Source organism: Phocoena phocoena, chromosome 4, assembly GCF_963924675.1.
Source record: "Phocoena phocoena chromosome 4, mPhoPho1.1, whole genome shotgun sequence".
Classification (NCBI taxonomy): Eukaryota; Metazoa; Chordata; class Mammalia; order Artiodactyla; family Phocoenidae; genus Phocoena; species Phocoena phocoena.
Window position 1 is genome coordinate 11,785,863 of NC_089222.1, and position 71,702 is coordinate 11,857,564.

The 71,702-nt window shown below is 47.4% G+C and overlaps 1 protein-coding gene across 1 annotated transcript; it reads right to left on the reverse strand.

Annotated features, from left to right (window-relative positions):
• Positions 1 to 3,528: 3,528 nt before the first annotated feature.
• GALNT15 (polypeptide N-acetylgalactosaminyltransferase 15) lies at positions 3,529 to 41,146 on the reverse strand. The gene is made up of 10 exons (XM_065876467.1): positions 40,629 to 41,146; positions 24,720 to 24,886; positions 23,113 to 23,317; positions 19,235 to 19,402; positions 12,750 to 12,867; positions 11,229 to 11,423; positions 10,416 to 10,547; positions 9,945 to 10,049; positions 6,437 to 6,580; positions 3,529 to 3,864 (listed from the first exon to the last, which is right to left on the reverse strand). Exons 1-10 carry the CDS (start codon positions 41,144 to 41,146, stop codon positions 3,718 to 3,720), a joined length of 1,899 nt encoding a protein of 632 aa, XP_065732539.1. The 3' UTR covers positions 3,529 to 3,717.
• Between the last annotated feature and the right edge of the window lie 30,556 nt (positions 41,147 to 71,702).

A 71,702-nucleotide genomic window follows, 5' to 3' on the forward strand; every position in this document is an offset into this window, starting at 1 on the left:
AGCATACCTCATGTACTGAAGTGCTCCTATGTTGGGTCTATAAACATTTATAATTGTTATATCTTCTTGGATCGATCCCTTGATCATTATGTAGTGTCCTTCTTTATCTCTTGTCCTTCTTTATCTCTTGTAGCAGTCTTTATTTTAAAGTCTATTTTATCTGATACGAGTATTGCTACTCCAGCTTTCTTTTGATTTCCATTTGCATGGAATATCTTTTTCTATCCCTTCACTTTCAGTCGTATGTGTCCCTAGGTCTGAAGTGGGTCTCTTATAGACAGCATATATATGGGTCTTATTTTTGTATACATTCAGCCAGTCTGTGTCTTTTGGTTGGGGCATTTAATCCATTTACATTCCAGGCTATTATTGATATGCATGTTCCTATTACCATTTTCTTAATTGTCTGGGGTATGTTTTTGTGGGTCTTTTTCTCCTCTTGTGTTTCCCACCTAGAGAAATTTCTTTAACATTTGTTGTAAAGCTGGTTTGGTGGTGCTGAATTCTCTTAGCTTTTGCTGGTCTGAAATGCTTTTGATTTCTCCATTGAATCTGAATGAGATCCCTGCTGGGTAGAGTAGTGTTGGTTGTAGGTTTTTCTCTTTCATCACTTTAAGTATATCCTGCCACTCCCTTCTGGCCTGCAGATTTTCTGCTGAAAAGTCAGGTGATAACCTTATGGGGATTCCTTTGTATGTTATTTTTTGTTTTTCCCTTGCTGCTTTTAATATTATTTCTTTGAATTTAATTTTTGTTAGTTTGATTAATATGTGTCTTTGTGTATTTCTCCTAGGTTTTATCCTGTATGGGACTCTCTGAGCTTCCTGGACTTGGGTGACTATTTCCTTTCCCATGTTAAGGAAGTTGTTGACTATAATCTCTTCAAATATTTTCTCAGACCCTTTGTTTTTCTCTTCTTCCTCTGGGACCCCTATTATTCGAATGTTGGTGCATTTAGTGTAGTCCCAATGGTCTCTGAGATTGTCTTCAATTCTTTTCAGTCTTTTTTCTTTATTCTGCTCCTCAGCAGTTATTTCCACCATTTTGTCTTCCAGCTCACTTATTCATTCTTCTGCCTCAGTTATTCTGTTATTGATTCCTTCTAGTGTATTTTTCATTTCAGTTATTGTACTGTTCATCTCTGTTTGTTCTTTAGTTCTTCTAGATCTTTGTTAAATATTTCTTCTATTTTCTCAATCTGTGCCTCCATTCTATTTCTGAGATTCTGGATCATCTTTTCCATCAGTACTCTGAATTCTTTTTCAGGTAGATTGACTATTTCCTCTTCATTTTTTTTGGTCTTGTAGATTTTTACCTTGTTCTTTCATCTGTGACATATTTTTTTCCCATCTCATTTTTTTTTCTTTTCTTATGAGTGGGGTTGTGCTCCTGTCTTACTGGTTGTTTGGCCTGAGGCTTCCAACACTGGAGTTTATAGGCTGTTGGGTAGAGTTGGGTCTTGGTGCTGAGATAAGGACCTCACTCCAATGAATATTCCCTGGATTCTGAGGTTCTCTGTTAGTCCAGTGGTTTGGACTTGGAGCTCCCACCGCAGGAGCTTTGGCCTGACCCCTGGCTCATGAACCAAGATCCTGCAAGCTGCGTGGGGTGGTTAAAAAAAAAAAAAAAGGAGAACCATAACAAAGTAAAAAATAAAATTAGACTAGGAAACTAACAGCTGTGTTAGTTTCCTAGACTAAAAATAAAAATATAGATGAAACAACAACTGGAAAGTAAAACAGAACCACAATAGTAAAAAAGAGGAAGAGAAAAAAGAAAAGGTGGAAAAGGCCTTGGCTGTGGAGGGCAGGGCCTGAGCAGGGGTGAGGTTTGAGCAGTGAGTGGGGCCTATGCTCAGGATCCATGGGGCTGGCAAAGGTGGGGATGGGGTGTGGTGGGTGGGACTTAGGTTCAACAGAAGGGCCCAGGTGTGCCCCTGCCTCTGGTCTCAGAGGGTGGGGGACCTCACCTGGGAACCCAGCAGGTTTCCTGGGCTTGAGTGGGCGGGGCAAACGCCCTCCACTCCTCTACCACTCCTCCGGTCCCAGAGGGCTCCTCCCGCCTGCCTCTCCTGATCTCCCCAGCCTCCCTCCTATGCCCCCAGGACCCACACACCCAGAGGGGACTTTGGAGGTTGGGAGACTGGCCTGGGAGCTCAGCAGGCTCCCTTACCTGAGTGGGTGGGGCAAACCCTCTCTGCTCCTTTCCTACTCCTCTGGTCCTGAAGGGTCCCTCCTGTCTGCCTCTCCTGTTCTCTCCCGGCCTTGCTCCTATGTCCCCAGGACCAACTCAGCCCAGAGGGGACCTCTGAGGGCATAGGACCCAGACCAAGAGCCCAGCAGATTTCCCCGGCCGATTGGGTAGGGGAAATGCTGGGCCCCTGATCTGAGCCCCTGAGGTCCCTCCAGGAGTGGGAACCCCTCCCCCCTCTCAGCCACCCTTCAAGGGTGCCGGTCCTATCTAGCATCCACTTCTCCTTCCCCCTCAGTCCCCCCACATACTACTGGTTCGCTTGGGGGTTCTTCCCATCTCCTTGGGTGTCGGGGTCCCCCACCCAGCACCATGTCTTCTCATAGAACCACCCCCACTCAGCAACTCTTACAGCCCAACTGGGTGGGCCAAGTCACAACAAGAGGGCCGTTCAGCTTTTGCTAGCATGGGCTCTGCCCTGATGGAGATGTGTTCTTCTATGACTGAATGTTCAGGTGTGGGCATACTTGAGGGTCCCAGACATTTCCTACCAGCTCAGAGACAGCCCTTTCATGGACATTAACATCCACCTCTAGTTCCTCTCATAAGAATTTTGGCTCAGACGCCGGCATTTCCCTCCCAGGGAGGTTTGCCTTTTTGCAAATGTTACTCATTCTGATCCAATCAGTGCAAACCCTGTAACAGGGCATCAGGAGAGTTTCTCAACTGTACACACTTCTGTTAGTGGGAGTGCTCAATCTAAGCTGACCCAACACCAATGATTAAAGAAAAGAATATTGCATGAGAATCCGATTGTGGTTAATCTAGATAGAGAACAGCAAGGGCAGGGTGAATGGAGATAGAAAGTTCTGAAGAAATTCTCAGTAACATGAGAACATCTTATTCCAGGTCCACTGACTCTTTTCGGCTACTAGGCTGAGCTGAAGAATTGGGTCCAAGCTCTCTCCAACCCTATTTTCTCTCAGTAGCTTACTTCCCTTCCTTCCTCTGAGCTATGTCTCAACCAATGAACATGAAATTTGTCCTCATAAGCCTATTGCAATGTTTTTTGGATGTCAGGACTTTGCACTTTCTTCACGCTTTAATTTTCATGGCTGGTGACCAGACAATCCAAGATAAGGCCATTTGAAATAAATTGATCAATCAGAATTGTGTATCCTGAAGGTGTTGCCAGGCCTCTTTCCTTAGTCAGAGATAAAAGCAACTATTTACTGCTCAATGGAAAAAAAAAAAACCAAGAATCTTATGTACCATGTAATGATCATCTACCAGTGATGAAGACATTGAGACAATGGGTCCATGTGTTTCTTTTTCTAAAACAGCCAGTGGTCAATGAAGTAAGGTACGGGAAGGAAAGACTTCCCATATTCATTTGTGGAGCTTTTGTTTCTACTATCACCACTGCACAAATACAAAGGGTCTCCTTCATGATATGCACGTACTCCTGTTGTTCCCTTGAGTTGAACCTCTATGGTCACATTTCTCTTTTCCTTCTGTTGGTAGCATTCATTGTTCATCCACGGTGCTGACATTGTCAAATCGCCACAGCTGGCTGGCTTTTCCATCACACTCACGTAAATACAAATCTTTATTGTTTTCCTGCATCACAGCTTCTATGCATTTCCCAGAAAGAATGTGAACAATCATTCCATTCTGAAAAGAGAGAAGAAAAGGAAAAAAAAAAAAAAAGAAAATGAGTTGGTCCCCCACAATCAGTCATCAAAGAAGGAGATTTCTAAGATTTGTGCTAATCATTAAGAGAATAATAAAGGTGATATGAACTGGCTTGGTAAGGAATTGGAGTATTTTGGTTACTATATAATATAATTTAGGTAACCCTAAAATTTAAATATCATACAGAGCCTTGGGGTCATTAATTCAATTATTATTATTGTGGTTGGGTAATTATGCCATTTCTTGGAGAGTTCTGGCTAGTAAAATGCCAGTGTAAAGATCATGTTCAATCATTATACTGTACTGTTGACATTCACTGTTATCACTGTACTTGTAAATATCTTCTTTCAAAAGGATTTAATTTAATCTCTGCCCTCTGTTAATCCTGCAATTTAGTACTGCTGCCACCAGGCTGCAGTATACAGTAAGACTTTAAGGATACACTGAAGGCCTGAGTCAGCCATGTTTGGAAGACCATAGCTGCTTCCTGCCCAAAATCTACCAAACTTAATACTGAATGTAGCCATCCCCTTTTCAAGAAAAAAATCAATTTCTTTATGAAAAGTTAAACAACCTTAACCAACAGTGCTGATAATGTTCATCTATTTATTTAGAGATATAATTCACATGCCCTAAATACAACTCAGCAGATTTTAGTATATTCACAAAGTATATGCAACCATCACCTCTATCTAATTGCAGAAAATTTCATCACTGTAAAAAGAAATGTACTATCCATTAGCAGTCACTTCCCATTCCTGCTTCCTTCCAGCCACTGGAAATCATTAATCTAGTTTCTGTGTTTATGGATTTGTCTCTTCTTGACATTTCATATAAATGGAATCATATAATATATGGCCTTTTGTGACTGGCTTCTTTCACTTTGCATGGTATTTTCAAGTTTCATCCATGTTGTAGCACAAAATAGTACCTAATTTCTTTCTTTCTTTCTTTCTTTCTTTGTAGTGGTAAAAATATGTAACATAAAACTTTCTACCTTAACCATTTTTAAGTGTAAAATTTAGTAATGTTAAGTATATTCACTTTGTTGTGAAACAGATCTCCTTTTTTGAATGAAGAACTTTTTCTTCATTCAAAACAAACTCTATACCCATTAAACAACAACTTCCCTCTCCTCACTTCCCCTCGTGCCTGGTAACCACCATTCTATTTTCTGTTTGTATGAATATGACTTCTCTATATATGTCATATAAGTTTAATCATACAGTATTTGTCTTTTTGTGACTGGCTTATTTCACTTAGCACAATGTCCTCAAGCTTCATCCATGTTGAAGCAAATGACAGGATTTCCTTCTTTCTTAAGGTGGGAAAATAGTCCATTGTATGTATATAGCACATTTTGTTTATTCATTCATCAATCACTGGACCCTTGGGTTGCTTCCACCTATTGGCTATTGTGAATACTGCTGCTATGAACAGTATCTTGTTCCTTTTTATGGCTGAATGAGAATACTTTTTTAAAGCCTTATTTTTTAATGCCTGAAAGATGCTGGGTGTATCTTAGTCACTAATCTTTTACATATTATTTTAAAATGCTGTTTCTAAATCTATCTTATCCAGAGGACTTGCTTAGAATGATCCTTTATGATCATTCATAAAGGGCCTTAACTTGGTTTCTAAGAATTCTTTGAGCATGTGTGGGCCCCCTGAGGCCTAGGTTCACTTGTCACCAAAGCCCCAAGAGCTTTGTTCTCAACTGTTTATCATGAGCTCAGCTTAAGTTTTACACTATACGATTTTCCTCTTTCACAGCCTGCTTTAAGAGTACCGATGCATGGAGCTCTGCTTAGTTATTTAATCCCCACCCCCTTATTCCCAAGCAAAAGTTGAAGAAAGGCATGTTTGAAAGATGTGTGTATTAATCTGTTTGTTTGTATACTTGTACCCTAACTCATTTCAGAAGGGATTTGAGGTGAAGGAAAAACTATGTATGGACAGTTATTGTTGATACTGTCACCTTCCAATCCCAATCCTGTAAACGGCTCACTCTCCCTAAATACTTACACTCCTCCTATTTCCTCTTTATTGATGCATAACCTCTGGAAAGGATCTCAAGCTTCTCTCTGGAGTCATGGGAATCAAAGCCTTACTAAACTGATGAAATGCTCAGAGTGGAATTTGCAAAGGAAGAAAGAACGATCTACATCCTCATCTATCTGGTTGTGGAACAGGAGGCAGGCCTTTCCATTGCCCCTAAAACCACACCACCAACGTGGTTGACTGCTTCTGTAACACGCTCCATGGTCCTACTTGTGACCTAAGCTAATAAACTTTAAAAAGAGGCTGTCTCCTCTCTCCACCATATCAAGACCGGAGCTATACAGAAACCTGGCAAATCAGTACATTTCAAGATGCTGGTGGTTAACTTTGCTGCAAGGTTGGCTTCACCTCCCCCTGAGGCCTTAGTGCCAAGTTACTCAATTCAACAGCAGGGACACAGGCTTGTATGGTAATACTTGACCTCTTGGAAGTGCCTGAGACACGCACCAGCCAGCCGCCCCGCTGAATCCTTCCTAGCTGGGTTACTTACCTCCTGGTAGTCCCAGTGCTGACGATGGATGTCAGGGCCTCCCTTGGTGCAGTTCTGCAGAATCACCTGCTCTCGCCTGACATCGAAGCACAGGTGGTGGGGGCTGCCATAGTGGATCTCCTTCCTGCCCATGTGATCCAGGTGCTGGGACAGAGGGAAATGGCTGTTAGCACAGCTAGAAGGAGATCCTCTCCAAAGCTGGAGGTAAAGGAAGGAGAGCTCACTGCAATAGGGCTGAGGTCTGGGGGCAACCTTCAGATTCTACTGAGGTCAGCAAGACCCTATCTCATAGTCAAGTCCACAGATATGATGCCGGACTAGCCCTGGCCTCTGAAATCTCCACATTCCATCTACTTTTGCATTCATATTTATACATTCTGGAAAGTTCCTCCATTATTCTATTTACTGTATCATAGGTGAGGCCATAAAGGATGCTGTGTGTTTTGTGAGGGTACAGTTGGAAGGGCAGATGAGGAAACTCCCGAGGCCCGAGTGGATCTCTTTCTGGAGACGTCTGTGCTGGCCCTGCAAGTGATTTTCCTTCTGTCTTTTGTATCTGCTGACTCTCGCTCATGGTTTGCATTTCCTCCTGGGTTCCGTAGGACTGGATCATGCATTCCTTTGCAGAGGGGCTTTAGCTGCGGGAAGCTCGTGGGCCCAGGTTGGAAACACATCCTGATAAAGCCATTTTCCGTTTGTTCCTGCTAAATGCAGCCTGAACTAATTTTTACGCTAACTTTGTGGCTGGGAGACGGGGTTGGCTTCATGGGCATGTGACCTGTGTAACTGCAGGGGCCTCATGCTTAGAAGGGTTTAATGTTCTTGGTCTAACATATTTGGTTTAATGCTGATACTGTCTAGGAATTCTTAATAATTGTTGAGTGATAGGTCTCACCATCTTCATTTGCACTGAGCCCAACAAGTTAGGTAGCCAGTCCCACCTGAGGATTCCCAGACAACACAGTTCCTATAAATTTGAACCCTAAACCCACATTGGACACAAGCTTGTGGTTAAAAATTTTCAGGGAAGAGTCATTTTCTCGGACGCAAAGACCTGTCTACAGACCTGCTTCCTTGTCATCTTCCGGTGGCAGTAGGTAGTCTTTTCTAGTCCTGGTTTTCACAGATAGGTTACTCTGTGAAGGTCAAAGCTGGCTTTGTATGGGTGTCCCATTTCCAACCCCTCATCTGTCATGGGCTGAAGATGGGCTTTCGTCACTATCTCCTGCTTGGAACCAACGCCTCTGGGTTCCTGAGGTTTGACAGAAACTGTCCCCTTCACCCTGCAGGAGAGCTTGACCATGGCCCTATGACTCTATTTCAGTTGCCTCTGGATTCGGGGCCCTGGAGATTTCCTTTTGTTATAAACATAGTTACTTCTGCATAAAAGAGGGTGTTCTTTTTTATATGGTATATGGTGCTTTCAGCTTAGCAAGTTCACAATTTTTCTGGATACAGAAGCCCTTGCTAATCCCCACCTCCCCACCAAGAATGTAAATAAATAAATAAATCCAAAAGCTAACATTCTTTTTGCACCATTATCCCCAGTTGCAGATGAGGAAACCAAGACTCAGAGAGGTTAAGAGGCCTGCCTGATGTCACACAGCTAGCAGGTGAGCTATTTCCACCATCACAGAGCTTTCTCTCTGTCCTCCTGTGCCAGGTGTGAGTTCTAGATTTGTCCCCTGACTCAGTGTGGATTTCAGACCTGATTCAGGTCCCTTCTGGCCATAGGTACCCAAGAGCAGGACCTCTGGCTCAAGGAGAGACTCTCCCTGTGGTCAGTGCCTGCCAGTCACTTTCAGTGTCGCCCTTTGGGCCATAAACTTTTGTTGTCACAGGGCAACCCCGCCCTTCCTCGGTACCAAAGGGTCCAGCCATGCTGCAGAGTGAGGCCCCGGGAAATCCGTGGAGTTGGTCGCCAGTGCGCCACGGGAGAGCTCATATGCTCTTTCCCTCCCATCCCCAGGGGCATTTGCATCCTCTGCCTTCCTCCTGACCATGCAGTGGAAGCCTTTCTCCCTGTGGAAGGAGTTTCACAAACCACATTGCTCTGTGTGTGGGAAACATTCCGAATGAGGCCACAGCTCTGAAACCCGATGACCCCATCTGTGTGTAAGGTCTCCTCTGGCAAGTGAGGCAGAGGGTCACCAGAGGCCATGAGCCTTGTCTACCCAGATCCAGCCCTCTCCCCACTTCACACACACACACACCCCCAGGCTCCTGTGATGCCCTAAAGTTCCCCCTCTGGCCCAGAAGTATTGGCCCCCGTAGATCCCCATTAAATGCCCGAAAGACACAGCATATCTACTCTGGGCAGGACTCAGCGTCAGAAGCCTGGAGTCTTAGGAACACAGTCACGAGCTATGGGTTTGAGGCACTGCTGCAAATGGGGAACATTCTCCAGGGTCCCCTCGATTCCTCAGTGTTTCTGTGCCTATAGTGCCCGCTCGGTGACCCACTTTCTCCATCTCTGGTTCTAGTTGGCTAATGATCTTGTGCTGGTCCATATGTTTCAGAAAGGTGACCTGGTGGAAATTTACCTGCACACAGGTTTTCTTTGACCTCTGATTATAGATTTTTACTTTAAATGGGGAGCTTTTCCATTTTGTAAATAAGTTCATTTGTATCATTTTTTAGATTCCACATATAAGAGATATCTTAGGATATTTGTCTTTCTCTGTCTGACTTACTTCACTTAGGATATTTACAGAACAGAAACAGACTCAGACATAGAAAACAAACTTATGGTTACCAAAGGGGAAAAGGGGGGAGGGATAAATTACGAGTTTGGGATTAGCAGATACAAGCTACTATATATAAAATAGATAATCAACAAGGTCCAACTGTATAGCACAGGGAACTATATTCAATATCCAGTAATAAGGTATAATGTAAAAGAATCTGAGAAAGATTTTATATATATTTATATATGTATAACTGAATCACTGTGCTGTACACCAGAAACTAACACAACATTGTAAATCAACTATACTTCGATTAAAAAAAAAAAGAAAAAGAAAAAAATGGGGATCTTTTCCGTAAACTCTGGATTTCCAGTGTCTTTTAAATTTTTGGATGATCTTGTAATACTGGATCCGCTTTCATACAAAACAAAAGACATTTACTGAGGCTGGGGCAGGTGCTCCTCTGTGACAACAGCCTCCGCCCAGCTCCCCATGTTTATTTCCTTTATCCACTTAAACCCTGGAGACACACCTGAGTTTGAAGCCCCTGGGCTACCCACTCTCCAAGCCTCAGTTTCCTCATCTGTCAGATGAAGACATTGGCTAAACAGCCTCGCCATGTCCCTCGAGCTCAGATGCTCATATTCTCTGATGGGTCCACATTTGGGCTTGGGGCTGGGGCAGGTTGGGGAATGGGTCGTCACAGTGGGGGACCATGCACAGTCAAGGGACATGGGACCACTGAAAGGAGATGCCCCAAAGGGAAGGGAGGGCCATCCCAGCAAAGACCTCTTGCAGGTCTAAGAACACTGACTGCCCACCTGCTGCTGCTGGCTGTCACTGCAAGGAGCTAGCATCATGGCACAGCCCAGGACGTCCCCTTCTGCCAGGCAGTCTGCACAGAAGCCAAGTCCGGTGTTGTGGAGCTGTAAGCAACGTTCACACAGAAGTGAATCCCACCCTCTGCTGCAAAGATGCCCTCTGTCAGCCACTCCTTCACTCTGCAGTGTAGCTCAGGTCCCATGCTCGGATCATAAAAATGATCGAGGTCAAGCTGAAGCCAGTGACCCTAAGGACAGGCTTCCTGAAGGAGGTGACAGCACCTGTCCTGGTGAAGGGGCCCTGGGGCAGGTTATGGGGCAGCCCAGCCACCCCCGGCAAGGAGGCCCTGCTGAGCTGGGACTGGGTGGCCAGGGTCATGGAAGAGCATCTGAACTTCAGCTCCTATCCTGGGAGACCGCCGAACCCCTTCTCTTCCTCTCTCTCTGCACTTTGTTTTTATCATGACTTGCCTTTCCAGAGAACCTGGGCCTGCGTTCGGATGGGTAGAGCTCGGGATAGATGTTGGCCAGAAACCAGTGGAAGGTCCGACAGCCCAGCCTCCTTTGCAGCTGCTGGCGTTCAGTGCAGTCCGGCTTGCCAGCCTGGGGAGGAGAGAGACAGGCGGCAGGACGGAGAAAGCTGGTTTTACATCACAGTTCATGTGCTGGGAAGCACAGAGGTGTCTGGGAGCAAGCTGAAGGAGGGGGACAGCAAGCATCACTGTGAACCACGTCCCACATTAAATAGCATTTACGTGTCACGCCATCAGAATGGCGCTGAGTGGTAGTGGACCAGGTGAAAATGCACTGTTTGCAGACATTTCATTAAATGTTTAAAATGTTTATTTTTCTGTGCCTTTTTGGGGATGTCCTTTATGTTTATTTTTTATAGTAAAAAATACTTATATTTGTTTCACATCTTAGGTAATTTCACAGCCTTGAGCACTTTGCCTGGGATGAAAGGGCCCTTGGAGACCCACTGCAGTGCTCACTCCTCACCCAGCCTCTCCTCCGGCCACGGGATGAAGGATCACACCCCTTAGATGTGATGACAGAACCCCTACAGACATCAGGGGGTTCCAGGCCATGATGCCCCTAGGAGATGCTGGAAGAGACAGAGGACAACCCCACCAGGTAGAGGAGCCACTTGACAGGGGCCACTCATGGAAGTACTAGCCAGAAACTTCTATCTGCCCTTCTAGGCGGGAGGGCAGGTGGTCCTGCACAGCCTCCACCTGGTGGCCCTGAGTGGGCACAGAAGACCCTGCCGGGCTCTCCCCTTACCTTGCTCAAGGAGAAGGCCTCCGGGCTGTGCCTGTAGAAGGTTTCTTTGAACGCACCCAGCCAGGTCTCAGCAATGCGAACCTTGTTCCGCAGGGTGGCCTCCCAGTCAAAAGGGGAGTGGGCATCCTGATTTCGGTAGACATGCCCCACTCGAGAGCAGGGAAGGATTTCGACGGAGCCCCTACAGAGCCAGGTCTGCAGTGAAAGGAGAAGATCAACACCTCCGTGCTCCTCTCCAGCAACGTGGGGAGTGAGGGGCTGGCAAAACGCACCAGAAATCATGAACACAAAAGAGAAAGATGGTTCTTGTTCTCAGGATGGAGCAGAGTTTCCAGATCTGAGGGTTCTGGGCTGGGGAGGGACAAGGTGGGGAGAATGAGGGCGGTTGTCCTGGGTCAGAACTCGTGGTGTGAGAGGCTCGCACCCTTGCCACTACCTGTGGTTCCCCACCCCTACTGAAACACGTGACCAGATTCAGCACTTAGAGGATGCAGCCATGCCGTTAGTGCCTGGATTCTCCCAAGGCTGCTTTCTCGGGGAAAAGGGTAGACATAGTGGCCAGGGAATTTCTAAAAGCTTGTGAAGTCTCCTGCTGCAAAGGCACCAGAAGCCATCTGTGTGGAGGTCAAAGCAAGCTTTCTCAACCAGAATCTTTCTACTTCTGGAAATGTCTCTACTCTCCACTCACTCCCTCCTACTCCCAAATGCCTGAAGTTCATTTGACAGGAAGCCTTTTATTCCCCACTTGGGAATAAAGAGGAAAGTGAAAACATGCCTAGGATAGGCAGTACATGAAACCAAACACACCAAGAACCCAAACCGATGGGGTTCCCAAACTGGGTGCCAAGGCACCCCAGGGTGCTACAGCAAACTCAAAAGGCCACATGGGATATTTTCATTGTTCAGGAGAAACATAGTGTCATCTGTGTTCTGAAAAGTACAAGTTCAAGGCAATTCATTGTTTCAACCTTAGATCACTGCCCTTTTAATGATATATGTCTTTGTTGGGGTGGGTTTTCAGTGGTTGCTGTCATGAAAAAGCAAGCATCAGGTTAAAAATCAACATGGAACAGGAAATGAGGGTGGCGGGTCCAATCTGATTCCAAGGTTTGAGAAACTGTCTGGCGCCCAGTGGGTGCTAAGCTGTTCGGACAAATACTTAAGTTGTTTGGACCAAACTACTCAATGCACAGAACTGCTTGGTATTTGCTTTGGCCAATGGGTGCTGTGAAAACTATCAAGATGCTAAGGGTGCCGGGAATGGAGAATGTACGGGAAGCTTTGCACTCGGGTGGAGATGACTGAAAACTCGCCCTTTCCTAAGGGCAGGTTTGACAGGCGAGTTCAGGAAGGAGGCTGGGGTGAAATCAAGAGAGATGAAAAAGGGGGAGAAATGAGGGTTTGACACACTACGTATAATGACTCTGTAATTTGCCCGAAGCCTTAGCCCTGACCTCCAAGCTGTGACCGGACACAGGGCTCCAAAGAACCCACCTGGGCCTCCCTTGGCCCAGGAAGTACCTTGAGAGACAGTTCGAGGTTTTCGCCACCCCTCAGTGACATGAGAGGGTCATACGCTCCAGTGTTTTGGAAGTAATGTCTGTCCATGGCCACGACCCCGCCGGACAGCACAGGGCTCCTGGAGAGAGAAGGTGAGACTATGTAGAAAGGTTCAGAACCTGGAGCATCTGGGGAGCGGTGGGGGGATGGCAGGTAGGGGGCGCTCCAGTGGCCCAGAGAGTGGACTCAGGGCTCAGACAGATCTCAAGACTGGAGCCAAGCAAGCATGTCAGAAATCCCAGTATTTCATGAAAAGCGAGCTCTATGGGCTTCCCTGGTGGCGCAGTGGTTGAGAGTCCGCCTGCCGATGCAGGGGACGCGGGTTCGTGCCCCGGTGCGGGGAGATCCCACATGCCGCGGAGCGGCTGGGTCCGTGAGCCATGGCCGCTGAGCCTGCGCGTCCAGAGCCTGTGCTCCGCAACGGGAGAGGCCACAACAGTGAGAGGCCCGCGTACCGCAAAAAAAAAAAAAAAAAAAAGGAGAGAGCTCTGGTTGCCTGGGCCGTTTATACCTCAGCCTCCGGCACTGCTCCTTTAGGGAGAGGCCTGTCTGGCGAGATTTTGGGAAGAAGACCTTGGTTAAATAAGATGCCCTAAGGCCGGCAGCACCAGGCATGGACCAAGGGAACCGGCAGTCCTCTTTCTTCCCTCACCCCTGATCTCACCCTCTTGTTTGCTTCGTGACCGTTAACCCCCTCCCCAATTCTAAGATGAATCCCCCAGAGACTCTGGAAGTAGATAGGTCCCCATCTGCTCTGGGGGAAATACACATGACTTAAAAACACAGAAAGCTGGAATCCCGAGTGAGGGAATGAAGATGGCAACAGCATCCCTCAGAAGGGTTTAACTGGGGAGGATGGAGCCAGAGGCTTTTGAACCACAATCTCTTTATTCAAAAGAGAACAAATTTTCATTGTTGTTTTTTGGGGGTTTTTTTTGTTTTTTAAAAAATTTATTAAAAAATTTTTTTTATACAGCAGGTTCTTATTAGTTATCCATTTTATACATATTAGTGTATACATGTCAATCCCAATCTCCCGATCCATCACACCACCACCCGCCTCCCCACCACTTTCCCCCCTTGGTGTCCATACATTTGTTCTCTACATCTGTGTCTCCATTTCTGCCCTGCAAACAGATTCATCTGTACCATTTTTCTAGGTTCCACATATATGCGTTAATATACGATATTTGTTTTTCTCTTTCTGACTTACTTCACTCTGTATGACAGTCTCTAGATCCATCCAGATCTCTACAAATGACCCAATTTCGTTCCTTTTTATGGCTGATTAATACTCCACTGTATATATGTACCACATTTTCTTTATCCATTCGTCTGTCAATGGGCATTTAGGTTGCTTCTGTGACCTGGCTATTGTAAATAGTGCTGCAATGAACATTGGGGCACGTGTGTCTTTTTGAACTATGGTTTTCTCTGGGTATATGCCCAGTAGTGGGATTGCTGGGTCATACGGTAATTTTATTTTTAGTTTTTTAAGGAACCTCCATATGAGAACAAATTTTAATGCAGCCAAACTCTGGGTATGTCTCAAGGAGTGAATGACTCAGAGTTCATATTTTTTTTTAATTACTAAGAAAATAGTCTTACATTAACAAAACTACTGACATTTAGGTTATTAAAGATACTAAGTTATACCACAATACTAAAAACCAGTAGTGTAGTTATTACTTGACAAAATTTCCAATTCTACCACTCACAATTTGTAAGATCTTGGATGAGACAGATAACCTGTCTGGTCTCAATTTCCTTACCTCTAATAGGGTACAGTAATAGTGTTTCATAATAGGGTTTTGTGGAGATTAAAAGAAATGTCATGTAAAGCACATGTGCATGCCAAAATCCAAAGATCTCTGAAAATCAAGAGCTTTTTCATGATGCATCTGGAAGTAAACCATGTCCTGAACTGACATGGGTATCTGGGGATGACAGACTGTATTTAAAACACAGCAGAGGGGACTTCCCTGGTGGCGTAGTGGTTAAGAATACACCTGCCAGTGCAGGGGACACGGGTTCGAGCCCTGGTCCAGGAAGATCCCACGTGCCGTGGAGTGCCACCACACTCCGTGTGCCACAACTACTGAGCTTGTGCTCTAGAGCCCGTGAGCCACAACTACTGAGCCCATGCACTGCAGCTACTGAAGCCTGTGGGCCTAGAGCCCATGCTCTGCAACAAGAGAAGCCACCACAATGAGAAGCCCACGCACCACAACAGAGTAGCCCCTGCTCGCCACAACTGGAGAAAGCCCACACACAGCAACGAAGACCAATGCAACCAAAATAAATAAACAAGTAAATAAATTTAAATAAAACACAGCAGATCAGAGCCGTGAAGAGCATTGTGTCAGGAGGCTGGCCATAAGGGTTTGGGTTTTTTTGTTTGTTTGTTCTTTTTGGTACGCGGGCCTCTCCCGTTGCAGAGCACATGCTCCAGACGCGCAGGCGCAGCAGCCACGGCTCACGGGCCCAGCCGCTCCGCGGCATGTGGGATCTTCCCGGACTGGGGCACAAACCCGTGTCCCCTGCATTGGCAGACAGACTCTCAACCACTGCGCCACCAGGGAAGCCCCAGGCCGTAAGGGTTTTAACCCTGGATCTACCTCTTAATAACCTTATGGAACTGGGCAACCTCTGGGGGTTTCATCTGTAATTTAATCTCTATAAACCTCACTTTTCACACGTGTAAAATGGGATTAATAACAGTAATTAGTAACAATAACTGCTTTACAGAATTATGGTAAGGTTTGAGTTAATATGTATACTATGTTTACAGCATTAGCTAAGCACATAATATATGTTCAGTAAATATTCCTTAATACTATCATTTGCAAGTATACAAATGATGATACCCTTTCTGGAATTTTCTTAGCATCTGTATAGAGTCTGTACCAAACCTTGTCCTAATTCCTCATCTCGTGCTCTCTCACCAGATTGATGAGGGAAGCCATGAAGTCAGAGTATTCAGGGTGGGGAAGACATGGGTAGAAAAGTATGATAATGTGTGTGAGGAGGGATCTGGGCCCTGGATAGGGAGCCTGAGGCCTCTGTAGGGCCCCAGGTAGCAGCCGCGTCTCAGGGAAGGACCGGCTGCTGAGGGCAAAGGTGACTGGGCTCTCTCTGGCGCTGACTTTGGCCGATGGTAGGTCAAGGTGACCTACAGTGACCTTGGCCATCAGAGAGGCCCTGAGGCTTAGAAGAAGTTTCCAGAGAGGATTGATGCCTGGGGTCAAAGTGCCTTTGCCTCGGGTTGGGTAAAGGTCCTCTGAGAAGTGTGTTCTCTTCAATAGAATCCCTTTGCTTCGGCTGGAGCAGGATAAACTGTTCCCTCAAGCGAGCGCCTCTCTTAACTCCCTGTGGGCCCCTCTGTCCGGTACCCCTCATACTGCTCACCGAGCTACTACCCTCCCCACACCATAAATCGAAGAGGTCTGGAAACGTGTCTTTCAATTCTTTGTGTCCACAGCCCTTAGAGTGTCTGGCACGAAACAGGTGCTCAGAAGAGGCTGATGGACCAGTAAAGAGGTTAGAAAGCATTCAAAGCTCTCTGCACTTTCAGGATTCATACCTATGATGGAAGGAGGTGAAATCTATCTGGCTCTGCACCCCGACCTCTCATAGTTACATCTTAATACCATGAAACTTCCCCATTGGGTATACAAGGCCCAAGGTTGGTATTGGCCTGTTACAGACTGAATGTATGTGTCCCTCCCAAATTCACATGGCAAAGCCCTATCTCCCAGCGTATATTGTATTTGGAGATGGGGGCCTCTGAGGAAGTAATTAAGGATACATGAAGTCATAAGGGGGGAGGCTTGATCTGATAGACTCGTGCCCTTAGAAGAGGAAGAGACCCCAGGGCCCCCTCTCTGTCCTGTGGGGACACAGGGAGAGGTGGCTGTGTGCAAGGCAGGAAGAGAAGTCTCACCAAAAACCAAATCGGCCAGAAACTTGATCTTGGGCTTCTACCCTCCCGGACTGTGAGAAAATAAATTTAATGTGGGTTAAGCCACCCAACATGCAGTATTTTCCTATGACCACTGAGCTGACTCCGACATGGCCCAACAGCCAAGAACGAAGACACCAGACTCTGAGCTTTAAAGTTTGAATGACAAAGCCACCGCCTATGCCTAGGATGAGGGATCATCCTCACAGAGCCAGTATTTTCTATGTCCAAACTAGATAAGATCCTCCACCCTGAGGAGAGAAGAGAGAGCCCGTGGGGAGACCAAGAGACAAAGATGCAGGTAGATCTCTGAGAAGGACCTCGTGTCCACCTTTACACCTTTGGGGTTAACTCCTGGAAGAAGAGGATCCCGTGCTTGTTGTTTGGGAATCAGAGAGCAGGGGGCATGTTGCCCACCTCCCATCTGGCTGCCCTGGGAGTTCAGGAACCCCCTGACCACCTTCGGTCCCGGGAGACGGGTCTAGGTGGTACCCTGGGGACCCAGGCAGAAGGTCATGGGGGCCCTGGGGATCCAGGCAGAAGGTGGTGGGTGCAGTTCCATGGAGCCTCCTGTACCATCAGTACACCAGCGTGTGCTGTGCTATGGGGGCCAGGAGAAGATGTGGGACTTCAGCAGATGCCACGTGGAAGGTGCGGGCCACTGGGGACAGCGTGCCAGCCCCGCATCAGAGGCCACGACCAGTGAAAGTGCATCGTGGTGAACACCGATGCAGGACAGCTAAAGCCCGAGGTGGGGCACTCCCTCCCCACCCACCTCCCCGACAGAAGCCTGGAGCTCAAAATCAACCCCAGGGGGACGGGAGGGTGGACAAGGATGGATGACAGATTTAAAGATGAGATGACTAAGCTATCACTGAATTTGTCTAATTTGTCTGGAAGGTTTCTGCCATTAGGAAGCAGGGGTCAAGACAGAAATTGCCTAAGTTCGGTTAGTAGAAAATAAAAAGAAATATTTTTTGCGTATCTAAGCTCATGGTTTATCACATGTCAGCTGTGAGAGTTGCACACCCTCGGGCAGACCCTTGGAAGTCCTGTTTGTGCCTAATGCCTTCACTTTGTGTCCCTGGACTAGGCATTTGGAAACAACTTGGGTAACTGCTTGGCACTGGGCAGGTCAGCTGTGGCAGATTCCTTATCCCACGGGCTTTTCTTACAACATGACATTGACATTGACACCCCTGAGAGGTGGGTCCAAGTCTCCTTCCTGTGAACCTGGGTGGGCCTGTGACTTTGGAGGAAGTGACCTTAGGTGACTTCTGAGACTTAGTTATAAAAGGGGATACATACTCTAAGGCATCACAGTAAGTGAGAGAAGACACATAAAGGTTAACTATTGTACGATTCCATTAATATGAAATACCCAGATTTGATAAATCCATAGAGACAGACAGTAGATTGGGCATTGCCAGAGGCTGGGGAAAGGGGACAGCTGGAGACACTAAGTAAGGGATTTTCCTTTGGAATCATGGAAATGTTTTGGAACTAAAAAGAGATGGTGGTTGCCCAATATTGTGGATGTACTGAATGCTACTGAATTGTTCACTTTGAAATGGTTCATTTTATGTTATATGAATTTCACCTCAATAGATTATTTTTTTAATCGGTCGGGGGATACAGCTTGCTTTGCCTGGCTCCTTTTGGGTACTTGCTCTCTGAACCCAATGCCGGGGTGTAGGAAACCCCAACTAACCTGCCTTCAGTGACTTCAAGGAGAGAATGGGGAAGAAGCTCCCGCTGGGTCCCAGCGACGGCCAGCGTCAAACTCCAGGGGATTCCTGCCTGGAGTTGTTGAGTCATTTCCAGCCAGTCTAGTCTAGTAAAGGATAGTCCTGCTAGGCCCCAGACACCATGGAGCAGAGACAGCCAACGCCAATGCTTCCTTTCAGAATTCACAACCCAGAGTCCATGCTCTTAATAAAACAGCGATTTCACACCTTTAAGTTTGGATGGTTTGTTATAAAGCAGAAGATATCTAAAACTTTGACTTAAATAGAATGGTTGTCCAAAAACCAAACACATGAGAAGCAAACCATAAAGTTGGACATATTTTGAGACTTATGGTGTCCTAGCATTCATCTGGCTGAATTCTTCCTTTTTACCAAGAAAGCACCCCAGGCAGGGGAACTCCAGTGTTACCTGGTAAGACAGAGCTGGATTGAGGCCCCAGACAAGGTGCTTCCACTTTCCACTCCAGTATCTGGAAGCTTCGCTGGACTCCATTCATATAACATTGTAAGAATAATAACACCTATAGCTGCGAGTCTGGCACTTTCTGAATGTTTTTCATATATTAGCTCATTCAAACCTCACAACAACCCTATAAGCTAAGTACCGTTACTATCCCCAATTTACTGATTAAGTAACTTGCTAGGAAACTAGGAGAACCGGGATTAGCCCAGGCAGTCTGGTGCTGAGTCCACCCTGAGGAAGTAAAAGCAAAGCAGGCTGAGTGAAGGAGCCTCACCTGATGGGGCTGATGGGGGACAGGAGGGCCTTCATCTCTCGCTCCGGCAAAGGCTCCCAGTGGAAATCCAGCTTCCAGTCCAATACCCCGCGCTGCAGGTCCTTGGAGGGGTAATACTGGAAAGTCTTCCAGTCGATCACATCTAGGACTGGAGACACCACCCGGCTCCTGGAAAGAATCGTGGAAGCAGATAAAGGATACACACCCTCCACTTGCTGGGGGACAGAAACATAATCCAGACACATGCTGCCCAATATGGCAGCTACCAGCCACACGCGGTTACTGGGCACCTAAAATAGCATCTGTCCGAACTGAGATGTGGTGTAAGTGTAAAATATGCACTGGATTTAGAAGATTTAGTTTGAAAAAAAAGATGTACAAATCTCAGATTGCATATTGAAATGATAATATTCTGGACATATTGGGTTTACTAAAATATTTTGTTAAAATTAATGTCATCTGTCTCATTTTCTTTTGTAATGGGACTACTAGAAATGTTTAAATTATATCTGTGGTTCATGTTCTATTTCTACTGAACAGTACTCTCCTAGAAAATATATTTTTCCATAAGGAATTGGGGGCCTATTTCATTAAAAAGCATGCCTGCCCCTTTCTTTAAAAACCTCTCAGGATAGGGCTTCCCTGGTGGCGCAGCGGTTGAGAGCCCGCCTGCCGATTCCGGGGGCACCGGTTCGTGCCCCGGTCCGGGAAGATCCCACATGCTGCGGAGCGGCTGGGCCCATGAGCCATGGCCGCTGAGCCTGCGCGTCCGGAGCCTGTGCTCCGCAACGGGAAAGGCCACAACAGTGAGAGGCCCGCGTACAGAAAAAAAACAAAACAAACAAACAAAAAAAACACCTCTCAGGATAAAACTGAGACACGGGGGAATAGGGACCTAGGCTCAGCTCTGCCGCTAATGCTGTATGAACTTGAGATAGCTGTTGCACCTCTCTGGGCCTCAGCTTCCTCATTCATAAAATGGGAGGTTGAACTACTTCTCACAAAGGTCTTGCTCAGCTGTAATGCTCTAGGACTGTGGCTCTTGACTTCTTTGGGGGTCTTTGATCCCTTTGAGAATTACTGTTGCTGTTGGTAATTGTATTTTATCCCAATTTTTTTACACAGCCTGGGATTACATGACCTCAGAGAGGGTAATGTGGGAAATTGGTACAGGTTGGAAACTCTGCCTTTTGATTAAACAAGTCATCACTTAGGTGTAGCAGGAGCTGCCCTCTACCTAGTCAGTATCTCACTCACATTTTTTTTCTGACCTCTCACAATAGTTTCTTCTAAAATCCGTACCATGCAATGAATCAGGCCTGAACTCAGGGGTGCTGGAAGTTACCAGTCTAAGAAAAGGAAGATTCCTGGAAAAGAGATGCCAGCTAGGCTGTTCATACTCCCATCAATTTCCATCCACCTCAGAGACAGCCACGGCTGGCACGAGCCCAGCGCTTATGCAGAGGGCCAGGGTGGTCCTGGGATTCAATGATCTGCTTTAATCTGTGGCCTCAAGTGACTGGCCTTGGCAGGAAGAGTCATGGGGTTTATATTTACAGCAAGGATCTCGATATGCTTGTCCTGTGCTTTTCACATTGTTCCCTCTGGAAGGTAAGGGGAACTTAATCTCTCTGGCCTCCATTATTTTGGGGCACCTCGTGTTGACCTAAGAAAAGTGAGAAGCCAGGTCAAGGAGGAAAGGAGGGCACCGTCCCAAGTCTCCGCTTACTGTGGAATGAGCTGAGCAATCGAGATGTGTTTGGCTACTGGCAAAGCATTTTGTGGAATTTCAGAATCAAGAGGCAGGGAAGCTGTGTGGCTCAATTCTAAAGAACCCCATCAAGTTTGTGCCATCTTAGTAATGGTAACAGGACAAGAAAGGAAACTGCATTCAAGCGTCCACACAATCAATTCATCCCAGACCTTTGAGCTGTGTCCTTCTTGATAAAAGGTGTACGTCCCTGTTCATCAGAAAACGATCACCCTAAAATTCATCAAATTTCTCTTTTTACTCTGTCTTGCTGGAGGCTCAGTCATACGTAAAGCTCACTTCTAATAACTGTATTATCCCCGATTTCTTTCTTTTCTTTTTAAACTTAAATTTGCCAGATTTCCCTGTATGTTTTATTTTTTTTAATAAATTTCTTTATTTATTTTTTTTTGGCTGTGTTGGGTCTTTGTTTTTGCTTGCGGGCTTTCTCTAGTTGGGGTGAGCAGGGGCTACTCTTCGTTGCAGTGTGCAGGCTTCTCATTGTGGTGGCTTCTCTTGTGGCGGAGCACGGGCTCTAGGCGTGCGGGCTTCAGAAGTTGTGGCGCGTGGGCTTGGTAACTGTGGCTCAGGGGCTCTAGAGAGCAAGCTCAGTAGTTGTGGCGCACGGGCTTAGTTACCCCACAACATGTGGGATCTTCCCGGACCCGGGCTCGAACCCGTGTCCCTGCATTGGCAGGCGGGTTCTTAACCAATGCGCCACCAGGGAAGTCCCTATCCCCGATTTCTAACACTATCTTTTCCTTTCTGAAATCTCCTTTCCCTTCTATTTTAGCCAGATACGTAAGTGATTCATCATAAGCCTCCTTGAGTACATTTTGGATAGAGATAAGAATAAAATGTCAATGAATGAAGTGAAAGATGTTTCCTTGTTTTGGTTTTCATTCCCATGGACCATAGTGGCTGCCCAACCAGGGCCGAATTAGGAAGTAACTACAGCCTAGGGACTCGAAAAAAGGTGGTTAAAAAAAAAAATCTTATATTTAGCTTTGTGTTTCGAACCTACAGATGTAGCTGGTGCTCTTGGACTTCACTTAAAACAAAATAGCAAAGCTTCCCTGTCTGACTTGGAAGGAGTTAGGAGAGGGCTCACTCCATCAACCTGTCACTTGTGAACTGAGTTTTAACTCTCAGGCAGACACGAGATCGATCCTCTCTTAAGCCTTTCTAAGCTCCAGGAGGTCAAGCGTTTGGGTTTCAATGGAGCCATCAACAAACACCAGCTAACTGAAATACGTGAGGTCAACCAAGGCACCACTGTCCAGAGAGCCAAAAGCTACCTGCAGTTGCAAACTTACCAACCAAACTTTTTACCGCAAGGAAGAATGAACCCTAGTTCATCTCACCCACTCTTTATTTTCCCCAGGCCTGGATGTTCCTCCAGCTCTACAACGTACAAAGTCATCTTGGAAGTTCACGCAAATTCTCCGTGTTTGTGAGAAGTATATTATACTGAGAAGCAAAAAGCTCTGAATTCCCTATTCCCAGAGCTCTGCTGCTCAGGTGCGACCCCAAGACTGACGCTGGCCCTTCCAGGACTCTGCCTGCTGAGGGGAGTGGAGAAGGATGGAGGCTGGAGAGTTTCCTGTGGGCATCAGACAGGAGGAAGGCTGCTCCCTCCGCAGGGCTGGAGGCATCTTGATCCGCTCGCTGCTCTTCAACACACACACACACACACACATACACACACACACACACACACACAGGATTCCTCAGACTGCCTTCCATAATTTACGCCCTCGAATGGAGGTTCTCTGTTCCCTGCCCCACCTTGCTTCTCCCTGTGGAGCAGGCCCAGCCCCGGCTGAGAATTAGGTAACCTTAAGAACTAGGTGTTCCTAAGACAGGAGCCCAGACCAGTCTTCAAGTGGGAAACAGCTCTTGAGCCTCTTGACAGCCTCTGGAGCCAGGAATACCTCTAAGAGGGTGTTGCCCATTTCCCCTTGGAAATTCTCCTTTTCCTCTGGCCATGACTCTTACTCCTTGGCTTGGGCACTAGAGCTGGCAGTCAGCACAGGCAGTGATGGGTGGGTGTCCTCTGAGTGGCTGAGGCTGTGGACTGTTTCCCCCTCTCCCACCTCCTGCTCTGCAGCCCCCGGGGGTGAGTTACCTGTCACCAGCTATTCTGGCCAGGAGGGGCTCCAGCCAGCCCGGGTGGCACTCGCAGTGGGCGTCCATGAAGACCAGCACGTCCCCGGTGGCCCTGGCGGCGCCCAGCATCCGGGCCCTGGCGGCGCCCAGCCTCCTGTTGCTCCTGAGCAGCTTCACCCCCTCCAGCCGGGCCACATACTTGCTGAGAGCCGACTTGAGCTGTCCTGGAAGCAACAGGACAGTGGGGTCACAGACGCCACAGCCCACGAGATCGCGATGACCCTCACCCGGATCATCGTCAACAGGTCTATCTTGGGAGCTGTGGCGAGCACAAGAGTCCCGAGCAGCCCGTACGTGGTGGTGGTTGTGAAGGTGTAAAATGCTTCGTTAGTTTCGGTGGGTCAGGATTCTCTCCAGTAAACACCAAAAGAAATGGTGTCGTAAAACTAAGAGACGAGAGAACTCGCTCACATCCTCTAAATGAAGCAATGAGGTTGAAGCAGATACTGCCGGTGCCCTACTCAGAAGCCCTGAGATCCCTTTTACTGATCTGGTTTGCTTTGCACGTGCCCAGCTGCTGTGGGCTGGCTGCTAACGGCAATCAGCAGCCTTCCCTGGAGATGTGCCCTAGAGTATTGGAACCACCTGTCCTGCAAGTGGCAGGGAGTCATGCGGAATGATACCCCTCACCCCAGGTGCCAGAGTCAATGACCCGCCATTGCCAGGGTACCAAGCCCGCTCCCTTGCCTCAAGGCAAGACGGATGCTGAGGTGCAGTTTACATTGCAGGGCTCCCCCTGGGATCAGGCTGTGGCTGAACTTCATCTGACGCCACATCTAAGTTCAGCTCCTTCCTCTGCCTCTCCGGCTTTCCCCACTCCCCTACAGCGTTCCCCGGAGGGCACCGCCCCCGCCAAATCACATGCACATGAGGCCCCATCTCAGGCTCTGCTTCTAGGGTACCTGAGCTAAGACACAGTGGTCAAGGAAGTCAAAGACAGAGGGTCCCTTTCATGTGACTGCCAGTAGGTCATTGGTGGCCCTGGCCGAAGCGGTCTCACTGCAGTGGTAGCGGTGACTGGGCAATGCAGTGCGTCGAAGGGAAAATGGAAGGTAGGAAATGGAGACCAAAAGTCTAAACGTTCTTTTAGGAATGACAATCTATAGAGGTGACAGGATGAGACAAGTTTGTTAGGCTTTGTCTTCAAGATCAGAAATGCTATGTGTATGGGCATGCTGAGTACCCCCAGATAAGCAAACTAGTGGAGATGGAAAGAACAATGTATAGTCGTTCCTCAGTATCTGGGTGAGGGGATTGGTTCCAGGACCCCCCGTAGATACCAAAGTCTGCAGATGTTCAAGTGCCTTATATAAAAGGACAGCACAGTCAGCCCTTTGTGTCTGAGGGTTCTGCATCTGAGGATTCAACGAGCAGAATAGGTCTTTGGTATTCACAGAGAAGCAGTGCCCCTGGGGCTCTTCACTAATGAGTTACCTGCGCCTGCATCCCATCTGCAGGTCTGCTTTGGAGAACCTTGCCTGCACAGGTTCCAAACCCCAGTCTGTGCACGGGAACCCCCCAGGTGCCAGGCCCTCCCCAGGGAACCTGGAGGAAGCCCGCAGGCACCTTGCTGGCTAAGGTCGTCCACCAGGATGATCTCCTTCAGGTAGGCCCTGGGCGCTGTGTCCAGGATGCTATGCACGGTTCTCAGGAGGGTGGACCAGGCCTCATCGTGGAAACAGAGGATGACGCTGGCTGTGGGCAGGCTGTCTCCGGGACGCTGCTGCAGACACCTGCAGGGAAGAGAAGCAGGGCGCTGAGGGGAAGGGCAGGCCCTGGCTGGGGCTTCTTCAGCCAATGGCTCTCCTCCCAACTCACCGGCTCTCTCTGGGTTTTCTCAGAATTTCCACGTAAAGAGAACCCATTACACCCTGACAGAAGTGCTGTCCACTATCTCCCAGGACTCGGGTTCCGAGAGCTTCTTTACAATGTTAACCCATGCCTCTCCCGTAGCAGTTGAGAGGTATTACCACCATTCTCAGCAGATGACTGTCCTAATCTGTAAAGTGGGAATGAATGACAATATCACCAACCTCTTAGAGCTGCCGTGAGGCTTAAACAGGACGAGGTACAGAGTAATTGTCCTGTGAACATGAAAGATCATCGGTTTAGGAGTAGGGACACTATTTTCTTTATTTGTGTATTTCTATAATCTAGTACAGCATCTGACACATAATACATGTTAATCAATATTTCAATCTATGTGTGTCCTTTGCCCTAAGGTGGGTCTCTTGTAGGCAGCATACTGTAGGTTTTTTTTTTCGAGACTGTGTCTTTTTATTTATTTATTTTTTCTGTGTTGGGTCTTCGTTTCTGTGCAAGGGCTCTCTCTAGTTGTGCCAAGCGGGGGCCACTCTTCATCGCGGTGCGTGGGCCTCTCACTATTGCGGCCTCTCTTTTTGCGGAGCACAGGCTCCAGACGTGCAGGCTCAGTAGTTGTGGCTCAGAGGCCCAGCTGCTCTGCGGCATGTGGGATCCTCCCAGACCAGGGCTCGAACCTGTGTCCCCTGCATTAGCGGGCAGATTCTCAACCACTGCGCCACCAGGGAAGCCCGACTTTGTGTCTTTCGATTGGAGCGTTTAATCCATTGACATTTAAGGTAATTATTCATAGATATGTATTTATTGCCAATTTTAACCTTGTTTTCCCATTGATTTTAAATTTCTTCTTTGTCCCTTTCTTTTTCTTTTTCCTTTTCTGGTTTGATGATTTTCTTTATATTATGCTTATGTTCTTTTCTTTTTGGTTTTTGTGACTCTATTGTATATTTTTGATTTGTGGTTACCCTGTTTTTCAAGTATGTTAACTCATCTTCCTATATCTAATTGCTTTAGACTGGTAGTCATATAGACTCAAACACATTCTAGAAAAAAAAATCTATATTTCTTTACTCTCCTTCATATTTTATGATTTCGATGATTTTATGATTTTATATCTTCATTTTCATTCTTTTGCTGTTCATTGTGGTTATGATTGCTTTAACAGAAAATTTTTTAAAAATCTGTGTACTGGCTTATTTAAATGATTTACTTTCCAACTGTGATTTTCTCTTTCCTATAGATTCTTACTTCTTTTCTATTTAGAGAAGACTTTTCAATATTTCCTTTAGGATAGGTTTAGCATTACTGTATTCTTTTAGCTTTTGCTTGCCTGAGAAATTCTTTCTCTCTCTTTCTATTCTAAATGATAATATTGCTGGGAAGAGTATCCTAGGTTGCAGATTTTTCCCCTTGAGGACTCTGAATATATCTTGTCATTCCTTCTGGCCTGAACGTTTCTGTAGAGAAATCAACTGACAGCCTTATGGGGGTTCCCTCGTGAGGAACTCTTTGTTTTTCTCTTTCTGCCTTTAGAATCTGCTCATGGGAGATGCCACCTGAAGGGTCAGCCCGAGCTGCTCACCAGCTGGACATCTCTCTGCCGGGTACCTCCCAGCCAAAGCTGGAGCTCTCAACACTCTGGAAACCTGCCCGTGACTCTCTGGGCAAAATCCTATGTGGTGGAGGATTGATACTAGGTAAGTTCTTTAACTTAATGGTAAAACAGAAATCTTAGATAATTAAACAAAAAAGCGCATGAACATCTCATAAGGTAGCTGTGACAACTGTCTTATTGTTTCCTTATTTATACACTATTTCTTTTCATAAAGTATTTAAAGTCACTCTCAAGAAATAAGTACCATAAAATAATGGTAAAAGAAAAAATAAGGCTGAAAAGTCAAGAGTAGGGAAATAGAAGTAAGAGTGTGCGGACAAAGAATGTCGCCTGCCATTCCAGTAAAAAGAAAAGAACGTTGTAGCCATCAAGCCAACAGCCAGTGCATCCCTCACCCACAATGCACCCTGAGGGGATTCAGGATGCAGAAAAAGAGGATACTTAAGATACTTATTTAAGGAATAATTTCAATGAGCCCAGACTTTTGCATCTTCCCTTACGTAGAAAAGCACTAAAATCATTAACTTGAGATATCTGTGTTTTGTGATTAGCAGTTATCTTTTTTTTTTTAAACATCTTTATTGAGGTACAATTGCTTTACAATGGTGTGTCAGTTTCCACTTTATAACAAAGTGAATCAGTTATACATATACATATGTTCCCATATGTCTTCCCTCTTGCGTCTCCCTCCCTCCCACTCTCCCTATCCCACCCCTCCAGGCTGTCACAAAGCACCGAGCTAATATCCCTGTGCCTTGCGGCTGCTTCCACCTAGCTATCTACCTTACTACGTTTGTTACTGTGTATATGTCCATGACTCTCTCTCACCCTGTCAAAGCTCACCCTTCCCCCTCCCCATATCCTCAAGTCCGTTCTCCAGTAGGTCTGCGTCTTTATTCCTGTCTTACCCCTAGGTTCTTCATGACATTTTTTTCCCTTAAATTCCATACAATGGAATATTACTCAGCCTTAAAAAGAAATGAAATTGAACTATTTGTAATGAGATGGATAGACCTAGAGTCTGTCATTCAGAGTGAAGTAAGTCAGAAAGAAAAAGACAAATACCGTATGCTAGCAGTTATCTTTTGATGTTCAGCTCCATGGTTTGTCTGTTTATTTGTTTGTTTGTTTTCAGCAAAACCTCCTATATATCCTCCCCTACCTCTTTGGAGCAGTTCCTCAGAGCTATTTGAGAGCCTGTCTCCCCGGCTATGGTCCTCAGTAAGATTCCCAAATAAAACATAACTGGCAACTCTTAGGCTATGCATTTTTCTTTAGCTGACAAGTAGAAAGTCAACATCTGGAGAAAGAACATACATTCATAGGTCAAAAGGGCCTTGGTATTTCTAGAGAGAATCTAAAATTTGACTCTGAGCTTCCTGGTAGCCAAAGTAAAATGGGAGGTTTGTTCTGCAATAGAATTATTACCATCAGAAAAGTTACATACCAGATATTTTAGGGAAAGCAATGTTCTTTCTAGACTGTTTTTTTTTTTACAATTTATAACTTTTTCATTTGAAATCATTTAAGACTCAAAAGAAGTTGCAAAAATAGTACAGACAGTTCCCGTGTCATCTTCACCCAGCTTTGCCGAATGATCCACAATGATCCAAACCAGGAATCTGACATTGTTCAATACTATTAACTCAAATACAGACCTCATTTAGATTTCACTAGTTTTTACACCTAGCACTAGTTTCTAAAAGAAATTCCTATGGACTTTAGAAAGAATTCCCTCAAGAGATGACAGTGTCCTTAGAAGCATCCCTAAGAAGAATAAAATAATGAACTATACTATACATGAACCTTTACAGCTTGATTTCAGGATGGTCAAATAACACATCCAAAGTGGAACCAGTTCCCATGAAGTTTTGGGACGATAACGGAGAGGCCCCAGCACACGCTGCACTCTCGACTGTCTTCGACCCCCTCTACCCTCCCTCTCTCCCACCCCACAGCCCCTCCTCTCACCCCAGGCCCTGGTGGAGCTTTCCTCCTGCAGTCTATCCGAGTTCGAGAAGTTCCACTCTGCCCCCAGAACTGCTCTAGATCTGCTCACAAACAAACAGGTTCAAATTTTCCTTTGTGTGTTCTCCATTTCCTGTGTGGTTGTACGTATTGGCAGATCCAGGGGTTCTAGAGATGGGGACCTCCAATGGCTGTTGAAAAGAAATCTTGCCTCAGTGGACTCAGTGAGTACAGAAAAACCCAAAAACATTACTTGGGCGATTGCTCGGAGGCTGGCTGTTTTCCAGGTCAGACAGGAGAGGAGTTTGGGGACAAGGAGGTCTGCAGATGGGATGCCCATGGGTGCAGATTCAGAGGGACTGAAGTTCATCACCTCAGGGCAGAACACAGCCATACCTTCCCCGGGGCCTGGCCCCTTCTCCACCCCAATCTATAGAATATATGGACAGGAGACGACACTTCTGTGTGTGTGTGTCTGTGTGTCTTTGTCTGTGTGCACCCATGTGTCCTTGTAGAATGGTGGTCAAAAGAGCTTGGACTTGGAATCAGACAAATTTTGATTTGAATCTCCCCCCTGCTGCTCCCTGAGTTTCTCTGGGTAATATACTCAATATTTAACTCTCCTCAAGTCAGGAGACGGGGGAACTTCCTGCCGGGCTACAGAGCTGGGGCCCCCGGGCAACCAACTTTCTCTCCTTGGCCTCACAGGACATTCCCTGTGAGGATGCAGAGATGATTCAGCTGTGGATGCGGGAGCCCCGCTACTTCCTAGCTGTGTAAACGACCCTGGACAAGTAAAGTGGCTTCCTGGGGCCTTGGTTTCTGCAGGCGGGTGACAGTAGCCCCCGTGTTGCAGGGCTGCTGTGAAGATGAGATGGCTTTTTCACGAAGCACTAAGAACGGTGCTGGCACTGAGCGCTGCGTAAGTATTCACTGCCATGATCAGAGGATGTATTATCACTGCAGGATGGATCACCAAGGCTCTTCCAGCCTTGAAATTCTGTGTTGCTGACTCTTCTATGCATGGGACAGGGGGAAGGGAAGAGTACAAACCAGGGGAGCAGGGGTTTCAAAGAGAATCTCAGAGGACTCCCCTCCTCTCCCTCCACTAGGGTTTTCTAGGTTTTATGCATAGAACTGTGTTCTCTCTTCCTGGTGAGAGAGGTGGGTGAAGAGATGACAGGCAAGGCTGGGATGAGCTCAATAGGCTGCGAGGACTTTGAAAGGCAAATGGGCTTCTGGAAGCTCTTCCAAGGCCAAGGGCGGTACCTCCCTGAGCCACGGAGGCAGGTGTCCTGGCACCAGCTCCGAGAGGACCCTTCACCTGCCCCGTGGAAAGATGCTCACATGGCCTCCAAGACATAAACAGGTGGTGCTGGAACACCTCTTCAGGCAACCACAGAACTGCCCGGGGCCGTGAACTGGAAATAGCCGTGGCGGTACCGTGGTCTTTCAGGGCCGAGCGCCATGGGCTCCTGCGAGAAGGCCAGTGCTCTCACCGCGGTCTGAGTGCGGTGCTAAGTATCATCAACAGAGGATGGCGAGGCCTGTGTCTCGGGGCCAGGGAGATGCTCTTCAGAGGAACCAGGATTGATTCTTTTGTTTCTGGGGGGCGGGGTGAGGAGGCGCAGGGGCCTGTGGGCAGGGCAGGCTGTGTAGAGCCCCGTGGAAGGAAGGGCTCTGGATACATGCCTGGGCTTCTGCGGTCGGTGGTCATCAGCCCCTGCGCAGCACCGGGTCTCGTAGGGATGGGCAGATGGGCCCATGTGATAGCATAGCGTGGAGAAGGGGTGTGTGACATGCGATACCCTGAGAGCTCAAACACCGTGACAGTTCAGGGCATCTTAGGAAGAGTCCGTATGTGTCATCAAGCTTTGGCATTGAGTTCAAATCCTGTATCTGTCCTTGTGTGACTCGGACAAGCGACATGAGCTCTCTGATAACCATCTTTACTTTCAACAATTTCCAGATCCGCAGAACCAGTCACATCTGTAGTAATCAATTGTTATTTTTCGAAATACTTTTGATTCCAGTATGTCCTTTTTGAGCATGCATTTTACTTAACCTCAGTAGTTTTCGTCTGTGAAATGGGTTTGTTGGAAGGATCAAATGAGTTAATTCATACAAAGTACTTAGAGCAGTGCCTTACTCATAAGTAACAGTTCAATACATGCTAGTTATTATTATTTCTTGCAAGCCTCCCAAGGGCCTGAATACCTCTCTAGGCCTCAATTTCTTCATCTGTAAAATGAGGATAAGAAGTAGAGTTATTTTAGAGGACTACTTAAAGATTATAAACTTCATATAAATGGAATCACATAACATGCAGCCTTTTGCGTCTGGCTTCTTTCACTTAATATAATGTTTTCAAGGTTCATCGTGTTGAAGCATGTATCAGTACTTCATTCCTTTTTACTGATGAATAATGTTCCATTGTTTGAATAGACTGTATTTTATTTATCCATTCATCAGTTGACGGACATTTGAGTATTTCCAGTTTTGGCTATTATGAGTAATGCTGCTGTGAACATTCATGTATAAGTTTTTGTGTGAACATATGTTTCCAATTCTCTTGGGTATAGAGCTAGGACTGGCATTGCCGAGTCATGTGGTAAATCTATGGTTAATATTTTGAGGAGCTGCCAAACTGTTCTCCAAAGCAGCTGCACCATTCTACATTCCACCAACAACCTCTTCACATCCCTTTCAACACTTGTTATTGTCTGGGGTTTTCTTTTTAGCCGTTCCAGTGTGGGTGAAATGGTACCTCACTGTGATTTTGATTTGCATTTCCCTACTGACTAATGATTTGAGGATCATTTCATGTGCTTTTTGGCTATTTTCTATGTATTCTTTGGAGAAATGTCTATTCTAATCCTTTGCCTATTTTTAAGTTGGATATCTTTTTATTGTTATTGTAAGGGTTCTTTATATATTCTGATATAAATCCCTAATCAGATATATAATTTGTAAATATTTTCTACCATTTCTGGGATTGTGTCTTCACTTTCTTCAAGCACAAAATTAAAAATTTTATGACGTCCAATTTTTAAGCCACTAAATTTTGAGGTCGTGTGTATGCAGCACTAGATAATGGATACACAGTCCCGTTTTAAAGATGAGGAAATTAGAGTCCAGAGAGCTTAAGTGACTTGCTTAAAGTTGCACAGCAAATTGCTGATGGTCAGTGTGACTCTAAACCTTGTGCTCTTGACCAGTATATACATATCCCCATCTTGGACTGAAGTGCTAATAGAATGTTCTGGATTCAGAGTCATAAGGCTTGGGTTCTGATGTCCAGATCACAGTGACTGTGATGGGGGGGGCGTTATTTGAAGAACATGCAATCCATTGGTTTCATCACAAGCTCTGAACTGTCTACACTGATTCAGTAAAGTCCTCAGAAAGCAACTTACTTTGATCCCACTGTCTTGGCTGCCTTAGAAATTTGCTTCTGTGGAGTTCTGCTTGACACCATGCTCTCAGCTTTGATCAGAGAACAGTACATGAAGGCATTTCAGGACAGCCTGCTTTGCATTACAGTCTCTGTAACACCTGTGGAGGGGAATTGTCTCCTCCAGCACTTTCTATCCCCTCCATGCAACTTTAGAGGGAAATTCCTGGCAGACAGAAGTGCCAGGAAAAGCTTTTCCTCCTCTGAGGACCTGGTGTGTTTCCTGTTCCTGAGCAACAAGGATCATGATACTTATCGAGTTTCCTTTTTCACTTTGGCCGCCAGGAAGCTCAGAGTAAGGAATTAGGATATTTAGTCATTGGTTGCTTATTTTCACTCTAATTTTCTCTTTGATCTTGATCTTCCATCTCTCCATCCAGTCATTTAACTGATATTGACAGACAACCTACTATGTGTGAGGACTGGAAGATGAATTAAGTAGATAAAATCCTTGAAGTGGTGCCCTGCCCATATCCCCTCGGGGATATCATGTAATACAGCACAGCCTGACTTCCAATTGCCCGAGCATTTTCTCTGACTGCCAGAGAAGCTCGAAGAGGTGGAGAGTAACCTCCCTCCACCCCTGGGAGCTGCTGCCCTCAGTCAGTGACTAAAATGAGTTGGTGTATTAATATCCAGCAACCCAGACCCTAAGGGTGGGGGTGGGTAATAATGAGATGCTGTCTCCCAGGTTCCCCCCAGGGCTGAACTCTAGCTGCCTGCAGAGGTAACTGCCTGCAAACCCACTTTTCATTGGCTGTTCCCTACCAGGGCTCCCAGGCAACACCTGCAAAACAACTCTCTGTCCTTAGGGTCTGCTTTGGGGGAACCCAAACTCAGATAGTCTCTGATATCATGGACTTTATATCCTATTAAACAGAAAACCACAGAATTATTCAACAACTGAACCCAGGACCTGAGAGTGGGTGGGACACAGTCAGGGAAGGTGTGTGAGAGGGGAGAGGTGTTCTTGGCAGAGGTCACAGCCTCTGCTAAGGCCTGGAGGTGGGAAGGGGCTTGGCCTGTACCAGGAAAGGAAGGAAAGATTTTCTAAAGTATACTTCCCTTTATCCTGACTAAGCATGATATTAATAGCAATTTTGTATTTCATAATGTATCTTCAAATCCTTTGAGGGAATAAAGTGGGTAGGTAAACAAACAAGAGAGCAAAAGGTAAGTGGTCCACGCAGGGGCCCTGGGCAAGTCGCTTCCCTCCCCTGGCGACCTGGGTTCTTTCTGTCAAGTGGGGATGTTTTTCCTGCTCTGTCTGTGCCACGGCTTTGCTGGGGGGTGTGAATGAGGCAGGGCAGAGAAACAGCTCTTGTACATTGTGAAGCAGTGTCCAAATATCACCAGGTACTCATGAAGCGATCCAAGAAGAAATCCATGTTTTCATTATTAAATAATGGAGGCATTTTCTTTGTCCTTCAACCATATACCCGGTGAATATTTTACGGTCTCAGTTTGTATACATCACTCAAGTATCCAAAAGCCCACCCTGACCTCATTTGAGCATCTTCTGAGTGGCAGCAGGTGGGGAAGGAAAGACCCAGGGCTTTGGAATCAAATCAATGTGGCTTTGAATCTTGGCTCTGTTATTTATTTATATCCCTTAATTAGCCAGCACAGGGAGTCTGAGACCTTTCTCCAGCCCACGGCTGCCGCCTGGATTAAAAGGGATCATTCAGGCCCAGGAGAGCTGCTCAATGAGTGCAAACTTTATGTCTTCACACTTCAAGATCAGGAGAGTCTGCATCTGTGCTTGCACACAGATGCACGCCCTTACTTCATGCAGCTCCAGGGTCCCCTGTGAACTCAGAACATGCATTTGGAGGCTGATTCTGAAGAGAATGAGTCACAGCAGTGCACCAGATGGCCTGGCTGTGACACAAACCCTCTCCTGCCCTTCCCTTGCCTGGCCAGAGTAGAAAGGTTTCTGCCGGGTTTTCTAAAGCTGGTTTGGAGTGACTGACCCCCTGCTCCTACCAAGTCAGCAGAGGCCCCCCACTGAGATGGGCTTCCCTGTCTCAGTCCTGAGCCCAGTGATGTAACAGCTGGTCACTTCTCTGCATCCCTCAGTGTACCCTGAGCTCTTTGGGGGTGGGGCTGGGGCTTGCTCACCTTCTCACTTTCAATAGTCGCTAAACAAATAATTATTCAATGAATGAAGGTGGACACTGTTCTTGCTTTCAAGGGGTGTATAGGCTGGCTGTCTATAGACACAGGACAATAATACCAATTTCTTGCATTCTGGGAAAACCCCGAGATTCAGCCCATTGTGTCTCTAATTGGTAGAGCTCATCTTGGGGACACCAATTTCCAGGCCAGACCTGGGGATAGAGCGGCTGGAGATACAGCCTGTGGACAATGCCTTAGAAGGATGGACAAAGGAGCTTACAGATGAGAGAGAAATGTGGAAGGGCAGGAGCCTGTAGGTGAGGCTGAGGCTGCCAGCCCGTCACTCACCACAGTGGAGACAAGTCACACAAGGTGCATGCAATCCCCTTCTCTTTGTGGGAGTCCTCTGAATTCTCCCAGCCTCCTTCTGAGGGGCTCCAGGCATCCTTGGCTTTGCTCTGATCCTGGCTCCCTAGTCCTGGACTAAAGATGGGTACCGACTAGGAGTCTCTGGTCTGAACACTGAAGGCTCCTGGTGCAAGAGCTCCGCCTAACAGGGACAGCTGCCCCGAGAATGGCCAGCTGCCCCAGACCGATCCTTGGTCTCAAGGTGATATTCAGACACACGGCGAGGGTCAGCAGCTGGTAGCAGGTCACAGAATGGGCAGTAAGCCAACGATGAGGCAGCAGAAGCCAAGAGGTAGCCCAGCGCTTCTCAGATATTAACAGGTACCCACATCACCCGGCATCTCCATAAATGCAGATTTGGGATCCAGGAGGTCTGGGGTGGGGCCTGAGAGTCTGCATCTCTACTGAGCAAGCTCCCGGGTGATGCTGATACAGGTGGGTGCTAGACGACAGCTTGAGTAGAGGACAAGACCTCAGCAGGGAAGTTGCAACAGGAGTGAGTGCCGGGCCTCCAGCTGCCAGAGGACATCAGGAAGGCACAATCCCAGAAGCACTGTGACCCGTGAGTCCCCTTCCTGCACTTCCTGCAGTCTTCCCTGGGCAGTCCCTGCTCCTTACTTCCCTGGGAAGTCTCGAAGCAACCCTGCCACCTGCACTCACGTGAGTGTCTCTGTTCCTTTTCACCTAAGAGGACCTAGATGGGTAGCTCCCGGCCTGGCTGCACACAAGAATCACTTAGAGAGCGAGTCCCGGTCAGTTGTATTTTGCTTGGTTGGTCTGCGGGTGGGGAGCCTGGCCGCGATGATTCACAAAGCACTCACATGCAGGCAGGGCTGTGAGCCGTAGGCCTCATCTGCTTACTCAAACTTTAACACGAGCGCAAACCACCTGCGGGTCTTGTTAAAAACAGCGTTTCTCAAGCAGTAGGTCTGAGTGGGCCTGAGACTCTGCATTTCTGATGCTGCAGGTCTGAGGCCCACACTGTGAGTGGCACTGCAGTAAATAACAGCAGCTTTCCCCATTAATTAAAAAAAAGATTAGATGCAGGTCGATCACTTCTGATCTAACCCCCGAGGCTGGCCTGAAGCACAAGACAAGACCCCACTGCACAGGGCACCATAAGTGCATTCGATCTCAAAGAGTCACACTCAGCTCTGTCTATACCACAACCCCACTGTGGGGGCCGGATCCAGGGTGGAGATCCAGGGAGGCGCCGCTCCCGGCCGTGGCTACGCTGGCCTCGGGGGCTTGGTGCTTGTGGGTTTCCTTCGACACCTGGCTGGCCAAGTCCCACACATACTGGGTTGTTTTCCCTCTCTTGTTGCCGGAGGGGGATGAGCTGGGCTCCAGCCCCCAGTCTCTGCCCCAGGCTACTGACCCCTCCCCAAGGGGCATGCCCACTCCCCCAGATTTACTGATGATGCCCTGTCAGCCGCCTCTCCTCTCTTTTGCAGCCCAGGTGCCAAAGCCATCCTGGGGTGTCTCGCTGCCCACCAGGAACTGACCTGACCCTGTGGACTGCAGCACCCCTCCTGCTTGACAGCAAAGCTCCTGCCAAAGGGGCCTCTGGGGCAGGAGGGGGGTGGGGTGAGCCGAGGAGGAGATGCTCCTTCCTACTTCCCCCCACTGGTGGGGGAGTGCCTGGTGCCTCGCAGCCCTGGTTCTCAGCCCTGGCTGCACGTTGGAACTACCAGGGGACACCCAGGCCTCACCCCAGACCAACTAAATAAGAATCCCTGAAAGTGGGACCCGCGCAGGAGTCCTTCTTATGACTTCCCAGGTAATTCTGATGTGCTGCCAAATCTGTGATGACTTAGCAGCTGGAGGGGCAGAAAATAACTCATGGGTCAGAGAAAGGACAGTGGTGTAAGGCCCACAGCGGCCCGCTCCAATCTTCCTCCGTCTTTACAACTCACTCCTAGGTCCTATGCTAGAGAATACAATAAGGGCATCTTCTGTTTGGACTTGAACACTGTGAGGGGGGGCTGGCGGGGGGGGGGGAATCAGCACACACTTCATCTCATTTGATCCACAACCCTACGCAAGGGTGTTATTATCATCGCCATTTTACAGTTGGAGAAACCGAGGCTCAGAGAGGTTGAGTGATTACACAAGGTCACACAGTAAGGGGTGGTGTCCAGAATTCAACCCCAGGTCCACTGTTCTACGGGCGTATGATTTAGTCACAGTTGCGGGCATATTAACCAGGGAAACATGGGCCAAACGGTAAACACAAGTTATAAGTTGGCATAGGCAGGTAGCGTGCAGCCAGCTACGGCTGACCTGACATTTGCGTTTAAGTGTAAAACCCTGGGCCATGAAGGGGACTGTGTTTCTTTCTGCCTCTCTTCTCTATTCTCCAATCCCAGAACTACCTCCTCCATGGAAACTTCCAGAACCCTACTACCTCTCCACTCACCATCTATACCAGTGGTTCCCCAAACCGTCTGGTATCAGCTTGTAAAAATTCAGATCGCTGGGTTCCAACTCAGAGCCACCGATAGTCTCTAGCGATGGAGTCTGAAAAATCGACATTTTTTTTTTTTTTCGGTACGCGGGCCACTCACTGCTGTGGCCTCTCCCATTTCGGAGCACAGGCTCCGGATGCGCAGGCTCAGTGGCCATGGCTCACGGGCCTAGCCGCTCCGCGGCATGTGGGACCTTCCTGGACCGGGACACAAACCCGTGTCCCCTGCATCGGCAGGCGGACTCTCAACCACTGCACCACCAGGGAAACCCTGAAAAATCTACATTTTAAACAAACAATCTGCAGGAATCTAACATGCACATACGTTTGGGAACCAATGATGTAGTCCCTTGCTGCTCAAAACTGTGGTCTCTGGACCATCAGTGCTGGGACCTGATAGAAATGTCGCATCTGGGGCTGCACCCCTGGCCAACTACCAACATACTCTGCATTTTCACAAGATGCCTGGGGCGATTTGCATACATGTCGAAATTTGAGAAACACGCTCTATGCAATCTGGTGGGCATAAAGAGTGTCCTCAGACACAAAGGGTAGGTGCTTAAGAATTGGCTGTTCTTTTATGGGTTGTATTTGGGCCCAGTTTTAAATCTAGAAAAATGGTACAGATGAACCTATTTGCAGGGCAGAAATAGAGACGGAGAAGTAGAGAACGGACATGTGGACACGGAGGGCGGGGGTGGGGGGTGGGGAAGGGGAGGGTGGGATGAATTGGGAGATTAGGATTGAAATATATACACTACCATGCGTCAAATAGATAGCTAGCAGGAACATGCTGTAAAGCACAGGAAGCCGAGATCGGTGCTCTGTGATGACCTAGATGGGTGGGATGGGGGGGAGGGAGGTCCAAGAGGGAGGCGATATATGTATACATATAGCGGATTTCTGTACAGCAGAAACTAACACAACATGGTAAAGCAATTATGCTCCAATAGAAAAAAATGTTTTTTAATAAATAAAGTGATGGGAGAAGGAGAATCCTGGCACCCTGGAGGGAGGGTTGGGGCCTTACTTTGCAGAGAATCCCTTGTGCATCCTGGAGCCTGCCAGGAAGGGGCGGCGCCAGTGCCCGTGTGCTTCTGGGGGAGGGGAGTCTGGGGTCTCAGGCTGCAGGGACAGGCTGCGGCCAGAAGAGGGCGCCACATCCCGCCGGACAGAACCAAGCTGGGGGCGGGGGGGAACGGGACCTACCGGCCCGGTTAGTCTGGGACCGAGGGGTTACTGTGATGGGAAAGTCCAGGCAAACTGAAACCAGTTGGTCACCCTGGCTGGAGGAGGCACACACAGAAGTGGTGCACACATGCACATACACACGTGCACATCACACGCATGACACAGTGTACCCACACATGCACATGCATGCACAACACTCACCCATGCACTTCACACCACAAGCATAACACAGACAACACACTTGCAAAAGTACACACGCACCGCTTGCACAACACATTTATAACACAAGGAGCACACACCACACAGTGCACGTGTGCAGCACACTCACAACAAACACGCACGTACGCGGACCACACAAACACGCCAAACAAGCCGCCATCACAGCACACACACATGCACACAGCACAGTAGGGGTGCCCATTACGCCACGTGCACAACATACACACATGAACCACACACACACAATACACCCGTGCCCGTCACACCACCTACACAACGCATGGGTAAAACACACAAACACATCATACATATCACACATGTGCACAGTCATGACACACGTACCACAAAAACAGACAGCCCAAGCACCACATAACAACACACACAGGCACAATGCCATGTGCACCACATACAAGATACATGCACGTGTCACGCAATCACGATACATACACACACGAACACTGACACATCAACAACACACATGCACGCATGACAAGACATCACACAGCTCGCACCCGTGCACATCCCATCACAGCATACACAGGCACCAGGCACACGGGCACCACTAACACACTACACACAACACACATGCACAGCATCCATTTGACACACGCACAACACAATGCACCCACACTTGCACGATGCGGACACACAGAGACACACACACTCACAGCTTTGGGAGCCAGAGACTCTTGATCGAGGCCGTGTGTCTGGTTGGTAAAACGTCCTTGCTCCAGGCCAATGAAAAGATGTATCAAAAGAAATGGAAAACGATATATCGATTCATTCAGCAATCGTTTCTTTACTGTGTGCTGGGACTACAGGTTCACTGCATGGCAAGGGAAGCAGGCACTGAGTAAACGGATACATCAATGACCATTTAGCTTCGGTTGTCATGAGTGTTACGAATTAAGGCTGCAGAGAGCACAAACCTGTGATGAGGGGGCGGGGCCTGGATGGGTCTCGGAGTTGCCTGAAAAGAGCTGTTGCAGCCAAGACCTGGAGTCGGAGCATCAGGGCTGGGGCTTTGGTGACATGGGTGAGACTCTGAGGTACACAGTCTAAGGAGGCTTCACCCTCCAGGCGACTGCATCTGCATGCCCCTGAGGGCGAGTGGCTGAGTGGCCAGGCTCAGAGGAGCCCCATTAGGGATCTGAGAAGTAAGTGGTCCGGCTCCCAACTGCTGCTTCACTCCAATCCTTCCGCCCAGAGGGCTGGAGGATGGGTTTGCTTCCCGGGAAACTCTGGGCTCTGGGAAGAGCAGTGCTTATAGGGAAGGGACCTAGTCACCCAACTACCCAGCTGCCCTGCTCCTGGATGCTGGTAACCAGACCCCTCCTCTGCACCCGCCATGGTAATGGTGGGGAGGGCAGGGGGTGCAGGACGAGCCCACCGTTTCCCTGGGCACAGCCTGTATGTCATCCTACTTCCCAGCTTGCCTCCTGGGGGTGGGGGCACCCTGCCAGGTCAGGCTGCATGAGTGCAGTGTTCTAGATCCTGGGTCCTGGACCTGTCGCCTTAGTTTCGCCGACTAAGGAAGGGGGCGAAGAATGGGGGACGCAGGCAATTTGGAGCAAATCCCTGCTTTGGCACCTACTAGCTGTGTGACCGTGGGTAAGTCACTTGGCTTCTCTATGCCTCATTTTCATACGCATAAAATAGGCATGATCGTAGTGCTAGCACCCATCCTTATAAGTTGTGAGGATTTTTGAGTCAATACAAGAAAAGCTCTTTGATTAAAGTCAAGCACATGGCAAGAGACACATAAAGGTTAGCTGCAATTGTTACCTTCATCCAAAATAAAAGTAAACCCAACAATCATACTATTAAAATGTGCTGGAACTGGAAGCGTCTTGGAGAACATCCACCCTAGGCCCCTCTGGGTTATAGAGATAAAGCTGTTTGACAATCCACAGAGACAGAAGGACTAGAACCCAGGACGGGAAGAGAAGGGACAAGGAAGGGTTCCTCCTTTTCTGTCTCTAGGACGGTGGTTCTCCCCTGGAGGGCTGGTTAAAGACAGATCGCTGGACCCCACCCAGGGTTTCTGCCTCTGCATCTCTAACACGTCCTCAGGGGATGCCGCCGCTGGTCCAGGGACCACACGTGGAGAAGCGCTGCCCTGAGGCAGTGGAAGCAGAATGCAGAAAGTCTGCATCCCTGGGTATGCTGGTTGCCCTCCAGGAACGGGGGAAGGAGAAGCAAGGGCCTACTTACAGCGGATGCCGTACCTCCGGCAGCGCCCTCTGCAGGGGGATGCGGGCACTGAGCGCCTCCTCCAGGCTGAGCGAGGTCAGCGCCTCTTCTTCAGATGCCCCCGCGTCCTCCTCCTCGGCCGCCAAGTCCCTCTCTGGGGCGTCCTCGTCCGGCCTCCTGCTCAGCCGCTTGATGAGCTGGTAGCTGCCACCTCTCCTGCCCTGGCTCTGGTTCCCTCTCGCCCTGGGAGAGGCCACAGCCACCAGGAGCTGATCCTCCCGCAGCGAGATGAAGGGCGGCAGACCCTCCAGAGGGCCGTACTCTTGGTCCTCGTCCTTGGACTCCAGCACCCACTCCTGGGATTCCCCAAAGTCCAGCCGGTACCCGGCTTCGGGGCCGTGCTTGGCGACCTGAGCTGGGACAGCCTGGGGAAGGGCAGGCAGGGGAGGGTGCAGCACGGCCAGCATCAGCAACACACATCCCAGCAGCAAGAATTGCAGCCTGCAAGGTCCACGCCTGCATCGCTTCCTTACCAGCATGTGGCTGGAACTTGCCAAACGCAACAGGTCATGTTCAAATTCACTGTTTCCTCCTGCTCCTGGTTCCTCCAAGCTGGCAGCAGAACCTGGCTTCCTGGGTCCACCCGGAAGGTTTATCTGCCGGTCACTTAACCTGCTCCTTTTTTCCCCCGCTGACATTTGCCAGCAGCGTGTGTAAGACCGGCTTCCACTTACAATCAGAAAGCCACGGACCCAAGTCCCAGCCCAGGTCCTCTCTGAGCGGACGTCTTTAATTGCCTTCCAAAAGCCCGTTCACAGGGACTTCAGACTGAACTGTTTGCGCCTCCCTCCACCCCCACCCTTTGATGCCCTTTTCCTCTTTGGGCAAAATAATGTTTCCTTTCTGCTCAGGGGTCCTAGTCCCACGTGTTTCGCTTCCCCCCCTTGCACGAATTGTCAGGCTGCTATGAGATGTCTGGGGGTAGCCGGTGGGTCCTCAGTCTGTCAAAGCTGACAGCCGTCCTCTTTTGGACCCTGCAAGTCGGGTCAGCTCAACAGATGTGAAGCCGGCAGCAGGCTAATTTCCTTTCACACATAGCTCCCCGCGCAGCCGGCCCGAGAAGCTCTGCCAGACGCCGCAGGCGTGCGCCTCGCTCGTGGTCCTAATGCCCTCACTGTTCCCAGGCTTTGCGCAACCGGAGGAACCCGACTCCGGGGAAAACAAACGCCGTCACCGCTAGGACCAAACCCAACAGGAACATCCTAGGAGTTCTGATTCGAATCTCCTTCACAGGAAGGTTTCTTTCCCCACCCAAAGGGGCGGGAAAGAATATTCCCTCCTAATTTCCGGAAGGCTGTACCTGGGATGGAAATGCAGGGAGCTCGCTGCCTATTTGCACACTCAGCCTCCGACAGGTCTGAGGACCACAGTCCTCAACCTTCTGAAAAGGAGTGGAGCTGGGGGAGATGCTTTTGTCACAAGCTCCTCCTGCCCACAACAGCACCTGAATGCCTGCTCTGCACTGGCCTCTGAGCAGGCTGGGGGTGGGGGGTGGGGAGTCAGAAGAAGAGGGGCATGCTCCTTCAGTTGTAAATGTCCTTCATTCAACCAATGAATATTGATGAGCACCCACTATGTGCCAAAACTATCCCGGAGACTGGGGGTATAGCAACGAATAAAACAGCAAAATGTGTACCTCGTGGAACTTACATTCTAGTGGGAAAGACAAACAGACAGACAGATAATTAAAATATACAGTGGGAGGCACTTCCCTGGCGGCGCAATGGTTAAGACGCCACACTCCCAATGCAGGGGGCCTGGGTTCGATCCCTGGTCAGGGAACTAGATCCCACATCCATGCCTCAACTAAGGAGCCTAAAAGCCACAACTAAGGAGCCTGCCTGCCGCAGCTAGGACCCGGTACAACCAAATAAATAAATAAATATTTTAAAAAATAATAATAAAAAAATAAAATATACAGTGGGAGAGACAGTGATAAGGGCTAAGGAGAAAAATAAAGCAGGGAAAGGGGTTGGGGAACAAGGGCTGGGCTTCACAATTGACACTGAGTGAGGGAAGGGCTCTCAGAAGCATTTGTGAACAAGGAGGCCTGGGCAGCTCAGTGGGGTGAGCATTTGGGGCAGAGAGCACAGCAAGTACAAAGGTCTCGCGACCAAGAGCATGCCCGGCCTTTTGAGGACCCGCAGAGGGCCCGTGTGGCTGGAACAGAGTGGGCAGGGTGGGAATGGAATGAGAGAGGTAAGAGGGGGGATTACTTAGGACCTTGGGGGGCTAAGGTCGGGATTTTGGCTTCTCCTCTGAGTAAGATGAGAGCCCTTGGAGGGTTGTAAGCAGAAGACAGACACAGTCAACTCGGACGTTAACTGGTCCACTCTGGCTGCTATGCTGAGGTTAGACAGTTGGGGAGAACAGGGCAGAAGCAGGGAGACCAACTGAGGTGTTACTGCGGTGAGACATGATAAGGGCATCACTGGAGGTGGGGCAGTGCTCGGCTTCTGGACGCATTTTAAGGAAGAACCTATACGATTGGTTGGTGAATTAACGTCCAGTGTGAGAGAAAGATGAGTCAAGGATGATTACAAGTTTTTGGTCTGAGCAGTTGGAAGAATCAAGTTGCCGTCAAGGGAGATGGGGAAGGCTGGGAGCATGGAGAGGGCAGTGAAAGCAGTGGTTCCGTTGGGGACACGCATAGCTGGAGATGGCGTTTCAACGGCCAAGGGGAGGGGAAGGGTGGGCAGCTGGATATATGGATGCATGGGGATATATGATAGCTGGAGGTCAGAGGACAGGTCTGGCCTGAAGATAAACAGCCAGACGCCAGCAGCACATAGATGGTGCCTGAAGATCCTGGAGGGAGTGATGGAGACGGGAGAGAGGAGGGGAGCCAGCGAGCTCAGAGGCCTCGGGCGTCAGGTGGACCTGATTGATGGAGGGTGGGTAGCTGGCACCATGAGATGCCACCATCCTGATGTCTGAAGAGGAACCAGGAGTGGGGTGGGGAGGGCTGTCATTGCAGGGTTCCTGGATGAATCGCTCATTGTTTCTGATTTGATTTTAATCTTAAATTGTGAGCATAAACATCTCATGGGGAAAAAAAATGTTTTTCCTTTGGATTCAGTTGCTGCTTCCAGCCTGTGTGTGTGTGTGTGTGTGTGTGTGTGTGTTCACATTTGTTTTCCCTGAAGCCACTCAGAGTCAGAGGTGAAAGAGTGGGTCCTAAACGATTGTTCTCGACAGTCCAGCGCGGCGCCCAATGGACAGCTCACAGGAATTGCCATATTGGACTGTATTTTCCAAATCCCACATCAGGATGTCCTGGGGATGGGAATTGTATGACTTCCAGGTTTAAGAGGCAGGCATTCTGGGAGATGTGGTTTAGAATGTAAGGACATCTGGGGGTTAATGAGGATGATAGGATGGAGAGTCTTGATTCCAGGAAGCTTTCGGAGATCTAAGGGTGCACAGTCTCCACCCTCGGGCAGAGCGCCCTCCTCCATCCTCTCCAGTAACACTGGCCTCCAACTTGCCAGCCTCGTCCCCACTCAGGGCCTTTACCTGGCCTTCCTTCTGCTTGATGGCTCTTTCCCCAGAAGTCCAGCCACATGGTTCACTTCTCCACTTTGATGTCAACTCCAAGATCGCCTATTCAGGGAGAGCTCCCCAACCCACCTCTTCCCATCAGAACCCCTCCATCCACGTGTGGCACTGTCTGTCTGCTTCCCCTCTGCTTTCTCCATGTCTCCATGGCTCTTCTCAATACTCGGTGAGTAAGATACTCATCCGTGTCACTTCTTGATCTGTTTCTATTCATTTTGCTCATTGTGGGTCATCTTTCACTGGTTCTTGGCATGCCTAGTCATTTTAAATTTGATGTCAGGTGCTGTGAATTTTATCTTGTTGCATATCGGATATGTTCGTATTTCTATACATATTGTTGAGCTTTTTTTCTGGAAGGTCAAATGGTTTGATCTTTGAGCAGTCTTTAGCTAAGGGCCAATTTCCCCCCACTTACTGAAGCAAGACCTTCTGAGTACTTGGCCTGACGCCCCATGAATTAGGAGTTTCCACTCTCGCTGGTGGGAGCACTGACTATTCCCCGCCCTGTGTGAGCTCTGAGGCGTCTTCCCTCTGCTCCTTTAGCTGGTTCCTTCTCTGGCCTTGAGTTGTTTTCCCACAGGCATGTTCTGATCAGAGCTCCTGTGAAGACTTGGGATCCTTGCAAATCTCCGGAGCTCTCTGTGTGTAGCTCTCTGCTCCCCAGGCCTCTGATTTGCATGCTCTAACCCCCTTGGCCTCCCCAGTCTCCCAGTTCTATCTCCTCAAGTCAGGGCCACACCCCGCTCCACCTGGGATCCCCTTCCTGCACTGTAGCCTGGAAACGGTCTCCAGGCAACACACTCACAGGTCTCACCTCATTTGTTTCCTCTCTCTCAGGGATTGCTCTCCCTGTTACCTAAGGACAATTCCTGAAACTATTGTTTTATATTTCTTCCAGGGCTTTCGGTTGCCTCTGAATTACTTGAGGAGGAAAGCACTTCTGTGATGTTGTCTTCATTTGGAGTCCCCTAGTAGCGGGCTCTGGGGTATAGTTGATCCTGATGCGTTCTGGTTTTGTGAATTTGCCTACTTGCTACAATTTATTTGTAACCTCGAAATGAATACTTGCGTCACTTTCACAATCATTTGTGGACGAGTGCGGAGTGGCAAAAATGTTGACTTATGTGATGCGCACATTCCCAGCCGAGGTCACACAGGTGACACTCTGACCTTGTTCCAGCTCTCGTATTATAAACAAGTATCCTGTTCTATCTAGTGCTATGTTTACACATTTTTTGTGCTTTGTGTTGGTGACTTTGCTGTTCAAAATGGCCCCCAAGCCTAGTGCTGAAGTGCTGTCTAGGGTCGTAAGCGTAGGAGGCTGTGATGAGCCTTACGGGGAAAATGCATGTGTTAGATGAGCTTCATTCCGGCGTTAAGTTCTGGTGCTGTTGGCCATGAGTTCAATGTTAATGAATCCACAATATATATTAAGTATATTAAGGTGTCTTTGAACATAAACATATAAAACAAGGTTATGTATTGGCTGGTTGACCAGAAGACCAGGGAGCGAGTGGTTCTGTATTTGCTAATTCAGTATTCATAGCAACTTTGTAGAACATCACTCCTACGAAGTCTTGTTACTGCGCAAATAAAATGAACAAATAGTTTATTCATGGAGGGGAGAGGGGAAGAGAGATAGGGAAGGGAAGGTAGCCTTTGAAGAGCATGTCATCGGGGCAGCTATCACTGTGGGTACCTAGAGCTTAGTATCATTGGGGTTGTTTGGGAGCCACAGTAGAGCACGCCTCAGGGTGATCACAACCAAAGGAGAGGGGGTTGGGGTATTTATACACCAACCCCCCATCAGCTGAGGTCTGCTGGGGAGGGGCACTCAGGGCCTGCTGGGGAGCAGACAGAGGCACTGAATGCCAAAGGAAGTCCTCAGACAAAGAGGTGCAGACGCTGGTGATTGAAGTCCAGCCTGGGTTTCTACTACAGGGGGAGAGGATCCAAGCATCTCCTGCAGGTGGCATGGTCAGGGCTTGTAAACTCAGATGCTTCCAGAAGCCAGGCAGGTAATATAAGCAAGAGCAGTAGGCTGAGGGGGGCTGCAGGACCCGGGAGTTTCTCTCCCTGTCTAACAAGAACAGCTGTTCCTCAGCTATGGCCAATTTTTGCCACGCAGGAAAATAGGCCGAGACTTGCCAAATCTTCTGGTTTTTCAAGAAAAGTGGGAAATTCAGATATTTAAAAATGTGAAATCCTAAATTTGTAAAAGCTGGCCGTGAACTTAAAAACTTTTAAATACACCATGAAGGCCAAACAAAACATGGCGGCAGGCCAACTTCAGCCCACGGACCACCAATCTGCAATCTCTCTGATGGAAGGTGCGCGAAACCCCACCTGTTGGGTATGAGGCTGGAGAAAATGGATCGTCATCTCCTGTGCACGCTAAGCCTTCTGGGAGTGCCAAGAGACGCCTAGAAGTCTGCCCTGACATCCACGTGGCTAGGCGTCCCTGTGTCTGTCCGGTGAGCTCACCTCACTCTCCTGCTTCGAGGTTTATTAGAAGTCCAAGGACCGCCATTCCTCGTGGCTACAGGAGTTCTCCAGCGATTTCTTGTCACCGTTTTGGCATTTTTCCTCCCGTGAGAAATTAGCTGAGCCTCCTGGGCTATTCGTCTGGCATCTGCTCACCTGCACAGCCGGTCAGCCCACTCCATCACTAAGAACAGGGCTGCCTGCCCAGCCTTCCACCTGCACACAGACTAGAGATTGTCAGAGGAGCTTGCAAGTCGAGTGGTAGTGTGTGGGGAAGCAGGGCCCAGGGAATTGGCCACCATCTGGCATTTTCTGCAACACAGGGGGAGGGAGAAGCCAATGGCTGTGCTCCCAGGGAATGGCAGAGCACCTGTCAGCCAGGGGTCAGGAGTCAGCCAGGGAAACAGATCCACCAAGAGACATAAATGGGAGATATACGACTTGTTACAGAGATATGATCTCACATAATCTTGGGAGCTGGCAAGCGGTCTCTGCAAAGCTGTTGTCTTCACATCTGATGCTGAAGCCTGAAGTCCACAAGACAGGCAGCTACGAAGGAAAGATAGATACAAAGTGGGGGAAATCAAGACCAAGCTGGAACCCCAGTGTGAGATGGAACCCCACACTGATGGACTAAAACCCGTGTCGATCCTTGCTGCCTCTATGTTAAGTGGTATGGGTATCCTGCAGAAGCCAGGGTCCTTTGGTGTGGAGCTAAACGCAGACCCCTGGCCCAGACACAGGAGCAGAAGCGTTGAAGGAGGATTCAGGGGAAGTTCTACCACTTCCCGCCAATGAGGTGAGTCAGTAGATTAGCAACATTATGTAGTACGAGCTACATAATGTCTGTTGCTTCCCTTCTGCCCTTCCAGATTTCCCAAGAATCACTCCTGTGCCCCACTGTGGAGATACTAGAACAGCTCTGTCTTCACTTCTGGGGGTGCCTGCATGTCTGACTTTTGACGTATGACCAAGATAAAGGCAATGGGATGTGTGGTATGCTGTGTGAGGTCTGAAACTCTCCCGGCAAGCCGCAGGGTTATCTTCTTTACCGGCGGTTTGCAATGGCCTCCCCAGTTTGAGAAGCCTGGCTGGATGACTTAAAGAACCACTTGGTTGGCTCTGTCCCCTCCTTACTCATGCCCACCAATAAATCCTACTTTCCTGTCAAAGAAAAAAAAAGCCACCTGGCTCTTTTCAGTGAGTTCTCCTAAAGCCGAAGTTTCCTCACACAGATCTTGGCCGTTCAATCCAGAGATTCAGTGTGGTCTGTGTGGACAAATGTTGGGCCCCGATGCACAAATTTTGTCTCTCAGAAACTACACTGTTCCCTTGCCTTCTCTTTCTCTCCCTCCATTGGATCTTTCATCTTTAAATAAAAGTCTTAACATAAGTATACTCTGTGGAGTCCGGAGAATCCATTCAAATATCTGAACTGGGGAAAACAATACAACCAACCCCACTGAAAATGTGTAAAAATGAGCATTCTGGGAAATATAGGTCAGTCTAGCTAACTGATACATTATGAAGTCATCAAAATGTCCATGGGCTTCAGTGCTCTGTGGCCACTATCTTGGTATAGGGAAGTTTGCTCTTGGTGTCAGGAACAAGCTTGGCAGACCTAGGTCTTTCCAAAGAAATCATTCCACAGCTGCCTGGGGAACCAGAACAGACAAATTCTACGAGGAAACAAAGACTTGTTGATTTCTTAAAATCCTCCCTTCTTGTGATTCTGCGGCTAAAACCTTATGTGGTTTCTTGCTAGTTTTCCAATGCTAACAGAAAGAGAATGCAGAAGGGAAGGTCTGATTCCTTTTGGGAAGGATGCTCTAGAAAGATCCAGGAAGACATAGATGAAAAAACTAGAACTGCCAAGAGCGAGTTACAACATGGCAGATTTGGGCTCCGTCAATGGGAGGACTTTATAACATTTAGTGTAGATGTCCAATAGCTGAAGGGATTGCCTTGTGAGGAACTGAGTCCAGCTTCTTGACTTGTTAGCTTTAGACAGAGATTTAATAACATCCTTCCTTCCTCCTTCCCTCCCTCGCCCTCTCCCTCTCTTCCTTTCTTCTTCCTTCTTTTCTTCCTTCCTTCCATGTGTCTGTCCATCCAGTAAATTTTCTCTGAATGAAATCAGTCAACCAACATTTCTTGAATACCTATTATACGCCAGGTGCTGTGTTGGGCTCTGGAATCACAACCCAACAGGGAAAGCAGTTGGGGTTATTGACCACCTGCTGTGTGCTGGGCACTGCTTGAGGTGCTAGAGATTAGAACCTAGGATAGCAGGCAGTCTGAGACTGGTGTTGAGATTCAATTCTAAGCCATGACTCTTAAGTGGATCCCCCAATTTGTGAGTCCCAGTCTGGTTGGCACTACCAGCCATGATTCCCTGACTCACAGTGACCCACAGGGCTTCTGTTGCCACTGAGACTGTTTTGGTTTGGCTGGGTCCAGTGGGGCTGGGATGTTCTGGTCTGTGACCTCATTGTTTATTATCATTTTTTCAAAGCTTCTGCCTCCCTTCTGTAGGCTGGACCAGAGCCAGAGACAACAGAGTGGCTATGTGAAATAAACTCCAGCCAGCATTGCTATCCTCTTGAACACCCAAACAATGGGTCACATGCCTACAGCTCGTGACTTCTTGGCAGCTTGGCCGAGCCTGAGCTCTTCCATTTTTATATGCCATTTGAGATGGGAAGGCATTGGAAATGGCTGATCTGTGAACGTTTACAGTGTGAAATCCATGCAGATAGAGAGGAGATGAATTTACGAGTAGTCCAATCTCAGCCCTCAGGGAAAGACTAGGAAATACATTTAGCCTGACATTTAAAGATCTGATGTGATCCAGATGCTGCCACTTTAGCACCTAACTCTCCCCCAGCACTGTGCAAGACCTGACAGGGGAGGGTGGCATGTGGGAGGACACGTGGGTGGAGGAAGGCCATGAGGTCAACAGTTCCCAAGATGGCGGCTGGGCTTTACCCCTTGGATGTGCCCTGTGCTGTGTCCCAATTTGCAAGGGTGGGACTGTCTCTAAAAGAGCCTTTTGAAAACCTTGTGCAATCTCTTTGCAAACATGATATGATCCCTGAGAAAGAGAGTGTGTACGAAGCTGGAGATGGCTCTTGACAAAAGTGGTTTGCTAATAAGCAAGAGTGGGACAGATAGAAATGTAGGCCTTTGCTGGCTGTGGAGGGAAGGCAGGGCTGGATTCCTGACAGAGAACTCTCGTGGTCTATGGTACTTTCCATCAGGACTCGTGCTCAGGTATGTGTTCAGAAGGGATGGTTGGGGGCATAGATTGCTCCAGGCAACTCTGCAATGCTTGGAGGATGGGCGTCTTCGTGAATGTACCTTGGATATTGAGTAGATTGGAGGTAGGGCTTGGAGGAAGTCTATGAAGTTTGTCTTAAGAAGTTAGAACTGAATTTTTTTAATACTTTATTATTTTTTAATTTTATTGAAATATAGTTGATTTACAAAGTTGTACTAGTTTCAGATGTACAGCATAATGGTTCAGTTATACATATATATAAATATATGTATATTCTTTTCCATTATAGGTTATTATAAGATATTGAGTAGAGTTCCCTGTGCTATACAGTAGGTCCTTGTTGATTATCTGTTTTATATATAATAGTGTTTATATTTCAATCTCAAACTCCTCATTTATCCCTAAACCTTAGAACTGAAGGTCATGTACCTGATTCTGGGGTGGTCACAGGTGTGATGGACGTTGGATCCCAGTCCAAATTCTGCAACCTATTCTCCGTGTGAACTTGGACAAGTCCCTATATATTCACGGAAGGAAAGGGCCGGCTTAAACGTTCTCCAGAGATTTTTCAGCACTATGATGGAAACTGAACATGCATTATAAAATGGAGATCGTGCCTGAGCCATTTATACAGAATCTCCCAATAGTCACGCAGCTGGAGGAAAATGAAGAAACCTTAAATATTCTACCCAGCCTCCCTGCCTTCTGAGCAAAAGCGTTCTTGGAATAACCAACTTCCTGGCCTCTACAAATATAACCCACAGAGAACCAAGTCTTCAGCCACAAAGAGCTTTACTTCAGGTGTTTAAGACGACCCTGCATTCTGGATAAAAAGGCCCACGCTCTTGTCTCAAAACATTGCTGCAGGTTTTAAGTGACATTTGCATATTGATTTCAAAAGGCCCTGCAGCGACTCTGTAAATGAATTCATTAGAATAACTGACTCTGGTAGCTCTCCGACCCAGCAGTGACATCACCCCTACAGAGCAGAGTTGAGCTTGTGAACCAATCAAGATAATTGTGCCCTTGATTGGGAAGGATAAGTGCGCTGTTGAAGGTGTTTGTCAGCTCTACAGCTGGGACTGTGTGGAGAGGCCAGGAGACAGTTTCAGAGAGAAGGCCGTGGGGAATGAGCATTAATACTTCTTTCTCCGTGAGGTAGAGGTGGCGGTGCGGCAGAAGCATGCATCCGAGATTGGAAGCCTTGCATCATGAGAGCAAGCATGATCTGCCTTGTAGAGTCTGCAGTACTTTTTGTGCTCTGCTTCTTCCTAATCGCAGTAGTTACCATTTGCACTTTGTTTTTATCAATATATTAGTCTCCTTTTTAGGAAAGGATTTGTGGTGGCTTGAGTGTACATTCAATTCAATAGGACAGAATAAATAGCTAAGGACACTGGGTCAAAGGAAAAGTAAGCTTACGGAGTAAGATGAAACCAGAAGTAAAGTTGACACACAAAGCATGTAAGCAATTGCAAAAGTGAGCTACTCTGAGCTTCCTAGCAGCCAATGTAAGGAAGGGAACACGGTTGGTCATCAGGTTCACAGTACCCAAAGAATAAGAATGTTCCAGCTGGACAATCAATAGATCCTCCTGGTCATTGCCCATGAAACCTGTAGTTCAGGATTTTCATCTTTAAATGACAGGTACCTGGAGATAAAATGTCTGCATTGATCAGAAAGGACAGTGCCAAATGCTTTGATAATCTAGAAAATGTTATATAGGGCAGATGTTCTTTTTGGTTTAAAAAAAATTGCTTAAACCAGGACTTATGCCTGAGTGGAGGCCCGTTCCACAGCTGCAGAAAGGTGAGCTGAAGGAGACCCCTCGCAGAGCCAAGAGTGTCCTGAAAAAAACTGTTTGGGACAAAGGGGAAAAATTTTTTTTTAACATCTTTATTGGAGTATGATTGCTTTACAATGGTGTGTTAGTTTCTGCTTTATAACAAGGCGAATCAGCTATATGTATACATATATCCCCATATCTCCTCCCACTTGCATCTCCCTCCCTCCCACCCTCCCTAGCCCACCCCTCTAGTTGGTCACAAAGCACCGAGGTGATCTCCCTGTACCATGCAGCTGCTTCCCATTAGCTATCTACCTTACATTTGGTAGTGTATATATGCCCATGCCACTCTCTTACTTCGTCCCAGCTTACCCTTCCCCCTCCCCATGTCCTCAAGTCCATTCTCTATGTCTGTGTCTTTATTCCTGTCCTGCCCCTAGGTCCTTCAGAACCATTTTTTTTTTTTTAGGTTCCATATATGTGCATTAACATATGGTATTTGTTTTTCTCTTTCTGACTTACTTCACTCTGTATAACAGACTCTAGGTCCATCCACCTCACTACAAATAACTCAATTTCATTTCTTTTTATGGCTGAGTAATATTCCATTGTATATATGTGCCATATCTTCTTTATCCATTCATCTGTCGGTGGACACTTAGGTTGCTTCCATGTCCTGGCTATTGTAAATAGAGCTGCAGTGAACATTGTGGTACATGATTCTTTTTGAATTATGGTTTTCTCAGGGTATATGCCCAGTATTGGAATTTCTGGGTCATATGGTAGTTCTATTTTTAGTTTTTTAAGGAACCTCCATACTGTTCCCCATAGCGGCTGTATCCATTTACATTCCCACCCACAGTGAAAGAGGGTTCCCTACAGAGGGGAAATTAAGTGCCCAGTGTTCTAGGTCTTAGTACTGTGGGTCTTTCACCCTGGCTATGCATCAGAATAACCTTAGAGCTTTTTTAAAAAAATTTTTTTGTTTATTCATTTTTGGCTGCGCTGGGTCTTCGTTGCTGCGCACGGGCTTTCTCTAGTTGCCGTAAGCAGCGGCTACTCTTCATTGCGGTGCACGTGCTTCTCATTGTGGTGGCTTCTCTTGTCGCGGAGCACAGGCTCTAGACGTGTGGGCTTCAGTAGTTGTGGCACGCGGGCTCAGTAGTTGTGGCTCACGGGTTTAGTTGCTCCGCAGCGTGTGGGATCTTCCCAGACCAGGGCTCAAACCCGCGTCTCCTGCACTGGCAGGCGGATTCTTAACCATTGAGCCACCAGGGAAGCCCCAATCTTGGAGGTCTGAACAACACTGAAGTCCAGTCCTCCAGGGGATTCTAATGTGTCCCCAGAGATGGGGACCACTGCACGGAGCATGGGATTGTTTTGGGTGGAAAACCCCAAAGCAGCTTGCTACCAGTCACGGGCCATAGCCACGGTTAGTAAGCTGTCCTTGCTGGACCTGATTGTGAGTGATGGAAAATCCTGGTGGACACGGAGGAAATCTGAACCTGCAGGTAGAGAAGCTGTTGACCTGCTGCATCCGATTGTGGGAACTTAGCCAATGAGTTTTGGAGGACACCTGCCCACAGGAGTACCCGAGCCCTTGCATACAGGACCCCTGTGGGCATTTGTTGTGACTTTGATTTACAGAGGCTGATTAGCCAACCCGGTTCACCGAGGCTAACTGGGTCACAGGACTTGCGTTGCTAAAACTAGGAAAGCCCCAGGCAAACTGGGATGAGTTGGTCACCCCAATGGTTTGGTCTCTTCTCAAGACAGGATCAGAGAGTGGAAAGGGTGAGTCAGGCCTGAAGCCGAGCGGGTTTGACCCTCTGTGGATGTTTATCTGTGTCTTCCTTTCTACCTGGGCTGCCAGATGCAGGGTCCTCTCCCCCCCACCTCTGTTCCCATCTCCCTGAGACATTTCTGTGTCTGTCCCGGATTCCATCAGGGGCCCAGCCAGAGCTCTGGGGCCTCTGGGGCCTGGGAGGCAGTGGAACTTCCCCAAACTCTGATGATCTGCTCTGTCAGACGCTGTAGGACCATGGCTTTTCTCCAAAGTCAAGACACAGGGCTTCGAGACTCACTGTCTTTTGCCTGGAGCCTTTGTCCTGGAAAGCCAGTGGGCAGCCCCTGGGGTACGAATGAAACAGGCTGGGACCTGGGACCTGGGGCCCTTTGCTGCAATGCTTGCACCTGGACAAACGTCTCCTTCAGCAGCAAAATACAAAGAAACTCTAAGGGACTAAAAATAACTGCCCACATGCACAGTTGGGGGCAATTATGGACAACAAGATACAAAAAGACCAAAAACACAACTGCCACTTCTGAAGAGCCAGGAGCAAAAGCAGGGTGTCAGGAGAAAAAGCAGGGTACTGTGCATGCCCCCTGCACACAACACCACCAAAGAGGTGGGCAAACCGCCTAAGTCACCCTTCTGGCCCGACCCCTGGACACACCGCTCCCCTCACCCCGTGTAGGGAACCAGCTCGCCCCTGCATGAGGAGTGAGCGAACAAGGAAACCTGTTACTTGTTCTTGATCCTTCCTGTTGCAGCAGGGGCCCCAGTAAAGCCTTCCCTGAATTTCTTGTCTGCTCTCTGATCAATTTCTATTGATCAAGGAGGCCAAGAACCGTGGTCAGTAACACCAACACTTAGATGACACAGGAACCCCACAGGCAAATGGAGCCCTGCTACCAGGGCTGGTTTCAGGGGCACTCACTCATTAAGGCCCCTGCTCAGAAGGGTCCATGCTTGGTTTAACAGTTCTGCTGTCATCATCTTGAGCTCCTTAATAATTTTTGAACAAGGGGCCCTGCATTTTACTTTACGCCAGGCCCTGCAAATTCCGCGGCCAGATCTGCCTGCCACCCAGCCCAAAGGCACCCCCTCCACCTTCGGTCCACCCAAACAGATTCACTTATGCTGCTTTTGCCAGGGGTGCCATTATGGAAAAAAACTGAAAATAAAATGGGAAATTTTACCCGAGGGACTCACAACCTGGCTAATTCCTGGCCTAATTCCGGAATCTCTCAATCACATTTCCAAGGGGCACAGCTCCCAAATCTGCATTTTTGGAAAGGTACCTGGGTGATTCTGATGCATGGCGAAGATTGGGCTCCAGTATTTTAGAGCAGGATTTTAAGTCAAAATAAGTAAGGGGGAAAAAAGAAAGGGAGGGCTTCCCTGGTGGTGCAGTGGTTGAGAGTCCGCCTGCCGATGCAAGGGACACGGGTTCATGCCCCGGTCCCGGAGGATCCCACATGCCGCGGAGCGGCTAGGCCCGTGAACCATGGCCGCTGAGCCTGCGCGTCCGGAGCCTGTGCTCTGCAATGGGGGAGGCCGCAACCGTGAGAGGCCCGCGTACTGCAAAAAAAAAAAAAGAAAAATGAAAGAGAATAAGCTGTGAGAGGTAAGCACTTGTTGGAGTCGCTGCCTCAGGCAGACTTTCAGGCTCCTACACTTATCCATAGTGCCCTCGTTTGGCCCCGACTGTGGGGATGTTTCCCCTTTGTGGGTTTCACTGCCTGAAATTAAGAAAAAAGTATCTCTGTTACAATTCTGTGAGCAAGTTCTTTGAGGCCTGGGCCTGCTCTCTGCCCATGTTTTAGCCCCTGCTACCCCTTGTAGCCAAGCCAGACTGCCCAGCAAGAACTCCCAGATCAGCTCTCTGGAGCCTCACATCCCTGCCTGCGCCCCTCTCCGGTTTCACGGCTTCCCAAATGCCCTCCTTCTGACCAGCCTCTCCAGCTGATACACCCCATGTTTGCTTCTGATTTTGACTGACCTTGGCCCGTGATCCTTGGCTGACTCCTTCTGGCACTCTCATGGAAGACTCCAGGGCAAACAATTACCTGTCCCCTCCTGGGCTAAGCTGTGTGTCTTTGTGAGAGTGAGAAAACAATGCCCCTAGTCAAGTCTCACATTAGTAAGAAATGTAGCAGATCTGGCTGGCTTCAGGCATGGCTGGATCTACTGACTCTCTCCATCTCTTTGCTTCGATTTCCTCTATGAGTGCTCAGAGTTGTATCTTTCGATTCTAAAGGAAAGGCATGGTGACCAACACTCCTTCCCCCGTCACAGGCAGCAGGAGTTTGGTTGGCTCAGTCTGCCTCCTCTGGGGTCTCTCATCATCTGACGTTGACATCCAATGGTGGTGTGCTGGTAGATGTTTAACAACTGGCTCTCGCCAGGGGAGTGGGGAGGATGCCTTGACTTGTAGGATTTGCTGGTTTCTCTGATGTAAATACTATTATGGTGACATATTTCAAGCTACGGATACTATATCTGTCAACACAGAGTTGGGAAGAGATGTACAGTAGAATGCCATCATGTAGTATTGCCAGATACCATATTTGTAAGTAACCTCAGGCACACAGATAATAATAAAATGTGACAAGACAATTAGGAAGGGATGAATTTTGAGTAGCCATTACTTTTTCTTTTAATATAATTCATTTAAGTATAAACTTATATCATTTAAGTTTTAATAATGAATATGCTTAACAAGCAGCTAGCAAGATTCCTGAATTTTTTTTCTTTTTTGCATTACGCGGGCCTCTCACTGTTGTGGCCTCTCCCGTTGCGGAGCACAGGCTCCGGACCCGCAGGCTCAGCGGCCGTGGCTCACGGGCCCAGCCGCTCTGCAGCATGTGGGATCCTCCTGGACCGGAGCACGAACCCGTGTCCCCTGCATCGGCAGGCGGACTCTCAACCACTGCGCCACCAGGGAAGCCCCCTGAATTTTTTTTTTTTTAATGTTTTGGCTTGCTGCACACAGCATGCAGGATCTTATTTCCCTGACCAGAGATCAAATCCATGCCCCCTGCATTGGGGGTTCAGAGTCTTATCTACTGGACTACCAGGGAAGTCCCAAGATTCCTGAAATTTAACCATCGGCTCTCATGAGCTGGTACCAGCGGCTCCAACACATCACTGCTTCTAGAACTGGGCTCAGTGACAAATGGTGAACAACATTCAATTAAGAACATCTGCTAAGGACTCCGGGTGGAAGATGGGTGGCAGGCATGCCTTGGGTTTACCTTTTCTAGAATGTCAGTGATTTTATGAAAAGAACGTTTGTTTTTTTCAATTGCAAAGAACCTAGGATCCCCAAGTGAAGTGGCACAATTTTCCCTGGGGAGGAACACGTAGATTTTGTTCCTGTTTCTGATGTTTCTGTGGTGGGGTCTGACTGCATCTCATCGGCGCTGCCAAAGTCAGGAAAGAAGGGAGTGGGAGACGCCTGGGGAGGGCATTTCTCATTTCTGTGCCAAGGTGCTAACAGATCTGTTAATTCCGCACACCACGGAAAAGCTAACTGCTGGAATGTGGGCGTAGATTGTTTTTCAGCTTCTTTTGCCTGAGTAGAGGGAGTCTTTAAGGTCAGGATTTCACAGTTTAATATCTCATTAAGACTTTCTGCATCGGCTTTCCCATTTCCCTCTTGTTTTCCCTGGTGGAATTTGCCAGCAGCTGAGCAGATCTGGCGGCTGGCTGGTTCTCAAAGGAACCAGGCAACAGCTGCCTCTGTGGAAGCTTGACAGGTTAACGTGGCTTCCCGGGTGTCAAAAAGTCTCTTAAATAAGGAGCTGTTAGTTCTGGGTCCAATTTGGCTCAGTGGCTGTGGCTTGAGGAATTCCAGGTATTGATTCTGGAGCTGGAGAAGTGTCCCTGGGAACTAGGGCCCAGGGTGGCTCCCCTGCACCCCCACCCCCTCCCCTTTTGCTACACCAGTGATTAGTGCAAGAATCTGTATACAGTAGGTGCTTGTCAAACCTTCATCCCAAATTGATCAGTTGGAGGGTATGAATCACAGTGAAGAGATAATCATTCTTAGCAACAGGTTTCATTTTCACTTCTTTATTGAGTTATAATTTAAATAGAGTAAAATACATACGTCTGAAGTATACAGCTCAAACCTTTTCTGCATATACATATGTAAATATCCATGTGACCACCATCCTATAAGATGTAGGTAATTTCCTTCACCCTAGAAAGTTCTCTGTGTCCTTTTCCAGTCAATGCCTCTCCCAGAGGCATCCACTATTCTGGTCTTTTCTTAGCTTGGGCTGCCATAGTAAAATACCATAGGCTTAAACAACAGAAAGTTACTTTCCCATGGTTCTGGAAGCTGGAAGTCCAAGAGGAAGGCTCCAGTCGATTCAGATGGCTGCCTTCTCACCCTGTTCCAGCATGACCTCATCTTCGTATCTGGAGATAGTGAGACCTCTGGTATCTCTTCTTAAAAGGACACTAATCTTGTAGGATCAGGGCCCCTCTCTTATGATCTCATTTAACCTTAATTACTTCTGTAGAGGCCCCATCTCCAAATACAGCCACACTGAGGGTTAAGGGTTCAGCATAACAATGGGGACAGGGGTACAAGCATTCAGTCCATACAGATTAGCATTGCTGGCTCTAGAGTTTCAAACAGATGTGATCATATGGTAGATGCTCCTCTGTGTCTGGCTGCTTTTGCTCAGTGTATTGTTTTCAAGATTCATCCACGTTGTTGTATGCATCAGTGATTCTTTCCTTTTTATTGCTAAATAGTGTTCCATTGTATGAATAGACCATAGTTTGTTTATACACCCTCCTACTGATGAATGTTAGGATTCTTTCCGGGCTGCCAATAGATATTTATTCTGTGTAGGGCATTACGTTAGCTGCTAGGATATTAAAAAATGTAAAATATGTCCCTGCCCATCCGGAGCTTATGCTTGGGATCTGCGCTTAAGAAATAGCTAAGAACATACCAACCTACCAAACAAAATAAAATATGACCCTGTGACTGACTCAGGGACTTGGAAGGAGGGAGATTTTTAAGGAATGTCAGTAAAGTCTATTTGTAAATACATGTACTCAGAAGATGAGCCAGCTTAAAAATGTCAGCTGCCAGAGAAATGAAAGCAACTCCAAGTGAGGTCCAAGCTGGCAGGCCATTAGGCCAGCTGCATAGGTACCTCTGGGAAGCCTCAAAATGCTTCATTGCCTGTGTTACAGGCCGAAGAGCTTCATGAAGTGGGAACAGGGTGAAAACATTCCCCTTGGAACAAAGCTGGCTCCTGCTTTGTTTTTGTGGTTTCCTCCAAGAGGGTGGGAGGGAAACGTTTGTGCTCAGAAGGACAGCTAGGCACCACATCCATGGTCAGGAAGGGCTCTCCGTGGCCAGGGGTGGATGCTCCAAGTGATGGGAAGGCAGGGTGAGCAAAAGGGTATGGGTCCTGGTCCCAGTGTGGGGTCTAGAGGGTGCACATTCAGCTTCTCTGGCCCAAAGGTGTATTTGGGTGGGTTGGCAGAGGTTTGGCAGCAGTGACAATGTCACATGGGCAGGGATGGGCAGCTGGAATTGACAGCCCCCTAAAGGGACCTGGTGGCCTGCCTGGGGTCTGTGAGCAGAGCTGCTAATATCTGTCCGTGAGTCTGAGAGATGAGGTCTTGTGTGTGTCCTCATAGACCTTTAGAAGCTCCCCCAAGTCCTCCCCCACCAAGTTGCATCTAACGCCCTGGGTCTTGCCTTTCCCTGCCCAGTCATAGAGCAGATGGAGTTAAAGGGACTTCTGAGGTCCCTAAGCATTCGGAGGTGAAAGGGTGACAGAATGAGTAATTGTGGGAGATTTCAGGAGAGTTATTCAGTGAAATCTCCCAGCCATCGTTTTGTGACCATGTTGGTGGTAACCATCCATTTCATATTAATAATATCATACGATATTAGTGCTCTGCTTGCTTGGGGTTTAAACTATCTTTCTTACATTTTTTTTGATTGAGAGGACAAAAACCATGTTAAAAAATTGGGAAGAAAACAAGAAAGCTTCCTAATAGCCCCTCCTCACAGATATTTTCACATTGGTCTTACCTTCCAGTTCATTGTTTATGCACCATCTTTTCACAAATTTGCTTAAGCCTTTATTTACCTGTGGCTGCAATAGACTTGACAATGATTACACTTAATAGCTGCATGATATTTAGTGTTGATGTGCCATAATTTTCTATTGCTGGACATCTCGGTGTCCAGATTTTGCTATTATCTGCAACTGAGTAATTCCTTTTAAAGAATTTGTACCCAAAGATGCGCTTACCACAGCCCTGAGGGAGGCCCAGGGTGTCATCAGTGTTTCAAGGACAGAAAGACACAGAGGACTTGTGACTTCTTAGAACTGCATTTTTGTGGGTCCAAAGGGAACCAGAACCAGAGCTGTGGTGGTGGTTGGGGGAAACCGTGGAAAGTATGTTTAAAATGTTAAAAAGGCAAGAAAAAAAAGTTATAAAGGCAAAAGTTAAAAAGGCAAAAGAAAGTATAATTCTCCTACAAATATCTAATGAGTACGTGTCAAAGTTTTATTTTAATTCGTTCATTAGAGAACCAGATGTATAAGACGACCTGATATATGGTTAGTAAAAGAAAAAAATTGGGAGTAAGATCGCTAAGTTAGATACAACACTGATTATTTTTCTTCGAGGCAATAAAACTACAACCTTTAGTGTTATCTTCTCTATAAACAGAAAGTCATTTTTATCTCTACAGGAAAAAAATCATTTACACCATTGGATAAAAGCCATTTGTATCTTAATGGTTTTCAACAAGTTAATAGCTAATTTTAGAGACTTGCAAAATATGGAATCAAGAGTAAATAGTAAGTCAAAGTTATTTCCTTCTAGAAGGTCCAATGGCCCTGAGGCAGGCATTCTTTTCTGCATCCTTTTTTGCTTTATTTCTGACTTTTGGAAATTGTTTTTCTTGAAGAGAGAAGTGACCTGGAGAGGGGAGTCCATGGTGATGTTAACTGTCCCCTCCAGCTATTTCAGAGCAGGGCAGCACTGCCAGATTTTTCTCTTGGCTTGAAGCAGCAAGGGGTACAGATGGCCGGTGAGGACAAAAAAAGAAGCTTGAATAATTAATGCCCTCCCACTGGGGATGGACATGGAGAGGAGGGACCAGAGCCTGTGAGAGGGATGGAGTGGAGACCTGGGATTGGACTAGAGGCCAGACCACCTCTAACCCCAGAGATTCTTCTGGAAGGCTGCCCAGAAAGGACGTTAAAAGCTCATTTGAACCTGTTCATCTCGCACGTTAAGTGATCCCTTCCTTATGGAGTGGAGCTCTGCCTTGGTCCTTTTGAGCCATTGACAGTATTGTTCACCATTACCACTGCCACTTTCTTATTCAAAGCATCCCTTAGTCCCCTGAACCTAGAAGCCTAAGTAACCAGCAGTCCTATGGCTTTGTTCTTTTCCCTCCAGGCCCCTGCCTGGCCCCAGCATTGCTTCCTCCTCCTGTTCCAGAGCAGAACCTGGCTCTTCCCAGCAGAGCAGAGTGGGGAGCTTCTGATTAAGGAAGAGGACTCCAGCCAAGGCGGGTGGGGTGGGAGAGGAGAGGGATGGATTGGGAGTTTAGGATTAGCAGATGCAAATTATTATATATAGAATGGATACACAACAAGGCCCTACTGTAGAGCACAGGGAACTCTAGTCAATATCTCATGATAAACCATAATGGAAAAGAATAGGAAAAAGAATATATATATATATATATATATATATATATGTATGTATGTATGTATAACTGAGTTATTTTGCTGTACAGCAGAAATTAACACAACATTGTAAACCAACTATACTTCAATAAAATTTTTTAAAAAAAGGAAGAGGATGACAGTTCAGGTGATGAACTCATCCTGGTATTCCTGGGAGCGTCTAGATTGGAAAACTGAATGTCCCATGGCCCAGGAACCCACTCAGCCAGAGGCTACATGGGGCAGTTGGTCACCCTAAGTCCAGTCCAGCCCCCCTCGTGTTCTGAGCAGCTTTTGGTGCTGCTGCTGCCACCCTTAGTGGATCTTTTAACTCTTTCCCCTCTGTTCTACTAGTCTTCATCTCTTATTATATCTCTGTTAAATACTCAATTTATGATCTGAGGCGATAGCTTAGGACTCGTACAAGTTTCCTGTGGACTTCAGTCTGGAACAGAAATGCATACGAGTTTTACATTTTTGTTTTCTAGAGAGGAGTGTTTGTGGAAGCTTGCAAGGAGTGTTTGTGGAAGCTTCCAAGAAGACAAGCAGAGTGGAATGGGGTGCTTGTTTTTTTCATGGATCAGAAATGAATCACATCGACTTTTTTCAGTAATGACACAGAGTTGTGGAGTCTTGGGAAAGAAACAACAGAAAGAAAAGGTTTTCTGGTGGAGACCTGTGAGAGGAATAAAGGCTCCTGGACGGAGAACTGGGATTAGGAGAGAAAGATGGACAGTGGTTGGACTCTGGAAGGACAATAAACTTGCCGTGCTTGTTAATGCCTGACTGCTGTTTACAGCTGGTGCTGTTTACACCTGGTGCTGTTTCCAAATGTTCTCCGTAAGCATCCGTTCTGCTCCAGGGTCCTCAGAAAGACAGGTTAATAGTTGACTGAAGGGAAGGGAGGCAAAGGGGGATTGTGTCAGTGTGTCCACAGCTGAACTCTTCTTAGGGCTGAAGGCACATAAGGGGGTATCATGCCCAGCTCTGAAAATAAAGCGTTATTGGCTCCAGTCAGAAACTGTCACTTTCTGCTGAGATGGAATATATTACTCAGAAGAGAGAAGCACCAAATATTATGCAGTCTGCCTTTGGGGAAAGAAAAAAACACCCACTTCTTATAAAAACACTTTTTTGGAATGAAGGATTTGATTTCAACTGGTGAGTCATCCCTGTGTTTTTTTGTTTTTTTTTTTAACCACTTAGCCAAAAAATGAGGTTTTTAAAAAAGCATTTCTCGAAGCAAAATCTTCCACTGCTTGGGTTTCTCTCATCTGACATGGAAGGCATCCTAAGTGCTTATATCCACAGCACCAGAAGCTGCCCCAGTTTGCATGAAAGATATTGTAGGACAAGATTCATAACGATCAAGTTTCAGGCTCATTAGGAAAAAGCAACCTCAAGATACTGTTTGTGATCTAGAAGTGAGAAATGATCAAGGAACAGAAAATAAAATTTAAAACACAAATTTCAATGAGTGTGTTTGAAAATGACACAATGAATGTCAGAAGGCAAAGGAGCTGAAGAGGGCTGTGGACATTGTAGCAGGAAGGACCATATGTCTTGGTCTAGCAAGGACAGTCCTGGTTCATGTTGGAAAAGCACCTACTTTCACTCTCAAGGATGTCTTGCTTTGGACAGTGGGTTATACGCTCACACCAGATGTAGTGGTTTGAAAGCATGTCTGCCGATTCTTTGACACTCTTAACCATCAAGAAGTCTGTGTCCCTTCTCCTTGGAAACGGATGGGCTTTTGTGACTGCCTGGATGAGTGGTATGTGACAGCAGAGATTCCTGTAAGAAGCCTCGCTACCCGGGAGCTGCGTGCTGGAGGCACCACATGGAGAGATCAGAGAGCAGAGCCAGAGGTGCCTGAGGAGTCCCCTCTGCTGGGGTCTTCCCTGTCAAGGCACCAGACATATGAGTGAGGAAGGCTTCGTGATGACCCCAGCCCCCATCCAACTACAGCCACATGAGAGACCCCTAGTAAGAGCTGCGCGGCTGAGGCCAGGCAACTCTAGAACCATGGGAGAAAAATAACAAATGATGGTGCTCTTTTATGTCAAGAAGTTTGAGGTAGTTTGTGATGCAGCGATAGGTAAGCCAGATGCTAATTACAGGTTGGTTAAATACCTTGAGGGCCCCCACTGAGGACTTTTACGTTGCTGACAGTTTTCCATCGTGCGCCTTCACTCACTATGCCACGGCTGCCCTGGCCCCCTTTCGTTCCATTCTCCCTAGAGCCACGTTCCTCTTGAGCCAGGACCCACTGTCTAGAATGCTCTCCACTCCTCCCTCCCTCCTCCAGGTCCCAGCTTAAAAACCCCTGCCCGGATCCCTCTAATAAAGTCTTAGCCCTCTCATAGCCACTTGGTAGAGATTACATTTTCCAAAAATTGCCCGAGCCACATTTGTGATCTTACGTGCTGTTCCAAAACCTCATCTTTCCCTTATCAAGAGGTAGGGACTATTTCCTTTCCCCTTGAAGTTGTGCAGGACATTGCGACCGCATGGATGGTATGGCATCCACCCTGCTCTCTCTCAGGACACACACCCTGGGGGCCCAGCCACCACATTGTCGGGAAGCCCAGGTCAGGTGGAGAGGCCACGTGGTGTATTCCATCCGATAGGTCCAGCTGAGGTCCCAGCAGAGAGCTGTCGTGAACTGCCAGACAGGCAAGGGGGTTTTCCTTCAAATGATTCCGGCGCCCAGCTTCTATGCCACCCCAGCCAACGCCATCTAGAGCTGGGTGAGCCACGCCTGTCCAGTGATCATCAACATCACACTGTCTGTTGACCTTCAGACTGAGTTTGGGCCGGTTGTTATGCAGCCATAGGTGACCAGAACACCACTGTATTTTTATTTCTTAAAACTCTCCCAATCGTGATTAAACATTTTTAAATGATTTACGGAGTATCTCTTTTTCTTCCTAAACTGTAAACTCCATGAGAGCTGGAACCCTAAGTAGAATTTGGATGCTGTTTTGTAATTTTGCACATAACCACCATCCAATCAAATTTCTGTGTACACTAACACACACCATCTCAACAAAAGCCTTTGATAATCTTTTGACACCCTTAAAAGTTAGGTTCAGAGGAGATCCTTGGTTCGTGCAACTTCGTTAACGCATTTATCAAAGATTTAACTATAATCACGTACCAAAACAAGTATCGTCTCCCATAGGTGGGTAAGTTGTCAGATTAAACTCCATACAGGAAGAGTTGTTTGAAGATGAGTATATTCAAGCCAGCAAAGTGTGAGACGTAGGGTGTTGTTGACAAGTGTTACTGCAAAACACTCAGCTATTATTTTTGAGAACACGTGGCAGACTGAGGTCCCAGAAGGGGGAAAAGCTACAACGGTGCCCATGTTTTCAAAAGGGAAGAACTTCTCAGGAAAAGAGAAAAACAGAACAAAACACCAATTTATCCATTTGTGGTCACCAGGCAGAACTCGAGGTCCTGAGCAACCAGCCTGGCTTGAGGGAGATGGATTTGGGGCCAGGACCAACTCAGCCTCCAGTAAGAGTGACAGGCTGGGTAAACAATTGCACAGTGATGAATGACTGTATTTGGGCTTCTTGGTTGTTTGGCTGCAGGTGGATAAATCAAATGCCTCTTGAAAGAACGGCGCCTGGCCTGAGAAGATTTTATAAATATCTTCTGCTTCTGGGGGAGAAACTCATACAACCTTGTGAACTGGACCCACTCACATGTTGCATAACTTCAGCTGGTCATAATTCTGTGTGTCCTGGTCAGAGCCCTCTTCCACCCTCTGGTTCAGTTTCTCCAGTGACGGTATCGGCAGTCTCCTTTAAGGTGGAAGAAGGGTGGACATCAATTACCAAGATGGGAAAGGACTCCTCGCCCACTGCTATTAACTGCTACCACACACACCCTTTTCTTTTTAAACCCAGTATTCTGTCTGTCCCATCTGCAGTGCAGTGGACTGAAAGTATGTGTCCCCCTACACCCAATTCATAAGTTGAAATCCTAACCCCCTGTGTGATGGTACTGGGCGGTGGGGCCTTTGAAAGGTGATTAGGGTTAGTGTCCTTATATAAGGGACTCCTGATTGCTCTGTGCCCTCTTTCTGCCACGTGAGGATACAACAAGGGAACAGCAGTCTACAACTCAGAAGATGGCTCTCATCAGAACCTGACAGTGCTGGCCCCCTGATCTCGGACTTCTAGCCTCCAGAACTGTGAGAAATACATTTCTGTAGTTTATCAGCCACCCCCTTTACATTTTGTTGTAGCAGCCTGATTAAAGCACATACAAAACCTCGGGCTTCCCTGGAGGCGCAATGGTTAAGAATCCGCCTGCCAATGCAGGAGACACAGATTTGAGCCCTGGCCCGGGAAGGTCCCACGTGCCGCAGAGCAACTAAGCCCGTGCGCCACAACTACTGAGCCTGCGCTGTAGAGCCTGTGAGCCACAACTACTGAGCCTGTGTGCCTAGAGCCCATGCTCTGCAACAAGAGAAGACAACGCAATGAGAAACCCACGCACCACAATGAAGAGTAGCCCCTGCTTACCACAACTAGAGAAAGCCCGTGCACAGCAACGAAGACCCAACGCAGTCAAAAATAAATAAATTTAAAAAATCAAAAAACCATGCACGAAACCTCTGTCTTTGGCAAACGCATTGTGTCCTCTCTTCCCTCTGTAACTTTGCCCTGAAATGCCCTACTGTTCCCCCTCCCATATATCCCATCTAACTAACTTTGACTACTCCCTTCTCTCAGGGGTCTGTTCAGGTGTTGTACTAGAGGGAAGCTGGGGGCACCCATCCAGATCCCTGTGATCTGGGCAGGTACACCCATCCACCAGCTGCTCTGAGTGTTAGCTTCTAATAGCTCAAAGCTAGAAGCCAACACTCCAGTGACTGGATGATAAGGAGTACAAAAGTCTGGTGTCTTTGGTTCAAGGAAGGACAACTCTGGTGTAATTCACACTCTCTCCAGATACCCTCCAGGACTAGAGGCTAAACTCCAGCAGGAACCCAACTTCTTCCCTTGTTCTAGCTCACTTGCCTCAGTTCTCCACAGGCTTCTTCTGATCTCCCTCAATAAGTCACTTGTACAAGATTTCTCCTTCCAGACTCTGCTTTGAGGGAACCCCACCCAAGCAGACATTGTCTCTTCTGGGAAGACTTTCCCTGACCATTTTCCACCCACACTGATTTAGGGACCCCTCTTTTGTGCACCCACCTCTACCACTGAGCTCCTCGCTAAGTCCTGGAATCACTGATTTACCAGTCAGTCTCCCTCATAGGCTACTTGACAGCAGAAACCCTGACCCACTGATCTTTTCCTCCCCAGCACCCAGGGCAGTATCAGTTTGGCCTATAGCTCGTGCTCAGTAAAATGTTAACAAACTGAATTCTTGGGGGCCTTTTGGAAAGAGAATGTGCTCATGAAATGAACCGAGGTAAATGGCAAAACCTTATTTTGGCCTCCCATGTTGGAAGAGGGTTCAGAAGAAACCACAGAGATGGTTCTAGAAATAGGATATGGCCTTAGAATGTTGTTAGCACCATTGATAATGGAATGTCATCTGGGATTTTGGTCAGAAAATAATTATCAAGCCAGCTACTTACAAGGTACAATGGAAGATTTTTAAAAAATGTGATACATGAGCCCTATCTTCAAACAACTCAAAATCTAGTTTAGGAAAGGTTGACTATAAATATATGAAGAGGCAATCCAAGTAGAACATGAGCCAACTTCCAGCCACAGTAAAGAACAGGAAGAAATAGGCTTAAACCATAGTGGGATATTGGGGAAAATATTTGAATCAACTTCCTGACAGTCAGGGCAGCAGAAGTCTCGCTGGCACGGAGAGAGACTCTGTCTTTGGCCAAAGTTGAATCAGGCTCCTCTGAGCTCTTGACTGGCCTCATCTTTGACCCAGGAGCACTGCAGACTCTTGGCACAAATGATTTTGTCCACCTTCTACCCTAGAAGACTTGAACAACACTAACACCTCAAGCCTGCATCCCTAGGACAATGGTCCCAGTCCCCTTAAGTTCCTGCCTGAGAAATCTCAACACTGCCAAAAGGATTTCCTGTTTGTTCCAAAAACCTGACTATATGTCCCTGACCTCCCTTTTCTTAGAAGCACTTACTTTGAAGAACTTGCAATTGTAAATCCTTTCTCTGTCTTGTTGTGATATATCTTCCACAAGCCAGGACTGTCTTTTTCAAGGACCTGAGAGCCATCACTTGAAATGTAATCATCAGGAAACGCAGGGCCCTGTCTCCCAGCCTCTGTGGGAGGGTGGGAGCCTAACTTCAATAGCAAACACTTAACCCCACATCATATCCTTCAGTACTTTTCCTTTAGCGCACCCTAGTGTTTAAAGGCCTCCCACCTTCCGTTTCAGTGGAGTTGAGCTGAGGTCTCTCCACAGCTGCAGTAGAACAGAATAAAATCTGTCCTACCACCTTTAACTAGTGTCCAGCTTTGTTTCTCTTTGACAACACCCGAGGGAAGCTGTGACTTCAACCTTAGTAGAAAGCTTTGAAGAGGAGAGCAATGAATTTCCACTTCAGAGGGTCCTGATTTTGTCCTGCAATGAAGTGGGAGGTGGACAAAGTGACCCTTTCAAGCCCCTCTGCTGGCCAATTTGTCAGATCATTGGGAAGATGTCCCTTAGGAACTCCATGAGTATAAGGACAGGATCAGGCAATGTATTCAGTCCCAAAATAAACAGAGAAGTGATGTCTATAGTAAACAAAAATGAGACTGGTCCTGACTCTGCTCCCTTGCTGGGTGACTTTAGATAGATTACATAACCTCTCTGAACCTCAGTTTCTCCATTCTGTAAAAAGAAGGGGTTGCACTAGATGACGTTTAGGCTCCATTCCTAAACATGATGTCTTGCTCCATTTCTCAGGCAAAATCAATTGATATGTTACGACTACCAGAGCCCCCAAATTCCTGAATTAACAAGGAAGACCCTCCTGCTAGTTGTCCTTGATGCGTACATTGAAATGTCTGTCATCTGTGTGTTAAGATGGGAGAGGGGCTGTCTACTGCCTGCCAAGAAAACACTGTCACACCTCTTCCAGGGCCATATGTGGCCAGGATCCCCTGGGAAACGAAAAGCGCACATGGTTGCCAGAGCATCTAACTTTGTGACTCAGAAATTGCCATCTGCGAAACAGCTTTTAATTGAAGCTCCAAGAGGCAGAAGCTGGCTGGAAAAACCTTGCAAGTTGATCCAATAGGATTATCTTCCCTAAAAGAGGTTTTTATATGTTTAATTAGTTGGAAGCCATTTTTTCACAGAGGGATTTTTCGGATGTCAGTCCTTTTGGTGCCCTGCCTGTCCACTCCCTCACCCCTACACCCCCTCCCTGTGTTCAAGTCCCACAGATTCTTTAGTTAGTAGCAGCCTCCGATTTTTTTTTTCCCCCTTGAGGCTACATTGACCATCCTATGAGGAATCCAGGGCTATAGAAGGCTTTCCCCACCACCCAGGATACAGATGAGTTATTTCAACCTGGGTGGAGAAGCCAAGGGTAAGCAGGTCTCAATTTTTGATAATCCAAGTCAGTTACCCCTACACTCAGGAACCACAAACTCATGGTCGAGTTGGTCTGTACTGAGTCCTCAGGCAGGCATGAGCCTGAAAAGCAACACTGACCAAAGGGAAGCCCAGTCATTCCAGGGGTAAAGTGTTAACCCTTTGTGCCCCAGGCTAGAGAGGACTTGCCGTGGCCAGGACCAGCTCCATCAGCTGCCGGCAAGAGGTGGGTGAAGGAACCCAGAGTCAGGGGCTTCTTCTGACCTGGGATTTGTACTGCTGCAATTCCCCTTGTGTCCTCGGGGTGTGCAGTGTGAGACTCTGGTGTAACAAAATGGGTAGAGTCAGGGAGTGGAGACAGAATCAGAACCGTGGACAGACCTGGCTGCACAAGTGAAGATACTGTTCAACGTGCTTCTAGGTTTGCAGCTGGGCAAAATACTCCGTTTCAACCCACAGGCAGATAATCGTATCTTCATTTTAGCCCTTTTATTATGGAAAATTTCAAAACATACAAAAATGGAGAGAACACTTAAAGAATCTCAGTATACCAGTTACCCAGTTTCAACAATTATTAACTCAAAGCTAAGCTTGTTTCATCTATACTCCACCAACGCCCCAGCCCCACCTCACTCCCCGTATTACAGCCTCACACTTTGTAACCAAGGAAAGCAAGGCTCAAGCATAAATGAAGAAGAATGAATTGGGCCAGTTATTCTCAGTGACTGGAGGGAGGGTGAGGGTGGAGGAGGTATATCACATTCTTTGGGGTGGCATGTGTGTGTTTTGGAAAAAGCAAGAAAACACTGCACTGTTATTATATAATTTTTATTTGGAACATGACAATATAATACCTGGTGTCTTCATAATATAAATTACAGAAAATAAAGCTGAAGAAAAGTTTTCTCAAAGCAGGTGGTGGGGATGACATAAAAAATTCTCAGTCTGTGAGATCTCTATGTTTATCAGAAAGAGTTTATGGGTTAGAATAGGTCATAAAGTGCAGGATTAGAATTTGTCTAACGTTCATTTCCCCTTTGACCTTCCAGTATTTATTATAATCCTAATGCCTGGGAATTGGAGGCAATGGCTACTTCCCTTTATAGCATCTAGCACAGTTCTGCATAGCCAAGAGGCTTCAAAAAATGCTTTGGAGAAGTGGCCTTCCCTACAGTTGTAATTAAAAATAGGACCCAATGGGAGACTGAGAGGAAATTGCTCATAAATATCTTACATATGGCATTTCCAAATTGGAAAAATTGCTTGAAAATAAGTAAGCCCTGTAGTTTTCAAACTCTGTTCCTTGGGACCTTATGTCAGCATGAGGGGTTGGGCAAGGATTGATGATGTGCCTCAATCAACCTTGGAAAAATTAACCCTGTATCACTTTTGTTTTATATTTGGGTTTTGCTGTAATTTTTCATTAGATTTTTCATAAAGAGTTCTGCTGATGAAAAACAGTGGCAGTAGTCTCCCGCCACGGGGAGGAGCTGGTGGTGCAGAGAGGGGATGTGACTTGCCCTCACACAACAGGGCAGTGGAGTTGCTGGGACCAGGGCCTGGTATCCAAGGATCTATGGGCAGTTGACATGGTTGCTGGATTGGGAGCCACAGAAAGTACCCAAAGTAAGTGGGAAAATCTTTGGAACGGAAGCACCGCCCACTCAGGCTCTCCTGCCCCTCAACCCCATCAGTCTTAAGGACAATAGAGGAATTTTGCAGGGGATGTTTGGGAAGGTTCCTGCAGAGGCAACCATTGTTCCAGAACATGACATGATTAGAATGCAGGCTGTGGGATTTTCTCTGATGTGCTATAGAACCCTTGAACTGTGGCCCTCATAGCATCCTGGTTGTTTAGCCAAGTCCAAGTCAGAGGTCAAATGAGTGGTCAGGAGGCTGAACACTACCCCCAGACATGTTTGGTTTAGCCTTGTTTGAATATACATATATTTTTGATACTGTACATATTACATATATAAGGCATGAAAGAGGGGACATCACTACAGATCTTACAGTGTTTGAATATTTTTTAAGTCACCAACACTTTTAAATTGGGGGATTAAAAATTCTGAATTTCTGGTGTATCTTCACAAAAAAAAAAGAAAGAAAGATTTGGCAATGGAATACTGGGCAACACTGGCAACACATTCTTGTCTCAGTCAGCTGGAAGCTGGGGCTTTAAACTGAGCATCTTTTCTCTTGTTTGCTTTATTCCCCACTGCTCCCTACTGCCTCACGCCCAGCCAGCTACACTAGTTCATTTTATGTCCTGGGCCTTGTAGTAATCTGGATTGGTGACCTAATACTCTGACAAAGGGTTTTAAACAATGATTCTCAAATATTAGCATCTGAATCCCTCCATGGTGCTTGCCTGAGTCTCTACCCCTCAGAGATCCTGATTTCAGTGTATTAATGAGGTTCAGGATTTACATTTTAAACCAGCAGCCCAGAGAGTTCTGGTGCAGGTGGTTTTATGATCATAGTTTAAGCAAAGCTGCTCTGTAACTGAGGTTCTTGATACTGGCTACACATTTGAATCACCAGGAGGAGATTTTACAATGTATTCAGCTTTTGCCTTCAAACAACTGAATCAGAGAACACTAGAGGCCTGGCCCAGATTGGATAATATTTCTTCATTTATTTTTTAAAATTCCAAAAAATTTGAAAGAAGTGTTCATGGGACTCCTTTACACTTCTTACCTAAATTATCAACTATTAACATCTTGCTACGCCCATACCATATCTCTTATTACACACACACATACACACACATTCCCTTTTGGCCAAACCATTAAAAAGTAGTCTGCACACATTGACACTTCACCCTTAAATGTTTCAGCATGCCTCCCTTAAGAAAAGGGACATTTTTCTCCACAAACA

Excerpts from the sequence above, each read along its gene's own strand:
- GALNT15 (XM_065876467.1), bottom strand. The coding sequence starts at position 41,146 with ATGCTGGTAAGGAAGCGATGCAGGCGTGGACCTTGCAGGCTGCAATTC. Across the intron at positions 12,868-19,234 it reads TCCCCCATCAGCCCCATCAG|GAGCCCTGTGCTGTCCGGCG; the intron begins GTGAGGCTCCTT and ends TTCTCTCTCCAG. Across the intron at positions 11,424-12,749 it reads ACCTCGAACTGTCTCTCAAG|ACCTGGCTCTGTAGGGGCTC; the intron begins GTACTTCCTGGG and ends CTTTCACTGCAG.